The sequence below is a fragment of the Rhipicephalus microplus genome, chromosome 10, assembly GCF_043290135.1.
Source record: "Rhipicephalus microplus isolate Deutch F79 chromosome 10, USDA_Rmic, whole genome shotgun sequence".
Taxonomy (NCBI): domain Eukaryota; kingdom Metazoa; phylum Arthropoda; class Arachnida; order Ixodida; family Ixodidae; genus Rhipicephalus; species Rhipicephalus microplus.
Genome location: NC_134709.1, coordinates 53,086,571 through 53,158,659, shown reverse-complemented (window position 1 = coordinate 53,158,659; position 72,089 = coordinate 53,086,571). Strand labels below are relative to the sequence as shown.

At 46.1% G+C, this 72,089-nt stretch overlaps 2 protein-coding genes across 5 annotated transcripts in view; one reads left to right on the top strand and one right to left on the bottom strand.

Moving 5' to 3' along the window:
• LOC142774725 (uncharacterized) overlaps window positions 1-5,711 on the bottom strand; it is a 6,787-nt gene extending 1,076 nt beyond the window's left edge. Inside the window, exons 1-3 of the mRNA XM_075875662.1 lie at window positions 5,476-5,711; window positions 5,244-5,406; window positions 1-1,685 (exon numbers count right to left, since the gene is read on the bottom strand). The exon at window positions 1-1,685 is cut by the window's left edge and continues 1,076 nt beyond it. Of these exons, the coding sequence (XP_075731777.1) occupies window positions 1,139-1,685; window positions 5,244-5,406; window positions 5,476-5,635 (870 nt within the window). The 5' untranslated portion in view covers window positions 5,636-5,711 and the 3' untranslated portion in view covers window positions 1-1,138. The remainder of the gene's footprint in view (window positions 1,686-5,243; window positions 5,407-5,475) is intronic.
• A 14,675-nt stretch (window positions 5,712-20,386) lies between these two features.
• LOC119180743 (MYG1 exonuclease) lies at window positions 20,387-53,071 on the top strand. Of its 4 annotated transcripts, XM_075875659.1 has the most exons (10): window positions 20,387-20,496; window positions 20,622-20,654; window positions 22,294-22,449; window positions 24,619-24,714; window positions 27,993-28,223; window positions 38,506-38,584; window positions 44,197-44,319; window positions 44,463-44,647; window positions 48,092-48,264; window positions 52,672-53,071. In XM_075875659.1, exons 3-9 carry the CDS (start codon window positions 22,307-22,309, stop codon window positions 48,255-48,257), a joined length of 1,023 nt encoding a protein of 340 aa, XP_075731774.1. In that variant the 5' UTR covers window positions 20,387-20,496; window positions 20,622-20,654; window positions 22,294-22,306; the 3' UTR covers window positions 48,258-48,264; window positions 52,672-53,071. The 4 variants fall into 4 exon arrangements, with proteins under 4 accessions (XP_075731774.1, XP_037287774.2, XP_075731775.1 ...); XM_037431877.2 differs by having other exon boundaries at window positions 20,438-20,654; XM_075875660.1 differs by lacking the exon at window positions 20,622-20,654 and having other exon boundaries at window positions 20,440-20,592.
• Window positions 53,072-72,089: the final 19,018 nt, after the last annotated feature.

The window sequence follows — 72,089 nt, the reverse complement described above, 5'->3', positions numbered from 1 at the left end:
CTCTCACTAAAGTCGCATTAGTTGCCTGGCAGCTATAAATATTGTGGCACGATATTGCTTATTAAGGTTATTATCAATGTGCCAAGTTTTAACAAAAAATTTTTATCAGCAAAAACGTTATGACTGTTTACGTACGAAAAAATACCAGAAATGTAGGTTTCAAGAAAGTGAACAAAAACATTTGAAACAGGTGCAGCACCTACACAAAGGGATCAGGAGCGCTAAATCTTGCATATCTGTAACTAGTTACACTCAAGCTACTATTTGCCTTTTTTCTTTCTGTAGACGTTATTTAAATGAGAGAGCAAATGTAATTGTTAACGGGCTGACATATGTGTCCTTGAGTGCAAACGATGCATGTACAATACTGTGCATTAACCTGGTGAGAAGTGTATGGTTTTTATGACTAAAAATGTCAGTTGACAATGCTAATAAAGCATTATTACATATTTGCACTTTTAATATGAAGGCTAAAAGAGTCATAAAACGCTCACTCTAAAACGACAATGCGAAACCAGCAACATCCACACGCACTAACTAGGCGACGTCAGCATAAGTAGTGCTTTGCCTATCGAGGAATGCGAAACTCTACGGTACTTGCGAGTGCATGCGATTCGGACACCTATCACATCTTTGCCATAAGCAACAGGCACCAACTTGAACTCTGTAGCTGACGTCGTATTAAGCAGCATTCTTGTGGGATGCGGACTGCAAATGGCAGACGCCCATGAGCGCCTCTTGCACGCGCTCACAGATGCCGTAGAGTTGTGCGTTTCTCGATAGAGCGTCTATGCAGGCTCACTCAGGCTGATGATATAGAGCGTGTGGCTACTGATGGTGCCGCATTGTCGTTGTTAAGTGACCTTTTCGCAACCTCTTTAAAGAGTAAACAAAATACCACATATCAAGCTAATATTATGATGCACACAAAACAGGCACTTTCAGTTTTTTCTTAGCAGCTGTTGGGTAGTGTAACATTTTTCCTTGCATCTTTGCAAAGAAACTGTTTAAAGAGAAAGTTCATGCAGCAAAATAATGAGTGATTCAGTTAACATGACAGAAAATGTGAAAATGACATTTGCACTTGGCCCCGTACCTTAATAAAAAAAATCACTTCAGCCATTGAAATAAAAAGAAACTAGTCCACATACTCCATTACTAATTGCATGATCTTCACTTTCAGCTCTAACTGTCGCTTTTCTGGTATCTTCTCTAAGTATTTAGCAAGGCACAGCCCAAAATATTCATGTTCGTTTCTTGAATCAGTTTTCTTCAATGTCTCGCACAAGTCTTGCACATTTTGAGTAATGCTATCTAACTCTTCTTCATTCTTTCTTTTGCGACTCCTTCGCTGGGTTGGTGTTGACCCGGCGCTTCCATCAGCGACGGCAGGCTCTGGAGCAGTCGCCCCTTGGGGGCACATGCAAACAACCACTGGAGGCCCAGAAGCATCATCATCTGAATGTGCAGAAGCTTCTGACAGGTCTAAACACTGGTCTTCAAACTGGACCATGTCCTGCAGAAGCTCCTGCACATTCATACCTATGCTGGTAGTAGGGCTATCGGGCCTCGGTGGTTGCCTGGCAGCCTGCACCTGGCTTGCAGGCCTTACTGGTGCACCCGGACTACAGAAAAGGCTGGAAGCGCTCTGCAAGCTTGCAGGGCTAACATAATTTCCAGATGTCCTGCAGTCAGATACATGTGTGAACGTTATGACCTTACATTGATGAAAAGCCAGTTAGAGAAGTAGCTGAGTGTAAATATTTAGGAATTTAACAGAATCATTTCATTGGAACAGGCATGTAGAACAAATGATATTAAAGGCTAGTAAAACATATTTTATTTGCAGAAACTTTCACTGTGCAACAAAAAAAGTAAAAAAAACTCTCTACTTCCTGCATGTAAGGTCTACACTTGAATATGCTTGTGTTACCTGGGACCCAGCTCAAAAGTATCTTGCAGAAACAATAGAAAAATTCTAAACCAGGCAGCCCGTTTCGTCCGCAAAAATTACGACCCATTTGCTAGCATATCAGATATAAAGGCCACATTAGGCTGGGAAACTCTGCAATCTGGAAGACGGAAACTTCGACTAAAACTTCTGCATAGTATATACTATAACCTAACAGGAACTGAGAGGTCAGAATACCTACTAGCACCAACATATCATTCTACAAGATGACAACACACACATAAAATACGAGAATACGCATTCAAAACCACAACTTTTGCTATCTACTTCTTTTTAAAAACAATAGAGAGTGAAACAAACTTTCCGAAGATATTGTACACTTGAGTGACAACAATGCTTTTTTTTTCTTCCATGGTTGTGACATCGTGGCATGCTTATTCACTTTTAGTACCTGTTTGCCACATGTCACATTGTACTAAAATATTTTTCGATGGCATGCTGTAATTATTATATGTTGTTTTATTTTCCAGAATGTTTAAAGCGTCACTATTCACATAAATGTTAGTAACCACATTGAATTTTACGTGTAAACTCCCCTGCAGTAATGCCACTATGGCGTTGCAGGAACTCTGTAAATAAATAAAAATGAAATATAATTTCACCTCTTTCTGCACTGGAATAGAATCAAGAATTAAACTGTTATTTTTCCTAAGCACATCACCTGGTATTTCACACTCTGTCACACTAAAATACTTTGCTATATCTGGTTTTGCATGTTTTCCAGACCACATACAAAGGGCCCATGCACTTATTTACTTGCACTTCAATTAAACTTTGGCAATGAGGCAATCTAAGGTCAAACAACATAAACATAACTAAAATCACATTAACGTACTTACATTTCATTTATGTAATCTAGAATTTGATGGCACGAATCACATACAAAAAGAAAACCAAGAAGCTAACTGTGCTGGCAATACAGCTTGAAATTGCACAGCTAATGATAGATGAAGTGATCACAATTCATTTTACATCAAGCAAAATCCCTGGCATAGTACATTATCTTGGCAAACAGACGGACAGGATTATTAGTGGCAAAACGAAGAAAACAAAAACAATATGAATAACATTTTCATAAATTAAATATATAGCAAGCCATATTAGCCATACCAGAAGCCAGGCTAATTGACCAAACAGTAATAGGTGTTTTGCAGCAGTGGCCATGTCCTTATATGCATAAAGCCAACGGTGGGCAGGCAACATTGATGTAGTAAACTATACAAACTCTGCTACTACAGCACATGTGATTCACCAACAACTGCAACAGATGCTAGCAGAAAAGCGTACATACCTTATAGCAAGGATGTCAACAGTACATATAAGATGGCTTCCTAGAGTCGTTTTAGTGCTTTCACTGGAATATTCGGTCAATTTTAAGGTAAAGAAAAAATGTAAGTACTGTTTATTCTTCGACAAACTACATTGTTTAGTTGATGCAATATGACCATCCATGTGGTGTAGGGATAGTGTGAATGTTTGCGGCAACGTTAAACATAAAGGCACAACTATGCAGTTTACTTACAGCCAATACATTTGCTCATGATCTCGAACACAAGTGTATATATATAAATATTTATACATACTGTACAATGTCAATTTTTATTTAAGGGGGCAAGTGAGCCTGTGGCCTGCTAACTCTGGTGGCTGCTTGCAGCATGTTCAAATGGGAGCGAGAGTTACCACTGCCTCTTTTTGCATCATCTAGCGGCGAGCAAAACAACTAGTCATAGGTGATATAAAACTGGTGGCAAACTTGAACCCCTCCCCCTTTTTAAGGCATAAGAGGTCAGGCCTAGCCTCTTGTGGGTTCAATTTCTGCTGGAACCCCGATATTTTTGCATTCGCCTCAATGCTGCCAATGTTAGTTTTCATTACCACTCTCACATTCCAACAATCAATGTCTTCTTGCCATTCCTGGGTAAATATAAACCATCAATCACCTGTGGAACATATTGTGGCTCATGCTATCCAATTATATGCCATACAAGTCTGGAGAAAAGGCTTTGACAACGAATGCAACAGAATTTTCACCTTAGCCATGGCATGACCAGGTCAAAAAAGAAATTACAGCTCACTCAGACTCACTTAAGTAATACATTTTGCTATGAGGACTCACTCCGACTCAGACTCGCCACAATGAGAGTGCTCAGTCTAACTGTACTTTTTCAGAACCGAACTGAACTACCGAGCCAAACTCACCAAATAGCTACTCAGACTCACAATTTCGCCCGAATCTGGGTTTATTCACGAGTTCATTAGTGCAAAATTACCTTTTTCAATCTTAGTGTTGAGCTCCTTAATGCAAGTAACTTGCACAATCGATTCTCTATAATATGCCTTTAATCTTGTAGCTTCAAGAACGAGTTCTCAGTGGTTTCAATTCGATTAGGTGATTTTTATGAAATATGCGACTCACGCGGGCTATCTTGAGGAAACACCTACCCTGAAAAAATTGGTGGAAAGGGTCGTGGCACCCTTGCACCCCTAATTTGCTCTTTGAATCAACAAATATTGGGCAGCGCATTGTTGAGGTATCTGTGAAAAGACTTAGTACAAAGTTAAGCCGATGCAACACTCAACCAATGAAAAAAAAAATGTTAGTGTTCCCTGAAGTAGCAAAAAATAATTTTTGGGGTTCAACATCTTTAAATCACCATGTCATTATGAGAGACGCCGTAGCGAAGGGTTCTGGAAATTTCAGCCACCTGGGGTTCTTTATAATTTGCACCTATATCTAAGTACAAAGGTCTCAAGCATTTTCACCTCCATTTAAAATGCCGCTGCTGTGAATGAGATTTTATTCTACAACCTGTGGGTCAGCAGTTGAGCACCATGACCACAAGACCGCCGTAGTGGGTGAAATAGCGAAAAAAGAGAACATGTATGATTCGAAGAGGGCTCTCTGAATATGCACAAAAAACAACATTTGTTTTTCCATTTGACAACACTGCTCAACAATGGAAAAATGCACACCATTGTGTCAGCGAAAGGTTTTTTCAAGGTCTTTAATGTGGTTGACATTAATGTTAATATTGTCAGTACCACACTGCTTAGATTACTATAGCTGTTGAAACGGATAATTTTTCAAATCACTGCACACTGCTGCATTGGCCACATGTAACAGTAATCAACACTTGAACTTCCTCCATGCTTTACAATGCATTCAATATACGCACACTTGAAATTCACAGAATTTTTAGTGTCACATTATTTCTATTTAAAAAGATGACATTTAGCAATGCTCCAGACAACGATTAATAAAATGACTTACGCCCTTGTTTTCATGGTATCCTTGAGAAAGTACAGAAGCTGGAAATATGGCCACGTAATACACTCCACATCGTCCAGGCCGGCACCGCTCTTCTTTGCTACGAAGAGCCGCCAGAACTTGTCGCGTAGCGATTTCCAGCGCTTCTGTACAAGCTCGGCGGCGTCTGCGCAATGGGAAATACAAAGATTGAAGCGCTGATGCATGTCGCACGAACGACCAAGTGCTAACTTACCATCAATATTTACATTCGGTAACACGGCTGCAGCTACCTCCCGCCACATCGCGGCCTTCACAATCTTGTCCTTGTGCTGCCGGTGGCTTGCCATCCATAATGCTAGTCTATGCTGCACTGCAGCGATGAGAATCTCGTTGTCAATGAAGGCACCGTCCATTGCTTGCTCCTCACACGACAACTGCAGCACTGCACGGCTGAACACAAAGCACCGCGCTTGTGCAGCACATGTTCCGGAAGTGAGAACACGAGCGCCGTGATCATCCGGTGCGGCCGTAGTTGTTCGTAGATTTTCAAGACCGAAAATTGTCATGCCTGCCTACTGCATCGGCTGCTAGTGGATGTAGTTTTGCACGAACACATACAATCGGCTAGCAATTTTCACAGTAGGAAATTGCAAGGGAAAAGATCTACGATAGTTCTCGAGGTAGTTCTCTGTTCTTCGAGGCTAGAACGAGAGTATTGTGGACCAAGACGCGGTATGTAGTGCGTGTGGAGAGGAGGAGGAGACGGCTGAACATTCGATAATACCGCCCGATCTAAAGGGCACAGCCGAATCCATACATTCATCCATCCATCGTGACGTCAGGGTACAGTAGGAACCAAGACTAGGTTCTAAAAGCATGCTGTAAATAATTTTTCACTGCGCACCAACGCTTACCGATACAATTCCTATGCTCTCGGGGGCTTGGCCTATCATTTGACGAAAAAAAAAAAAAAAAACGCCAGGCCTGCGCGGCACGCGCAGCACAGTCACAGCGAAAGCTAGAAGAGCGGTTTTTCACAGCCTTTTCAAAACACTCATTGGGTAACTACTGCAAGCACACTTTCTTTGCGGGGGAGTGATTCTTAAATGAAAAGAAGAGAAAAGTGAGCCCCGTAACTGTCTCTCAGGGGGAGAACACCTCAACAGTAGCTCACGAGGGATGAGGGTAAGGAGGGATTAAAAGGATATGATTAAAATGTATAGAGATAGAGGGAGCGGATGGAGAGAGCGAAGCGCAGGGACAGCCACATACGGAAGTAAGGAGAAGATAGGAAAGATGGACACGGTCGCAGGAGTCCGAGGACGGGGCACCACTCGGCGAGAGCTCTTGTCGGCGGCAGGAAATGACGTATATGGCGAGCCAGTCGGCCGGAGCTGCGCTGTCGTCGGAGATCGCGCAGGCGCAACCGGTCGGCACGAAACCCAGTGAGAGAGGCGCACACTTTGTTGGTAGCCCCTAGAGAATTGAGAATAAACTTTAGAATAGTAGGCCGGCATTCACTATGCTATTTTTCGTCATTCTTTTGAGAAGCGTGGCATCCGCTAAACACTTGCAAAGAATTTTGTGCCAATTGCCCATGCTGTGGCTGATGACGATGAGGAATTATGGCTGAAGTGGGTATGCGCCACAGTTAATGGGGCAACAAGGACAAGCTTTTGTAATGAGTCGGAGCATTGGACGGCTCATTCGTTACGCTATTCGCATTGTGCGACGACTGGCTGTTTTTTCGCTGTTTTAAAACGCTTTGTAGGTCGCATTAACACGGTGTATTTCCCACCATCAAGCGTGCCTCAGGCCTACCAAAGTCACATGCACCGGTGTAGCTCAGTGGTAGAATACTGGGGCTGGCACCCAGCGGACCCGCGTTAGAGCCCCACTGTGCCATTGGTGCTAGGTCGTGCCTGCCTAAGGCGAATTTGACAAGTTAAAACCACCGGCGTAACTCAGTGGTCGAATATTGGCCTGGCACGCAGTGGACCGGGTTCAAGCTCCACTTGTGTCATTGGTGCAAGGTTTGTTTTCTAATTTCGCGCGATATAGTTACGGACACCGGCGGCGGACAACAACTGCGCGTGACCCGAAAAGTCATCTCATACAGCTTTCGCTGTAAAAAAAAAAAACTGTATTGTTAAAAGTATCGTGCCAGTACTCCTATAACGACATTTCAACGTGCTGCACTTGAGCCGCAGAGAAGGATTGCCTTAAATAAAAATTGTTTTCATGTACAGTAGTCCCCGCACTTTTAGGGGCGAAGCTCCTTAGGGCGTGGGCTGTGCGTCCCCTGTAGCCTGTATGTAGCCACCTCTAGTTTAGTTCTTGCAGTGTTCACTAGATGGCGGTACCGTCCCCTGTATGTAGCCACCTCTAGTTTAGCTCTTGCAATGTTCACTAGATGGCGGTACCGTCTCCTGTATGTAGCCACCTCTCGTTTAGTTCTTGTAGTGTTTACTAGATGGTGGTACTTGTAGCTGATGATGAAAAGATGCAAGATGTTATAAACTAGAAAGCGGTACTTGTAGTTGATGAAAGACGCGAGATCTTATAAAATAGGAATGATGTCACATATGGCGCGTGTCATTGGTTGAAGGCAATCGTTCGATTTAGTGCGGCGACGTACGCTAGGGGGAGCGTTGTAATAAAATCTGTTCGCTGTTGGCGCGCGCTCGGAGTCGCCGGATAAATAAGGCTGCACAGCGGAGAGAGCGCAAGGCGGCAGCAGCGCGCGCTCGCAGACAGAATCCCGATGTGCGAGCGCGCGAGGCGAGAGACATCGCAAGCCATCCATCGTCTAAGAACAAATAAAAGTTGATTTGTGTATATACACACACAGCGTTTCTCACGTCTTTACATGATGATCGACTGGGCGAATTACACGGAAGATTCACAGTTTACCGATGAATCCCTCCGAAGCTTCGCCCATTCATCATCATTCACCCCGTGAATATGCCGTAATTTTTTTAGTTTGGAACAATCTAATAACACGATTCAAACACATGCCCCGATGGCGCCCTTCAACGTCGCGCATGCATTTAGGCAAACAAACACGCAGGCTCTTCCTATCAGGAAAATGGGAGCTTGTGAAGGCTGGTGTGTGCTTGTCGGATCCATTTGTACCTTTTACAACGAAAGCTTTTACGAGATCTCAACTCGGGTCACGCGCGGCGCCATAGTTGTCCGCCGCCGCCAGTGTCCGTAACCACTTCGCACGAAATAAGAAAAAAAAACTTAGTACCAAGGACACAGTGGGATTTGAACCCGGGCCCTCTGCGTGCCAGCTAGCCCAGTATTCTATCACTGAGCTACGCCGGTGCTTGGCATTTCTTCACAAACTTGTCTTAGGCAGGCTTGATGTCGGGAAAGGAATCGCGTTAATATGAGCGATAAAGCGTTTTAGAACAGCAAAAGAACAACCAGGCGTCAAACAATGCGAATAGCTTAACGAGTGGGTCGCCAACGCTCCAACCCATTACGAAATCACCTGTCAGCTGTGGCGCATACCCACTTCAGGCACAATTCATCACTGTCGTCAGGCTCTGCATGAACAACTGGAACAAAATTCCTTGCAAGTGTTTAGCGGATAACACGCTTCTCACAAGAATGTCGAAGGATAGCTTAGCGAATGCCGGCCTACTACTATGAAATGTTTATTATTAAGGCCGTAGTGGGTACCCACCATGTGTGCTTGCAGCAGTTACCGAATCAGTGTTTAGAAAAAAAGCTATGAAAGACTGCTCTTCTAGTTTTCGCGGTGACTGTGGTGTGCCTTCCGCGCACGCCTCTCGTTTTTTTTTTTTTTTAATCTCTAAGGTTTCAACAACCACCCTTACTAATTTGTGAGCTGATCTGTACAATACGCCAGTCTTTTCAAATCGAGACGCACAACCGCAGTCTCTACAATGGATACGTGCCTTAGATACCAGCTTTGCTATGTTGTATTTGAGCTCTTTTAATCTATCGTTTAGGCCTCGTTCGACGTATGTACATGTGAAGTTCCTTTGTTTTCCGCTGTGGCATACATGCCGCTTGCATGTGATGTTGCCGCATGCCTGAATGGCGTTCGCCGCTTAAAGGGGCCCTGCAACACTTTTTGAGCATGGTCAGAAAACGCTGCCAATCGGTAGTAGACTCCCGACAACACGTGATCCAAATATTATGCCACAGCATGCGGCCTGGAATTCAGAATAAATGACCAAAGTCAGCTAAAAATTGCTTTCTTTTCTCTCGACAAATCGCGCTTCATGCCCAAAAAATCACGTCAACGACCGTTGGCTTATTTGAACATGGCGCGCTCACTCGTTACAGAGATCGCCGCGGGAAGCCGCTACTTGTTCACGCGTGTGCATGTGATCACAGTGAAAAAAGGCGCGCATTCGAAGAAAAAAAAGTGCTCAAGGTCGCGAAGCGCGCGTGACGTTTTTCTGTGGCCCTGCCATCCCTCCCTGCTTAGAGTAGCATATACAGTAATTCTATCCCTGCTAAGCTTCCAGCGCTTTCGTCGGGACGAGAGAAGAAAGAATGCAATTGCAGCATGCGACAAACCTTCCTAGCTCCACTCCCACTGGACGGATTCTTAAAATTTTAGCGGCGTTGAATTCGTGAGGCAATACGCTCTTCCAGTGAATTCATTCCATGGTTACTTGAAAAAGTGTTTCAGGGCCCCGCTAAGTTCCGGCAAAGAAGGTGGCATTACCTTGCAATGGGTGTCGGAAAAGTAACACAACTGAGTGTCGTGCCACGGTCGCTGGATATTAATCGGCCTTGGTGGTGTCGCTGCCCCAGCGTCGCGAGCTGTGTCAATATGTTGTCAGCTTTTCGGATCACATTCATAGCGGCAAGCATCGATGGCCGTAGTTGCTGGTGTGGCTCCCGCTACTTTTTGCACAGGCGGAAAGCGTAGGGCAGGTGCAACGACTGCATCAAAAGGTCCATTCAGGCGGGTTATTTCAAGTGCGCAAACACAGTGCGGACCTCTGGAACGTGATTTTACAACAAAACAAGCATTCGCTTGGCACGAAAGTAGCACTACGAGGTTTCTGGACCACTACTTGAACAGTCAACGCCGACTCGATATCGTTATGGGGAGAAAAGGTGTTTAAGAATATGTTTACACAATGAATATATAGCCTTCAAAGGCAGGCATACAAATAGGAGCCCAGCCTGCATGGAGGAGCTTTCACGTCATCTCCCTTACGGCGTTCGTCTCTGGCACCCCGTAGCAATATCAGCCTTTAGTGTCCCAGTATGAGTCTTTATTAGTGTCCCTTTAAAACGCGTATACTCGCTACAATTCACATGTCTTGGCGCCTGGCGCGATGCTACGCTTCTGCCGCGCTATAGCATGCGTAAAGGGGATTTCTTTCATTACATGGCATTGATATATATTTTCTACTGAAAGGAGTTGCCAGCAATAGCGTGGCGATCCCCACAGTGGGTAGGAGCCAGTGCCACAAGAGGTGAGCATCAACAACAACATCAAAATAACAGCGCGGCTCTTTGGTAGGACACCTGCTTACTACGCGAACAGCCTGGGTTTGGTTCTCCTTTGAGCGAAACTTTCTAATTTTTTGATTTCTGTCTACTCCAATGTAGTGTTTTTGTCTGAAAAAGCATAAAGCAACATCGCGACTTCCTTGTGGAACACCTGCTTGATACGGAGATTACCTGGGTGCGATTCCCACAAGAGCCAAACATTTTAACTTAGTTCAGCTGCATTTTCGTCAATTTTCCTCTCACATACAAGGTGATTTTCCGCTGGAGTATTGTCACGCGATATATCGCGTGACAATACCCGCAGTTAGCCTTTCGCGCCATCCAACTTGTTCAAAACGCGAATACAAGCAAACGGCCTCTTCCCGAATTGTGCACCACAATATATACGGGAGTGCTGCGTTACACGTACTGCAGGAATTATTCCGTATCCGAATTTGCACAAGCACACCTGCCTTTCGTATAGGCACACGGCGGCTTGACTATTAGAGCAAAGTCGAGCAATGAAACAGCAGTTGGACATGCTCCGCTCTTCAACCATGCAGTCAGTCAAGCTCGACTCAACGCCAAGCTACGAGCATTCCTGAAGCATGGATATCACAGAACTGCAAGATTGTTTTATTTACAAGAAACTGAAGCTCACTAGCCACTTGGTACTGTTATGCGAGGTACCTCGCTGAGAAAAAAACAAAACAAAGAATAAACACAAACAGGTGTCGAAGTCTGTTGAGACAAGAAAACATCTTTAGAAAAAGAGAAGGAAAACTGATGCAACCGCAGTTTTGCACGCCTTACAGCCGGAGAAGGGATGGCCAGCTGGTCAACGATGGGCTATACATCGGCGATACCGGTTCACATGCACCGGTAGTGTTCTGTCGTGAGGGTCGTGACCAGGTTCAGCTCCAATGGCGTTAGAGACGAGGCTTACTCGCTGCGGTAGGGTTCCCGTGTGTGGGCCTCGAACAGGTGGGTACCGACCAGGATGCAAGATCCGACGAGCACGCTCACGAGAGCAACCCAGAGAAGTACGGCGAGCCACGAAGACTTGGGCGGCTCGAGAACGGCCGGGCCATCAGGGCCGCGGCTCGAATCCGGGGGTCGAACTCGCGTGCGGCGTTGCCTCATGTCTCTGGAGCTGGGCGAGTTCATCGCAAGGCGGTAGAGTTCGCTTGCCCAGGCTTCGACGATTCCTGGTCTCCGGGCTTTGCTCGCTCAGGGTCTTTGCTTGCTCGTTTTACCAGGCGGTGTCTAGCGTAGACCTGTTCTGCTGCGTGTCGCGAGCTGAACCGCACGTTCGACGCGCACGATTCGCGAGCTAGCCTTCGTCTGCTTCTTTCTTTCTCGTCTCTTTATGTTTTAATTGCTCCTGGTCAAGAGCTCGTACCCATTACAGTGAATTGGCGGAGAGTCAAGCCATTTTGCAGTACTTCAGGCAAAATCCTCAAGTGCCTGATTATGCGATGGACACAAAAAGGAGGCCCGTGGTAAACATGCATGCACATTACGTCATAGTTAACACCAATCGCCTGCCCTGGTGGAGCAGTGGTCAATCCCGGCCGCACCGTTCACATTTCGATGGATACAGAAAATGCTTGAAGCCCATGAATGCTGTGCGACAGCTCTGCACTTTAAAAAAGCCCAGAAGTGTATCCAGACACTCTTTCTAGCGGGGGGGGGGGGGGGGGGGGGGTCCTGAGCGTAAATACTGTTATTGTGTATTCACAATGGTCCCTTCGTTTGTCCTTATCGGTGAATGAGGTGTACCAAAGCATTCAAGGGTCAAGATAAAGCTGTTTTTACCAGGGTGTGCCATTTTATAACAATATCGTGGTATTTGCACGTGAATTCCAGGTATTAATATTATATATATACCATTATTATTATATAACTATATTTCCCGCTCAAGGTCTTATATTTGAAAAGACAAATATCAGTGATTGAGTGGGAGCCAATCTAGGTTCGATCGATAGTCGAGTAGTATACCACAAAAGCACCCGATGTATGAAACTGCATCGTAAAGGGACCCGATACTGTCGATGTCAGGTCGGGCGAGGATTCGCGTTAAGCGCTGCCAATTACCTGTTCGAAATTGTTTTTGTTAGAAGGCTTTATGATCGATTGAATACTTCACATAAGAAACTCTTAACTTACCGAACAACCTAGCTGTAAAGACTTTTACCGGGTTCACTTGCACGTATTTCATGTTTGTTTATACCTTTAGTTTCGATCGTTCTTTTCTTCGCTCCCTTGTGGAATCTCTTGATCTCATTTCTGATCCCCACAGAGAGTAGCACGCCAGTGCAACATATAGACGTTGCGAAAATCTGAAGCTTGTCCATTGGCGTGCGCCGTAGCCGTGATGATAATGATGGCTGGCTTGTCCAGTATATGAGGTCTCGAATGCTCTATGATGCATTTAGTAGGACTGGAAAGAACTTACACCCACCAGGGGGAACGTGCTCACACCTTGTCTTGGCAAACTTTAGCCTAGATACGATACCTCAAGGCAGTATAATAATGAAGACAAGACGATCCGAAATTCACAATTCAACACAACATACCAGTTACACGTACGGCCGCTGGATAAAAAAAAAAACGTTTTTTATCAGCCGTGCCAGTTACACCACAGGGCTGTATTACATGTGTGAGTGGTCAATAACACGGGTGATTTACGGTAACACTGAGCGATCCCACTGCTCTTCCCGCTCACCATCATTCACTTCGTCCATATGCCGTGATTTTTTTTTTTCTAAGTCTATCTCCCTCACATTATAATATTGCGTTGACAAAGCGTAGAATCGCAACCGGGCATCGCACTATGAGAATTGCCATGAGAACTGTCAGTTAATTACGAAGTGTTGTCACTGAAGTATTCGTAGACCCTGGCATAAAACACTCTCGTGTTAGTAAATCTTCAAGAACATCCGTCACTCCTCCCATAAGCGTGTGCAGCACTACCCCTCGTTCCCTGTAACGCCAATGTATCGGGCTGGCGATTGCTTGTCAACTGCGCGTCACAAGATGTAATTTTCGCAACGAGTGGGTTCTTGAATGCTTCTGCCCTGTTATGAAAAAAAAAAAATCGCAGCATATTCACAGAGTGAATGATGTTGAGTAAGGTGAAGCGTCTGTCCATTTGTCCGGATGGACAGAAGCTCGAACGGACGGATGTTTCGCCCCACTCATCATCATTCACTCCATGGTTATGCTGTGAAAACAACTAACGCCATCTAGTTATATTATTTCCAAGGATGAATGGATGGATGTGGCTGTACCCTTTAGATCGGGCGGCGGCTAACGCCACCTAGCCGTAATACTTAGTGAACTAACCATTAGATGTATCTTTTTTTCCCCCTTTTAAATAGTGAGGTTGAGGATTCGTACTTTGCAGTGAAGGGATTAATTTTCACTCGTGCCTTGACTTTAGCCAGCAATCAGATAACCTCCTTCTAGTTAAGTCTACCCGCTTAAAGTCTATTTTGCACTCCCTGTTTCTAAACCCCAGTGCTTTGAAAAACTTTGCGCCATCATCCTGAACTATAGGATGAAGCCCTTTACAGAACATTATCAAGTGTTTGGCGGTTTCTTCTTCCTCTCCACACGCAATGCATACTATATCTACCCCTTCGTATTTGGCCCGATATGTCTTGGTTCGGAATACTCCCGCCCTGGCCTCAAACAGTAGAGATCTACCCCGAGTATTATCATAGATCCTTTACTTGGCGATTTCCTGCTTAAAAGTTCGATAGATCTCTAGTGCGGACTTCTTAATCATGCCCATTCTCCACATGTCAGTCTCTGTTTCCTTCACTTTCATCTTAACCGATAGTTCTTTTTGGTTTCGCCACCTGCTGTTTTCTAAGTACTTACCAGTCAATTCCCTGGTTCGCTTCCTCCATTTTGTATCGACATTCTTCATGTACAAGTAGCTGAAAACTTTCCTAGCCCACCGCTCCTCTCCCATATCTCTCAATCGCTTCTCAAATTTTATCTTGCTGCTAGCTTCCCTGCCCTCAAATGATGTCCATTCCATATCACCTTGTACTCCCTGATTTGGTGTATTCCCGTGAGCTCCTAAAGCAAGCCTACCTATCCCTCTTTGCTTAATTTCTAATCTTGCTTGAACTTCTGATCTCATCCACAAGACCGCATTGCCGAACGTCAGCCCAGGAACCATGACCCCTTTCCATATTCCTCTCACAACATCATACCTATTGTAATGCCACAGTGCCCTATTTTTCATCACAGCTGCATTTCTGTTACCTTTAGTCATCACGTATATTTCGTGTTCCCTTAGGTACTCGGTCCCATTGCTTATCCATACGCCCAGATATTTGTATTTATCTGTTATCTCTAGTGTGACCTGCTGTATTCTAAGCTCACTACTTTCGTTATCATTAAAAATCATGACTGCTGATTTTTCCTTACTGAATCTAAAATCTAACCTATCTCCCTCATTACCGCAGATGTCCATCAATCTCTGCAAATGTTCTTTGTCGGTCATTAGCACTATATGATCTGCGTACATTATTGCTGGTAGTGCCTGATCAATTAGTTTTTCTTGTTCGACTAAAGAGAGGTTGAAGCCAAGTCCACTTCCCTCTAATCATTGTAGGTACATCATGAATCAATCAATCTCTGCAAATCTTCCTTGTCGGCCATTAGCACTATATCATCTGCGTACATTATTGCTGGTAGTGCCTGATCAATGAGTTTTCCTTGTTTGACTAAAGAGAGGTTGAAGCCAAGTCCACTTCCCTCTAATTTGGCCTCTAATAACCTTGTAGGTACATCATGAATAACAAGGGTGACAGTGGACACCCCTGCCTAAGTCCCCGTTTCACCTCTGTGGGCTTGGATACCTGTTTTTCCAACTTTATAACTACCTTGTTACTTGTATAGATTTCCTTTAAAAGATTAGTGACTCCATCTTCCACACCCAGTGTGTCTAGCATTCCCCACAAGTTCTCTTGAACCATGCTATCGTATGCTCCCTTGATATCCAAAAATGCTAGCCACAGGGGCCTGAGTACTTTTTCTGCTATTTCGATGCACTGCGTCAGTGAGAACAGATTGTCTTCCAACCTCCTGTGTTTCCGAAACCCATTCTGCATTTCCCCCAGCACCCCCTCATCCTCTATCCATGCCTGCAGTCTTTCCTTTATAATCTGCATCACCAGCCTGTAGACCACTGATGTCACTGTTATAGGACGGTAGTTGTTTATGTCAGCTTTGTCCCCCTTTCAAAACTTTCGCCATGTAACACCCCCCGTGAAAGAAACTACAGGGTATACACCTTTCCGCCTCCTTCACGGCCGTGAAGTTACCACGATGCTTCAGGCTGGCGATGTTAGACGACATGAGGCCTTTACGACCACCACCGAAAATGCTGGCCAGTATGCGCAGCGCGCCGAAGAAGCTCGACAACTAGCTCACTTGCGCATTCACTCTCAGCAACAACACGATGCTCATAGGTACAACCTTTGCCGCAGAGAAGTCACCTACCACCCCGTAGAAAAAAGTATGACTCTGTAGTCCTGTACGCCAACAGGGCCGCTCTGAGAAACTCTTGCGTCATTATTTCGGCCCTTACCCGGTTCTTCAGCGCCTCAACGATGTAAACTACTAAGTTATCGCAGAGCCCAGCGTGCGGTGTTCCCGCCGTGGTGCCCAGCCAGACATAATCCACGTGGCTGGGATGAAGCCGTATTACTCACGCTCAAGACTTGCTCTTGACTTCTTACATCTGAAAGCATAGAGTCGATGCTTTTCGAGGGGGGAAGTAATGACACGAGCAAGTAGTGGGTTTCTGGTTGTTGCGTGGCTAATGTCATCATTACTTGTGCGTGTTGAAGAATCTGGTCTGCAGAAAGACGACAAACTCGCGCTGCTCGATCGAAGCTGTTAGCTACAGTGTTACTTGCACTGATTTTATTTACAGTGACATTATCACAATTTTCATTTTATGACTAGTTACTTTGGCTCGACGTACAGACATGCTATGCCATACCAATTTTGGCACAGATATTATCGAAACTGCCAGGAGAGCTAAATTTCGCTAAAGTAGATACGCTCAATGTCGCAGAAGTTTGCCAAGAAATGCTTCGCATTTAAAACTCGGCCATATTTCTCAACCGCCATAAGCCACAGCACCAAGTGCCTTAGATTTGTGTAGTGGATACCTCGCTCATCCGCAGAATAACTAATAGTGGCATATTGGGTGCCTCTCCACTTCCCAAGAGATGTCAGTTTATCCCAAAATGGTCTACAATGGGTTTTGGAAAGGACGCTGTTCTAGCTTTCGCTGACTATGCTGCATGTTCTGAGCAGGCCTGGGGATTTTTGCAATTTTCTGCAGCAACACAGAATAGTTCTAATATAAAGTAGTTACACAGCACAATAAACCGCAATTTAAAGAGTGTGGTTGATTGTACCATATGATTAACTTTCATTCTGGCCAACACCTCTCGACACATTTCTGATGGTCGCCAGTTCTTCGAAAACAGAATTCTGAACTACCTTATAAAGTCTTGTTCTGAGTGCATGCATGTAGCCACTGCAAGATCAATATAGTTTGACCTAAGCCTTGACAAGGGTGATAACTTTAAGCCATACGAAGAGGAGTCTAAAGACTTGTGTGCTCGTCTTGACCAAGTGACTTAACGTGAGCAAACCCATCTTTCAATAATCTTATGCAGTGCTTTCCCGAAATCCAGAAAATAAATGAGACGACTGATACATGCAAGAAAAGTTTGGTGTGTTCCTGCGTCTGGGCACATTGCTCAAACTGAAGCACTCGCATTTTCACGCAGTTCAGTGTGATTCAAGATTAGCGCATATACAGTACTTCAAGATCTTGCACCAAAGTCTGCAAACACTTGGCTTCCAAGATAAACTTTTATTATATTTACTAAATTCTAAAATATGAAATACAATGAGGAAAACATATCTTATGATTTGCAGTGCTTGACAAGATAAAATTACCAACTGAGATGCTTGTGTCCTTGGGCTTCTAAAAATGGGATAAGAAAAGAATGTTGTAATTTCTTGTAAGGATAAACCAATCTTGTGAACCGTGTCTTGTAGCCACTATACCAAAGTAGGAACTGCTAAAACTTGGAGGAGTGCCTAAGGCATCTGGGCAAGTGCCATCCCTAAAGCTTTGCCAGCAGGCAGAACATCTTTGGCAGGAGCAAACATCTTGTTGATGATTGTGACTAGCTCGCTGAGTGCACCAAAGCGAAGGCCTCGCATCCTCGCAAAGTGCACTAGCATGCCGATTGCCTCACCAGTGGTCGTCGTGGAATGCGGCAAGGTGTCCCGGCCGAACTTTGCCTCGCATCTCGAAAGGATTTCTTCTCTGGGCGAGAGGGACGGATCAACGTCTTCACTGCTACCTCCAGCACCGGTCAGTCTGTTGAACATGCCAGAGGGAAGAATTACGCTGTCGATCGAGGCTGCCGAAATGTCTCCTGCATCGCTGCTATCCAACTCGCCCGCGAGCTGCGACTTCACCCACAGGCCGACGTGGTCAAATGGCCCGCTGCGCCGCGTTTTCCGTTCCCAACCAGGAGGCGTAACGTCGCTGCCATTTGAAACATCCGACAGGTCATCAGCACTCTTCCGCTTCCCTCGTTTCGGTTTTGGCTGCTGACGACCCTTCGGTGCCATCTTGTTCTTACCAGCACCACTAGAAGAAGCCGCCATTTGGCTGCTGGCAGGTAGCTTCTTGTTCTGCTTACCAGGACTCTTAGGTGCTGCGGTTCGGGTTGTGGTAGGCAACTTTTTGGCACCTCGCCTCGACTTTTCATCAGCTGCACCTGCCGTGTTGGGTTGCTTTGCAGGACGACCTGCTCGTTTGGCTCCTTGAGCAGCAGTGCCAGTCTTTTTTCCATCAGCCGATGCACTGGCCATGGCACGCTTGGCAGATGGGCTTTGTTCTTCAGTCTCTTGAGACTCTGATGTGGCAGTGTCGATGGCAGTGGATGTACGCCCTCGATTGATGGCCTTGGTTGGCTTCGGTGAGTTCTTGGCAGTCACGTCAGGGACATCCATGTTCCTGCCAGCACTGCCAGTCACACCGAGCTGCTTGGTGTCAACTAAGGATTTCCTTTTTGGCTGTGGAGAGTTCTGGCTTCCAGAGTCTTTCTCTCCAACCTTTGATGGACCAGCCGGAGAATTGTGATGGACTTGCTGCTGCATCGCGGCTTTGTCTTTAGATGGCCGACCACGCTTGGCTGGGATCGACGGCGAACGGACTGCGCTTCCGGCATTGCTGCCCGCAGTCTTCGGCGGCTGTGGAGAGTTCTGGCTTCCAGAGTCTTTCTCTCCAACCTTCGATGGACCAGCCGGAGAATTGTGATGGACCTGCTGCTGCATCGCGACTTTGTCTTTAGATGGCCGACCACGCTTGGCTGGGATCGACGGCGAACGGACTGCGCTTCCGGCATTGCTGCCCGCCGTCTTCGGCGGCTGTGGAGAGTTCTGGCTTCCAGAGTCTTTCTCTCCAACCTTTGATGGACCAGCCGGAGAAATGTGATGGACTTGCTGCTGCATCACGGCTTTGTCTTTAGATGGTCGACCACGCTTGGCTGGGATCGACGGCGAACGGCCTGCTCTTCCGGCATTGCTGCCCGCCGTCTTCGGCGAAACTTCAATGTGTTGGTTATGTGATGCAGGTTGATGCTCATCGATCTGACGAGTAGGTGGACGCCCTCGCTTCCGCGTCTTGGCAGGTTGCTTCTCGGTCACTACAGCGGGTTTGTCGACGCCAGCTGTCTGGGAACGGCTTGGGCTCTCGGGAGTTCCGTGCTCGGGCCCCGGGGCGCTTGCTGTCGCCACGCTCGTAGCCGTCGGAGCCCGCGCTGGACGACCTCGCTTCGCCTTGACAGGCGGCTCGGCCGTGGCTACGTCTTCGACGCCTGGTTTCAAACGGCTTGGACTTCCAGAGGTCTGCTCGGCGAGAGCATCGTCTGCCGCGCGTACTCGTTTGGCAGCAGTGCTGCCAGGCGCTGGTTTCTTCGCCTGTGAATGAACGGGGCTTCCAGCTCCACGTACAGCGTCGTCTCCTTCATTCAACGCCGCTGCCCTTCGGGGCGATACGGTGGGCTGCAGCGGCAGCACCACGGGTTGAGAGCGCTTTCGGCTGCCAGGCGACAGGGTGCTCACTTTACCTGGAGATGAAGGCCGAGTGGTCTGCGGCTGCACGCTGTCAGCCGGCTCGGCCGCGCCGCCTTGCTTCTCGGTCGCATTCGCCTTTCTCTTCGCCATGACTGTACGGGAGGACAGCAACGGTGCGAAACGTACGAGGCCCTTCGAAACAATGAGCTATTGATTCTTAGGCTACCTGCGACTGCGGCAAACAATGTTCGCGCTGCACTGACGAAAACGTGCTCGACAAATGCGCGCGGCAGCAAACAAAGTAACGAACGCAAGAAGCAACAAAGCGCGCCAAAAGAGCAAGCCGTTTGTAGATCAGTGTTGCCACGCTCGTTCGTAAATGTGGTATTTTTTTCCGACTTTGTTGCGGCACTTGAGTTCATACCTTTGTCTTTCAAAAATAGTTATGTACTTCTTTCTCGATTAGTGTTACGAGGCAGAGTTCATTTTGTATGCCTCAGCAAATATTTGTGGTTCTCAATTTGTTTCAGTTATCTCACTTGCAACTTGCTAGATAGTCATCACAAGATGTAGCTGCCCCGGAAGTTCGAGCCAATTCGAGCCGCCGGTTTGTCGAAAAACGTGCGCGTTTGATTCTGAAAGGCGGGTACGTTGGCCGAGTTTTCTCGAAAGCTCTTCTGAGCAGCTACCGAAACATTCCGCAGTCATATATATGTTCCGTCGCATTGTCGTCGTGCGTGTAGTAAGTAAATCTTTTCGATCTGTTTGCAGTCTGCGAGTTGAAACATCTTGCACGCTCGTTCGGTGAGTACGTTGGTTCCGGCTTGGTTGAATATTTGGGTCCGTGGTCCCGTCTGCATGGGCGTTCAGGATCGAATTTGTTTTAAGAGCCCTCCCAGTGTCAAACGAGCATTGCTAAGTAAGTTGTCACTATGCGTGTTTTGCTGTAACCCGAAACTTAGGTGATTCAGTACACCTTGTTTTCTTGCCTTGTAAACTACCTTGGCATCAAACTGCCTTGTAAACTACCTTGTAAACTACCTGGCAGGCGCGAACAATCTTTTATTATTTTCATGCCTTTTGCAGAGACAGTGTAAGGAAGATATGGCAAAAGTTGCCACCCTCTTGTTAGGTGCTGACGCAATCTTAATTTTACGTTTGCCGCGTCGATAAAAACTGGCGATACGTGACTACTGTTTTGTTCACCTGAAGTCATCCGAAGTATCTAAACCCGTTCTTCAGATCAGGTAAGCTGTTATGTCACAACAAGTATGCGACACTTCGAAACATGAATGTGACAAAGTCTCACACTGACACAATTATCAGGTGCATTGCGCTGCTTGTTATTATTTAGCCTCGAATATGTTAGTAAACTGTGCGTGTTGGCAGTTTATGAGATTAAGAATTACGCCAAACTGCAGAATATGAAACAGAGGCGCAAACACACGTCTAACTTTACAATCTGGCCTTGCAGGTGTACGCGGCGACTATCGGAATCACTGTTAGCTAGTTGAACAGGTTATCCGGACAACTAAACATGCTACCGAGCCCTCTGAACTAGAAATAACAGTGAAGTACAGTAAATTACAGTAATTATGGAAACAAAATCTGAGGTTTTGCCTGCTAAAACCACAATCTCATTGTGACATAGTAGATGCCTTCTATTAATTTTGCACTAATACATGCATGCAGTGTTTTCCTCGTACCATCGTTATATGCAGGGGCCATGCATTTACATAAGAACTCACTTATAACATCCTTTGGCGAGAGCTGCTTGTTAGCATGCGAATAGCTAATCAGTTTCAGTAATTTTATACATGCCATGCATTAAAAAAAATGGCACAAGAGCTAACATTTGCCGAGCTTGTTCGGGCACATGATGCAAAAATGAGCAGCAAAAGAATATACGAGGGGGGTGAACCAAAAGTAAATTACTGGGGGTGACACTGTGCTAAAGTGTTTATTGAAAGTTAGCAATCATATTAGGTAGAAATTAGAACAGTGAAGGCATAAGATGTACAAAATTGTGTGATTAGCAGAGCAATCTCTTTTGGCTGGTGCCACCTTCCACTGCATTTATAATCTATATGATAGCTGCATGTCAAAATAGCTTGTTTTTTTATTTTTTTCGTAGTGACTGCATTTGATGAATGGCTAATTTATCTGTCCTGTGTTTTTTAATGCAGTAGGCTTTGATGGTCATGTGAATTACGGTCTTTCGCTCTTGTGATGATGTTAATGTCACTCGGCATCAATGTGTTCTTACTATTCAATGAAAATTCTACTTTAGAGTCAGTGTTAGTGTTTGTCTTCCCATTTATGATCCGTGTTAAGTTTCACAGTTCTGGTAGCTCTGTTAGGGTTCACAGAAATGATGTAGCAGGCACTCACAGATTTTCCTTTCTGCCCTCTCTAACATCCCTCGGTACTTGACATCGTGCAGGCCAGTGTCATTGATGTCAGGGGAGCCTCCCACAAAGAAACCAGCAGCCATGAGCAAGACCATTGGAACGCACAGTGGTAATTTTCACTGCGACGATGCACTTGCATGTTTCCTGTTGAAGCAGCTTCCTGAGTACAAGGATGCCACTGTGGTTAGGTAAGCTGGTCACTGAATTATGCTGGCATGTACAAATATACCTGAGGCTGCTAATAATGCGGTACCCAAAACCACAATTGTATCAATAAAATGTTTTATTTTGATTTTAAAGGGTCAGTCAATAGGCTCAGATTTTTTTTTACACCCACCAAGAAAACCTCGGCAATTCATAGAGTAGATCACAGCGATCACGTTTCCCGAATATTACAGCATTGCACTTCAAGCAGAGCCTCCATTTCGAAATAAGCTACGCCTTCCCGCTCTGTGAGGGAGAAGGGTGACGAGGCCGCACAAATATTTGAAACCAGCTGAAACTGATGTTCTAACCCCTCTAACCTCCTTGAAGGGGTACTGACAAAAATCTTTGGCTTCGTGTTTTTCTGCTGAAATGTGCTGCTGGGAGCCTTTCAATCATGACACATCGATTGCTGCAGCATGCAACAGATAATTAATTACAAGCCACTCATTATCAACCAGTTTCGGTTTGAGAGAACTCCAAAAACGAGAAGCCGCCGAGTGCAACTATCACCACCTTGCGTGTGCAGCTCTCGGCCACACCAGCACACAGAACGGTGACACCTTTCCGCACGGTCCGCATGAAGGATTACTTTCGAATAAGAAACGGGACTGCAGTGTCGCCAAACACAAAACTTTCAAAGGGTGTGCCACGGATACTAACTTGCGACCAGCCTTCAAGGAGTAATAAACTGTGGGAACAAATGTAGCAAAAGAAAAATGGTGGCTATGACGTCATCATAACTTATTTTAATGACTGTAGTGGGGTGACGTGAGGGAAGTAGGGGGTCCGCGAAGGGTCCTCTTCGAGGGTGTCAATGGCACGATAGAATCTAGCGCTCACGCAAACTTCAAAATGAATTAAAAATACCTTTCAAGCTATATTCGCTGTTGATGTTTTGCAGATGATATACGAATGTTCACGTAAATTGGCCCAGCAAGCCATCGCGTCCGCAAAATTTTGTGTCAGTACCTCTTTAATGTATACTCAGACCTCGATATAATGAAACATCAGTTATAATGAAGTAAATGAAAAATAGGCGTGCAATAGATATAGTGTTAGGAACATACTTTTATATCAAATTTCAAGGTATAGCTAATGTACTTCAGTTTAATATGCAACTTTTTGTTAAGGAGGGTTGAGTGTAGTGTGTACTTGCAAAACTTTTGTAGGAGCATGTTGACTAAACAAAAGTGTACATATGTCTTTTTATAGCAATATTCGGACCTTGGCGTTGTTTACTGGCCCTTTGAAATAAATTTTTCTATGGGGCACCTACGACATTGATGCTAGCTCGACGGTACCAACTCTGTTTTCTACGCATGGTTCTCTGGGTAGTTGTTGTGTCAGGTTCCGACACTTCCAAAATGGCCACTTGTGCGTCACCAACGGAGGCACAGCGGGAAGTGGCTGTGAAAATATCACAATATCTTGCGTGATTATGCAACTAGAACCTCTCATCGTGTTGTGATGTCGAGATACAGCAGGGACTGAACGAATGCATACTGTAATTATTCTTCTAGGCCGCACTCAAGCCCAGCAGTACATTTTCTAGGCTCTTGAGGGCTGGGCTCTTTAATCAATGATCCGAAACAACTGAAAGTTTTTGCGTCGGTACTCCTCTTATACTTCGTGTTTAGTTGCACTGCCGAAGTGTGTCTCAGAGTCTGTGTAAAAATAAGTGTGTGGTTAAAACCTGCTCCACCAAATGCCGTAACTGTCGGAGCTGCTCACAAGAAAAGTCTGTTTTTTCGCTGAATTCATTCAGTTAACTTTCATTAGTTGGCCTGACAATTAATTGGCCTCTCTCTCTCTTTAGTGAACTTAGCATGCTCCGATGTCATGTGTTCAACCATAACAGTTGATTGTCTACCAGTTTTAACATTTTACAAGACTTTTTCTTAATATCTTGAGAAGCCAAAGTAAGTGCTCTGCTGGAAGTGCCTGAAAGAGAAACTAGTGTCACTCTGTGCTCAAGTTACTAATAAAAAGTGATTATGTTACTAATAATAAACAGGCTGTAGAAAGGGCACGGTAAGCATTGTGTAAAAATTGAATGTAACATGATTGGGCTTTACGTTTTCACTACATTTATGATATGCTACACAATCCTGCTAATTAGTTTTCGTATTGTCTGCCTTTTCAATGTACAGATCTAGAGACCCGGCTGTCTTGGACACATGCGACGTGGTCGTGGACGTGGGTGCTGTGTATGATCCGGCCAAGAGGCGCTATGACCACCACCAAAAGTTAGTCGTCATAAAAGGCTTCTGCATTTGTGCGTCATGGATGCATTGAGATCGGAAGTGCCTGTTTCGGTGAAGGGAAAAAGGGGCGTTTGTGCTAATTCACCTTCAAGGGGACAATGGGTTGTCACTTGAATTAGCTCTGTGTGTATAATATCGCTATGCGCTTGTGGCGGTAGAGACTGAGAAAGAAGGTATTGGTGGCTGCTGTGACTGGAAGTAAATTGTCGTTCGCACCGTGTCATCCCCTTTGTCGTTTCCTCTCACGAAAAACTGGTGGGAGGTGCTGGGTACTCCAACGTCCTATGCCTGCTGGTCCTAGAACGGAAACAATTGAGGCCAGTACACCAGGTTCTGCTGAAATCTATGGAATCAGCTGTTGCTTTCAAGGTCTACCACCCCAATACGGTCCCCTGGCAAGTTCGTCAAAGAAAATGTTTTCAACGACCGCAACCCTAACTGAGCATCACCAGGACTCATTCGCTGCTGTACCGTGCATCGTCAAGATGCCTCACCCACCTTACCCCTGCCACGCTGATCCCGGTGGGAGTGTAGAAGACTGTTCGGACAATTTCGACTGGGTGGCTGCCATCAATGACTGGGACAATCGCCGTAGGTTGAAAAACATCTACATCTCCCTTGTTGATGTGACGAGAGTGTAGTACGAGAGCCATGAGGCTTCGTTCACCAGTTGGCCGGAGTTCCATTGGCCACTTCGTGAGGCCTTTAGCAACCCCGAGTAGAAAGAACTGAGGTGACCCTGTCTGCAAGATTTCAAATGCCGAGCAAGTGTTGACATGCTTGTGGAAGACATGTCACGCTTGTTCGGTGATAAATGTGCTGCTCCAATTGCTCCAAACTGCTTCAAAAGAGAATAGCTGCTCCAAACAGTAATTCTTGTTAGTAATTGCTCCAAACCCTGCTCCAAAATGAGAATGACGAACGTTTATTGCTTGACTGAGTCATAAGCTCTAAAGAAACTGAAAAGAATTTGTGTGCCATCATTGCAGTGTTCTTCCAGTGTGCAGCATTGTCAGTTCTGACCTCATTTGTGACACAAGAGCTGGGATATTAAGCATTAGGCTGTTTTTTTTTTCTGAGCTAAACATGAAGGCTAATGTGGGAAAATGTGAAAATGAGCAGGATTTCTTTTATCCCGTACCGATTATCTAGTGCTTATTTGGGCTAGAGAGCTATGTGGGATTGTGGTTACTTCTAAAATGTGGTGCTCAGCTTTCCCGGTTTGATTTGATTTCTGCCACAGATACGAGTATTTTAAATTGTAGCTTGATTTGTAGCACCTTTTTGACATCATGTCATCATTCGCTTCATGAAATTTACATAGATTGCTGTCTGGTAAATATAGTTCATAGGAAATATTAATATTTATGAGGTGACTCAACAATGCTCTGAACTCCAATTAATGTATGGCAAATTTATTACCTGCTTCTAAAGCACTAATAGCTCCTATAAACTAGCCTTTTTTTTAGTGCTCCGAAAACCCTTATGGCTGCTCCATAGCAATACCTTTACTGCTCCAAAGTATGCTCCAAGAAGTAAAAAGGCACTTCCAGGACTGGTTGTCCCGACAAGATGATCTGTAAACGCCAGAGGCCAAGAAAATACGACTGTTTATGCAAGGCGTAAAGGAACAGATTTTCGCGATTCTCGTGCGCAACCCGCCAACAACGGTGGCAAAGTTCATCTGTGAGGTGACAGTTATGGAGCGCACGCTTCGGCAGTTATCTCAGTATGAGCGACAGACTGGCCTGGGCACTGCTTTTGGTTGTGCCTGAGCGTGATGGCAGGAAGACCCTTACAGAGCTTACACGGCACTTCATCCGAGAGGAGCTCCAGAAGTGTCGTGCAGCGGCACCTCCGAGCATCACAGTTCTTATCGACGTCATTTGGGATAAAATCAGGCAAATCATCCCTTCCTCGCGACCATCACGAGCCGAATCTCCCACGCCATCCTACACAGACGCCCTGCAAGTCCCTACGCTGTCGATGGAACGTTTCTCGCATCCACCTTCTGAGCCTTCTCAACGTTTCCCAAGCCTGATCCACTGCCCGGCTTTGCAGACCCAATTTCGTCCCGGCCCGCGAAAATTGTTGTGCCGGTATTTCAGACTTCACCGCGTACTGCGTCACTTAAACGAAGTCAAATATGAAATAGCGCCAGCAGACCCATCCCGTCACTTTCGTACACTACATTCTTCTCATGTGGTTCACATCGCCTGGACGAAGTCATATTATTCGCGTTGACTGTGAGCTGTAAACGTTGTGGTGCCGCGTCTTCCGTCGAGCCCGTTGTGTCTCTTTTTCGTTTCTTTTACTTTGTCCTTTGCGTGAAAGTCGTCGCCAACTTTCACGGCTCAGCTTTTTTTTGTTTCAAGCTATGGCATTGAGACAAAGCTTTTTTTGTTGTTGGGGGTGGGGTGGGCGAGAGGGTAATGCCACGCGCTGCGCTAGAGATTGAGAAGGAAGAAGTTGGTGGCTACTGTGGCTGGAAGCAAAATGCCATTCGCTCCGTGTCGTATTCTTTGTCGTTTTCTCTTGTGACAATATTGCAAGCCGTACGAGAGGCAACACGCGAGCCCATGAAAAATAGCTTCAAACCTGACGCAGGGTAATTTTCACGTGCTGCCGTGTGAAACGAACTGGAAGGGGCACTGCGGTCTCACTAAAGGTCAGCTGCCGGTCTCGCCATTGTCGGTAAAAGAGGAAAGCCGATTGTCTAGATATAGCGGGCAGGTATGCCAAGAAGAACATAGCAGTGATGTCTATAGTTTCGAGAAAAATGTTACTTTTCAAATTGGCTTTTACGTGGGCATGCAACACACAAAACCAAGATCCAGCCAAATGTTGTTTGAATCAAAGGTACCGCTCTTTGCTGCTCGTAAGCACTACAACAGTCGTTAAAATATGAAACTCTTGTTTGTGTCGTGTATTTCATCTATAGTAAACATGTGGTGGTAGTGGCAACAGTTTGTGGAAAAGCGTCACACTCTTATTTTTGACAGCACCATTCGAGCATTGGCTCAATTCTCACTTAAAGTTATTCACCGTGTGCTTGCGTGTTCCCCATCATAATGCTCATGATAGTACTATAAGCAGGAAGCCATCTGTTTATTTTAACAGTTGTCGTTAATGACTTTTGAATGATCTGTTTTCTTACTGCACTTTGCACATGTCATCACGCTTTTTGTGACGTCGCGCAAATTTCACTTCGACGTCTTCAGAGGCATAAGTGCGCATTGCTTTTGTTCTTCCCTGACCAGGACCTTCAACGAGACGATGAATTCGCTGAACCCAGCCAAAAAGTGGGCCACCAAGCTGAGCAGTGCCGGGCTTGTCTACGTTCACCACGGGCGAGAGGTGATAGCAGAGACGCTCGGCTGGAAGCTCTCCGAGCCGAACCTCGAAAAGATCTACGACAAGGTCTATGAGAACTTCATGGAAGAGATTGATGCCATCGACAACGGCATCAATGCCTACGACGGGGAGCCACGGTATGTGAATGTGTCTCTTACAGAGATGCAGGAAGTGTAAATCTAAGGGATCGTTTTCTTTGTTAGACACTATATTAATGAGAACTAACAACAGTTATGCCAAGAGAAGTATAGAGGATGTTATTAGAAGTACAGCAGACTCTCAACAAATGGAAAGTGAAGGGACCCAGAAAATATGTTTAATTTACTGAGAGACTAACAAGGGCGCAGAATACAAGAATAAAACCAATCTTTCCGGAAGTGCCTGTACCGTTTCAACAGCAGTTCCATTTAACAGATTTCCTTTTACTGGGAAACTACTGTAATTGTAATGTAAATGTCCAGAAAGAAAAGTTGACAAATAGATGACTTGCCTCCACCAGGGACCGAAGCAGTGGCCTTTGAAAAACACGTTTGATGCTCTACTGCTGAGCTACAGTGGCGATCATCCCTCCGCTCGCGTTATAGGGTACAAATGTGCATTTAGATCTGGGAGCATCAGTCATTGCAGCTGATAGCCCTGATGGCGACTATGGAACATTTTTTTTTTTTTTTTGCCTGTTGGCGTCATGGACCCCGTGACCTTACTACGAGCTGGCAGCGGACCAATAATCTCTCGCCTACGACCGGGAAGCATCAAGTTTCTCACCGTAAAGACACTAAGAATGTATCTGGGCTGAGCAAAACAAAGCTCGTACTAACTTTTACTGGCATCTGTGTTGCAGCAAACATTCGCTTACTAACAAGAATAATAATCACTTCAAGTATCCCCTGAGACATTTAGATAACGCGACGTCCAGGACTACCCACATGGAAGGACGTGGTATGTGTGCAAACATCGCAGTATGCAGGATGCACAGCTGTGTGCTCAGCTGTGTATGGCTGGTCTAACTTGAGGATTATTTTCTACCATATTCTCACCTCATTCATATGCACACACAAACACACACATGCACACCTTCTGCTTCTAGTGTCGCAGCATCAAGTCGCTGTTCTTGACTGCCCACTCGCCCTCACCTTCCTCCATGCACACAACGTACTGCATGTGGGTCGTAATTGGACCTCGGCAGACTTCATATGAAAGTAGGATTGTACAAAAGGATGATGTAGCTTTTTGTTAAAGTTTTGTTATTGTAGGATTAAAGGGTAAGCGAAAGTGATCTGAAGTAGTCAGCTTGCCGCTGATGCCATATGAACCCACATTCTCGGCATGTTGAGGAAGGAGTCGTCCCCATGAGCTTTCTATAATCGCGATCTCTAGGATTGTGTGAATAGAGAATACTAGGTTCGAAGCAAATTCAAAACATATGGTGATTTTGACCAAATGATTTCGAGTTAAATTGAAATATATATATACAGTTAAACCTCGTTATAACGAGACGGGCTATAACGAAATAATGGATATAACGAGCAAATCCTAACTCCCCTTGAAAGTCTCCATACAAACCAATGTATTCAAAACCTCGTTTTAACGAGGCAAAATTTCCCTGTTATGGGATATAACGAACAAATTTTGTTAGGAAGTAAAATTTTGAGTCGATGTCACGACAGTGCACAACGCGAATTTGAGACGGCGCGCAACGCGAGAACTGTATTTAGCAGTTCAAAACTCCCGCCACGCGCCCTCCAGCAACGCGCGCAAGGCAGACTGCACGCGCTGTTTCCGGAGGAGAGGTCGCTGCACATGCGCCGCTTGGCTACCACCGACAGCGGAGCGCTCCGCGAACGTCTTGCCCTTTTCTTTTCTTTTGTGTCTTCTTTATATTCTCCCTCTCCCCTTTCTCATGGCGCTGAGGTGCGCTTCCTAATCTTACATACCCCCTTCCCCTTGAGTAACCGGTTCCTAGAGGGCAGCGCAAAAGAGCGCCCCTTCCTCTTCACAGTCACTTTCTCTGCAAGTGTTGTCGCTCGCCAACGTGAGCCACGTTGCTTTTGCGTGCGTTTCTTCTCTTTTTCGACCGCTTCCGCCTTATCTTTTATCGTGCTGCGCTCGTGACTCCAGCAACATGAATGCACCAGGCGGGAAGCGATAGCGCATAACGCTAGATCAGAAGGCGGCTATGATAAGAGCCGTCGAATCGGGAACCAAGAAAGGCAACGTGGCAAGAGACTTTCGCGTATCGACGAGGACACTGTCAACCATCTTGAGCAAGCAGGAGTCCATCATCGATGCTGTTGCACGTGGCGTGAAAGGAAGCGCTAAGAGGATGAGGGCACCTGCCTTTGAAGCGGTCGAAAGGGCCATTTTTAAATGGTTCTTGGACACGCGGGCTGTGAATCTGCCGGTGAGCGGCGCCTTGCTTCAAAGAAAAGCGAGAGACTTTGCCTGCATCATGGGCTATGACAACTTCGTAGCACAGCCCCGCCGCGGTGGTCTAGTGGCTAAGGTACTCGGCTGCTGACCCGCAGGGCGCGGGTTCGAATCCCGGCTGCGGCGGCTGCATTTCCGATGGAGGCGGAAATGTTGTAGGCCCGTGTGCTCAGATTTGGGTGCACGTTAAAGAACCCCAGGTGGTCTAAATTTCCGGAGCCCTCCACTACGGCGTCTCTCATAATCATAGAGTGGTTTTGGGACGTTAAACCCCACATATCAATCAATCAACTTCGTAGCACGGGTTGGCTCCAACGCTTCAAGGAGCGCCACAACATTGTCAGGAGAGCGGTCTGCGGCGAATCGCAATCTGTTGACAAAGCAGAGGCTACCAAGTGGGCCAAAGAAAACATCGTGCAGCTGCTAGAAAAATACAGCGAGGAGGTTATTTTTAACGCGGACGAAACTGCTCTTTTTCAAGATGTTGCCGCACAAGACGTTAGCCCTCAAAGGCGAGCCGTGCCATGGCGGCAAACAAAGTAAGCTGCGGATCACTGCGCTACTTTGTGCAAACATGACCGGCTCTGAGAAGCTGCCAATTTTCTTAATTGGCAAAAGTGCATCCCCTCGCTGCTTTAAGGGGAAAAGGCAGCTCCCGGTCAAATACGTAGCCAATCGCAAAGCCTGGATGACCAGGGAGATTTTTTCAAAATGGCTTTGCGAATGGGACGAGAAGCTGGCAAAGGCGAACCGCAAGGTGTGCCTTGTTTTAGATAACTGCACCGCCCACCATACCGCTGCTGTGCTTCAAAACATCGAGCTGCTGTTCCTTCTTGCAAACTGCACAGCGAAAATACAGCCGCTTGACCAAGGCGTGATTATGTCGCTGAAGGCAGGTTACCGCAAGCATGTGATAGACAAGCTCCTGTTCAACATGAGGATGAAGCGAGACACCATGTTGACTTGTACGCTGCTCTCGAAATGCTTCAGGCGGCGTGGATGAGTGTGACGGTGACCATGATCACAAACTGCTTTCGACACGCCTCATTTGCCGCCGCACCAGACGCCAGCGATGAGCCATCAGACGAGCCCACCGTGCCGGACGGTTTTGCCACATCAAACGAAGTCGCTGCATCATGGACGGCACTTCGTGACGCCGGTGTCGTGCCTGACAGCGAGTCGTTTTGCGACTATGTGAGTGCGGACTCGGAAGTGGTGGCAACGGAGCAGCTCCTGGATGACGATATTGTGCGCGCTGTCAGTGATCGTAACGAAACCAGTGACGATGACTCTGTCGACGAACAGCAGACAAACGTGCCGACGGCGTCGGAGGCATTAGACGCGGTGGACGTACTGCGCCGCTACTTCGGCGCTCACGAGGGCGGCGAAGATGGCTTGAACATTGCGGCCGCAGCTGAGAGAGCCATCGTTCGCATCAGGAAGATGCATCAACGTCCAATTACGGACTTCTTTGCAGCTAAGTCTGCCTGAAATGCAAGCTGTGTATTTTGAAGTGCATTAAAACAGGTGCATGACTTTTTCCTTTCCATTTGGGAATGCGGTTATTTTGTTGCATACCACCGTGCGGCGGGATGCTATTTCGCCCGCTATTTTTTTTGGGTAAGTACAGTGCATAATATTGCCACATTAAATAAGCAGCGCCAAGAGAACAACGAAGAACACGCGCAGCGGGAGAAAAAGACGAGGTTCTCTTCCGATCAGCTTGCCAGTGTTCTGGTACAATTAAAGTGAGTTTCCTGGATTCGACTGCTGCTGTTTCTGCATTGTGACACTGGTGGAGGCGCTGGGTACATGTTCGGGACGCCTGACAACAGCCCCGCATCTGGTCAAGAAAGACTTCCGCGCATCGACACCCCCGTTCACCGCAGCAGCCGGCGCCTGTTAGGCCTCAGCCCGGAGTTTGGTCCATTGCCGGAAAGCGTGACTGTGCCAGAAAGCATGACGGCTCCTGGAAGCACTGGCCCCAACATGTCCAGCCCCAGCACGACACAGGAGACTGTTTTGAACCCTCGACTTCCGGTTGACTTCCACGGAAACGCATATCAAGATGCACATGACTGGCTCGAGGAATTCGAGCACACAGCGAATGTTAACGGTTGGAACACCACACAGAAATTGGGCTACGTTTATTTTCCGCTTCAAGACGGAGCCCGAACGTGGTTCACGAATCGCGTGTGGTCGTCTTGGGACGAGTTCCGGCAGAAGTTTCTCGACACGTTCGCGAGCACTGAAAGACGAGAAATTGCACAGCGTCTCCTCGAGTCACGGATTCAGAAACCAAATGAATCCGTTACGATGTTTGTTGAGGACATGGCGCGGCTATTTCGTCGAGCAGATCCTAATATGCCCGAAGCCAAAAAGGTTAGCCACCTCATGCGGGGCATTAAGGAGCAGCTGTTCGCTGGCCTCGTACGAAACCCGCCTACAAGTGTGGATGAATTTTCCAAGGAGGCGACATCTATCGAACGCGCACTGCATCTACGTTATCTCCAGTATGACTGCCCAACCCACAGTGCACCGATCAGCGTGGCAGCCACTACCACAGCAACAACACCCGACGAAGGTTCTTTGCGCCAACTAATACGAGAAATCGTACAAGAAGAGGTCAAGAAACTCGTCGCCAAACCGAACGACTGCGCGATCGCCTCAGTAACGGAAGTTGTACGCCAGGAGATCAGGCAAGCGCTCTCGCTTCCTGAGCCGAACACGAGCACTCCCAGGGCAAGCTATGCAGACGTAGTCCGCCAACAGCCAGCGAACGTGCCGACACCACATCAGTACCACCATCAACATCCGCCGACAGCGCCTTGGTACTACAGAGAAACTTCGATGCCGAGGCGGCCACCACTTCGCAAAACTGACATCTGGCGTACCCCTGATCATAAGCCCCTGTGCTTTCACTGTGGGGAAGCAGGCCACATCGTTCGGTATTGCCCGTATCGCGCCGCAGGGTACCAAGGGTTTCTTTCTACGGTTCCTCGGCGCCATTTCAACGGAACACCTGACGTCGTCACGAATGTCATGACCCCGCGGGATGTTCCTCCTGGGTTTCGGTCACGCTCACCCTCTCCTGGGCGTTATTCTCCATCTTCTAGACGGAGCACCACTGACATGCCAAGAGGGAGATCTCCTAGTCCACGCCGGGGAAACTAAAAGCAGCGACCTCGGGGGGGAAGGTTGCGAATCGTCGAAGTGCTGAAAATCCCCCATTACTGCCGAGCGAAGAGAGACACATTTTCAATGAATCGACGAAGGATGGGGTTGTTACTGCCGAAGTTGCAATTACGATTGACGGACATGACGTCATGGCATTGGTCGACACTGGCGCGGACTTCTCAATAATGAGTGAGAGTCTGGCAGACACGTTCAGGAAGGTTAGAATGGAATGGACAGGACCGCAGATTAGAGGAGCTGGAGGGCAGCTACTCACACCTACCGGAAAGTGCACCGCAAGAATGAAGATAGGGGATGCATTCTTCGTCGCAACTTTTGTTATCCTTTCTGAGTGTTGCAAACAGGCAATCTTGGGGATGGATTTCTTGCGGGAATATGGTGCCATCATAAATATTCCGGACGGTGTACTGACCTTTTCAGCGGATCAAAGCGCAGCGCTACACCGAAAATCTCTACGAGTCATTGACGATGTGACCGTACCTCCGTTATCGTGCCGCCTTGTTTCAGTCACGTGCAGCGAGCAGAATACTGGAGAAGGAATCGCTGAACAAGTATTGACGCTCCTACTCTCTCGTGGTGTTGCAATTGCCAGAAGTATCGTCAATGTTGTGTGCGGTGAAGCAGAGGTTCTGTTGACGAATTTTACCAACGAGCGACGACACATTACACAAGGCACTACAGTTGCCTACTTCGACGAGATCACCGAAATCCGCGAGTGCTGTGTAGTACAACAGGACGAGCCGCAAGCCACGCCAGCCCCACCACCTATTGACGTAAGCTCGGATTTGTCACCAGCGCAGAGACAGCGTCTATTAGATCTTCTGCACCAGTTCAAAGACTGTTTTTTATCGACCTCGAGGGTCAGTCAAGCGCCACTGAGGAAACATCGGATAATAACGGAGGAGACGGCAAGGCCAATACGACAGAATCCATACCGCGTAGCACCGAAAGAGCGTGAAGCAATCGAAGAACAAGTGAAGAAAATGCTCGATGATGACGTCATCCAGCCGTCAAGAAGTCCTTGGGCGTCGCCGGTAGTGCTGGTTAAAAAGAAAGACGGAAGCTTGCGATTTTGTGTCGACTACCGCAAGCTGAACCGTGTGACAAAGAAAGACGTGTACCCATTACCGCGCATCGATGATTCACTCGACAGGCTGAGGTATGCACGCTACTTTTCGTCAATGGACCTCAAAAGTGGGTATTGGCAAATTGAGGTCGACGAGCGAGATAGAGAAAAAACGGCTTTTGTAACGCCTGAAGGGCTTTATGAATTTAAAGTCTTGCCATTTGGATTGTGCTCAGCCCCCGCAACATTTCAGAGACTGATGGATACCGTTCTGTCAGGCCTTAAGTGGCAGACATGTCTGGTCTATCTGGACGACGTCATTGTTTTTTCAAAAACATTTGAGGAACACCTGAGCAGGCTGCTATCGGTATTCAGGGCAATAAGATCTGCCGGCCTGACACTGAAACCCGAGAAGTGTCACTTCGGTTTCAAGGAGCTTCAATTTTTAGGTCATGTGGTGAGCCATGAAGGTGTTCGACCTGATCCCGATAAGATTGCGGCCGTCAGAAAATTTCCGGTACCAAAAGACAAGAAAGCAGTCAGGCGTTTCCTTGGCCTATGCGCATACTACCGAAGGTTTGTTGCCAATTTCTCCCACATAGCCTCGCCGTTAACAGGACTCACAAGAGAAGACGTTTCGTTCACATGGGGCGACGATCAACAGGTGGCATTTGACGATCTCCGACAACGCCTGCAGACTCCCCCTGTGCTTGCTCACTTTGGTGAGGATGCTCCTACCATGGTCCATACAGATGCCAGCAACGTGGGTTTAGGCGCTGTACTCGTCCAGTGGCAAGACTCAGCCGAGCGTGTGATCGCATATGCTAGTAGGACGCTTTCCCGCGCAGAGTCCAACTACTCTACAACGGAAAAAGAGTGTCTTGCTGTCGTATGGGCGGTTATGAAGTTTCGTCCGTACCTCTATGGTCGTTCCTTCCACGTAGTCAGCGACCATCATTCCCTCTGCTGGCTGACCAACTTGAAAGACCCGTCTGGTCGGCTCGCACGGTGGAGCTTACGCCTTCAAGAGTTTGATATGACGGTCGTGTATAAGTCCGGACGGCAGCACGCCGACGCCGATTGCTTATCAAGGTCACCGATAAAGCACGATGATGACACAGACGATGAGAGCATGGCGTTTGTAGGAGTCGTTGACACCACTACGATTTCGTGCAAGCAGAAAGAAGACAGTGAGTTGCTTCCTCTTATTGAATTTTTGAATGGCCGGACAACAACCGTCCCTAGAAGATTTGCAAGGAGCCTGCCGTCATTCTGCTTACGTAGTGGTGTTCTCTATAAGAAGAACTTTTCCCCCAGAGGAAGCACCCACCTACTTGTCGTTCCGACGTCACTTCGTGAGGAGATACTTTGTGCTTGCCACGATGAGCCAACGTCTGGTCATCTCGGATACACACGCACATTGGCAAGAATCCAACAGAAATACTACTGGCCAAGACTTCCAGCTATTGTGAAGCATTACGTGCGCACGTGCCTCGATTGCCAACGACGAAAATCGCCACCGTTAAAACCAGCTGGACTATTACAACCAATTCAAGTGCCCACGGTACCTTTTGCCCAAATTGGAATGGATCTCCTTGGACCATATCCGACTTCCCATGCTGGCAACAAGTGGGTAATAGTCGCCACTGATTATCTTACGCGCTATGCGGAAACAAAGGCTTTGTCAAGTGGCACCGCCGTTGAAACCGCACGATTCTTCGTAGAAAATATCGTCCTGAGGCACGGTGCACCAACAATCATAATAACGGATCGAGGTGCCGCTTTCACGGCCGCGCTCCTCAAGACAGTGCTTGAGCTCAGTGGAACAGCCCGTCGGAAAACCACTTCCTATCATCCACAAACCAACGGCTTAACAGAACGCCTCAACAAGACTCTTGCGGACATGTTGAGTATGTACGTGGACGTGGATCACAAGAACTGGGACGACATTCTACCGTACATCACGTTCGCCTATAATACAGCGCAGCAAGAAACTACACGAAGAACGCCGTTCAGTCTCCTTCATGGCCGTGAAGTGACGACGATGCTTGACGCCATGTGACTGCACGACTGCAATGACATCGATTTGGACGCTGCATCTTTTACCCAACGAGCAGAAGAAGTGAGGCAGCTTGCGCGCGTCCGAATCACCCAGCAGCAAAATTATGACGCCCAACGTTATAATCTGCGACACCGACATGTCGTCTATCGGGCCGGCGACAAAGTCTGGGTATGGAGTCCTATCCGCCGCCGGGAACTGTCCGAAAAATTGCTGAAGAAGTATTTTGGCCCCTACAGAGTTTTACAACGCCTGAGTGACGTTAATTACGTGGTCGTTCCGGACAACCCCTCGACAGCTCGCCAGCAAAAACCGGAAATCGTGCACGTTGTGCGAATGAAGCCCTACTTTTCGGACTGATTTACACCATGCATCTACTCCACCGTTTTTATTAGAAGAGCATCGGGACGCTGCTCTCTGGAGGGGGGGCAAATGCCACATTAAATAAGCAGCGCCAAGAGAACAACGAAGAACACGCGCAGCGGGAGAAAAAGACGAGGTTCTCTTCCGATCAGCTTGCCAGTGTTCTGGTACAATTAAAGTGAGTTTCCTGGATTCGACTGCTGCTGTTTCTGCATTGTGACAATATTTGCGGTAAATGCCCGCTACGGCTATAACGAAATATTGGTTATAACGAGCAAATAGCGGCGGCCCTCCAATTTCGTTATAACGAGGTTTAACTGTATATATAAATCATTATATGAAGGAAAACAAGTGTATACTTAAGGGCTCGTTTTTTCGTGTTTAGACACAATAGTAATGAGATCTAACAGACAATAGTGCCAAGGAATGTATAGGGGAAGTTATTAAGCCAATTGTAATGTAAATGTGAAGAAAGAAAAGTGGGTGAAAAGATAGCTTGCCGTGGGCAGGATATATATATATATATATAATAAGAAAAATCATGATCATATACTTCAAGACCCAACCAATCTGCACAGTATATCTTAAAATGGCAACAAGTCCTGTGCAAGTTCTATTCTTTTTTGGTTCAAAGGAAGTAGGAACAACTTTGAATAGTAACAGGGTTTGACTTTCAGTAGAATGCAAGTAATAACCTGTAAAATATGTTGTTTTAAAATTTACTGTAGTTTGAGCATATAAACCAGAATAGCAAGGTTTTAAACTTAACAAATGATGAGACGTGAGGATAACATGTTCATTTCACCTTTAACTGGGGCTTTGCGGCAGTGCAGATATCCCATTAATGGACGTTTTTGCGGCTTAGCACTTGTTTACAGCAGTGAAACCACTTTTACAGTGGGTTACATCCGGATACATTAAAGATAGGTGTTTCAAGGGCTAGCACCCCCTTCACTGCAGCGAAACCATGTTTAGAGGGGTTACATGTGGAGTAACGCACACATATTCGTTCATTTCGAATATTCGAAACTTTTCGACAATATAAATTCGAATGAAAGCGCTTTAGAATGCGGCAACATTCGTTCGAATGTTTGAAGCATTCGAATTATCGCACAGGTTTAGCGGCCGCAACGACGTTACTGGAGTGAAATTCTGGCACCTTGGTCATTCGGCCGCCACGGATTCGGAACGGTGGTGTGCCGAAGCTTTTGCTGCTGCTGTACTTCCATGCTCCTGTGTTCTGGTCATGCCCGAAACAGTGAGGCACGCGTCGTGTGACTTCTCCTGTTTGTGCTGGTACTCTTTGCAGTTACCGAATAAACACGAACGTGAGCTCCCGAGTGGCCCACCTGAACCCGGCATGGAACGAGCCAAACCACAATCTTTACGTGAGTCTTCTGTTGCTCACCGGTTGTACTTAAGGTTCTATGGCAGTACTTCATTACTTTAAAAAATCTCTTGACCCTCTCAGGCATGACGGACCGTCTGCAAACGAGTCAAATTTATGAGACTGTATTTCGAAGCTCTACATGTTCTGCGTTCTGTTGCATCAAAAGTAATGTCGTGTATTCATTTGCATGTTTAAAGTAAATAATCTTGATGAAATTTTTGTAAACTATGTGCTGAAGCACTTATGTTCTGTTTTTGGATATATGGAATAGAATCTCACACTAGTAATAGAGGACAGTGTCACTATCGTTTATGTTCATTTTGAAAAGAATTTATTTTTCTTCACACATGGCTTGCGGAGAGCAGCAGGGCAAACATGATAGTGCCTTTCACAAAGTAATCATAAGCAACAATACCCTGAAGAATAAAAATTTAAATGAGGAATTATGAAGCTGTTTGAGTTCATCCAAACATCAATGTATATTGCTCTTTCTTAGCCACTAGTCGACATGACTGGCAATAACAAGTTGTGTGCGCAAATGTGTACAAAGCTACTCGAGGGGTTAATTTGAAAAGCGGTTACATTGAACAATAGAGTTTTCTGAAATTAAATAGAGGGGACTGTTGCGCTGCGATCGTTCAACCACCTTTGTGAAATTCCTTGGCCAAATTTCATTGTGTCCAATGGGTTGCAATTCGAATGTCCCAAACACTAGTCTGCAGTACAATGGGTTGTAGAAACGTTAGTATGGAAACCGTCGAGAAATGACTCACAGGAGCGTGCTTCGAAAGCTTTGGAGTTGTGCACCTATCGAGAGCTCACAAACGGTTAGAACTCTGGTTATCGTTTGTAGCTGCCACTGCACATGAAACCGCAGTTGCTATCGAGACAATCATGTATGGCGACAACGAAATTTCTTTAAGTACAAACGCATTTAATGCTGACCAAATCGAAGCATAACTGTCTGCCGCAACCAATGAAGACAAAACCATGGTAGACACGATCATAGGTGCCACGACATAGTTCTGAGGGCACATGCACGGTCAGCACACACGTGTTTTGAAAATAGAACTGCTGTTTGCTGCAATTACTGTGCACGAAATCGCGGTTGTTGTCAGCGTGGTCATCGTAATCTCAATTACACAGCTCCGAAGGTAGGCAGCTAGCAAATGCGTTAGATTAGAGGCACAACAGTCATTAAAAAAAAGCCTGGAATGGTTTTGGTATTCCTGTTATTCGCTTATAATTATGGTTGTGTGAACTTTGGCCTTTAGTTTTCAGTTGGCCTCAAGCGTGGCTTCAATGCCCATATTCACTGCAGCCAGCTGTGCCATCCCTTAGTGGCCCAGTCGCGTGCGTTCCAGAGAGAGATACGAGAGTTCTTTCCATGGAAATTAGTGTTCTTGTGCGTACATCATGGTTTGGAAATGGATATTGTTAGTTTTTTTTTTTACACGACATTTTGGATGGTACAAGAATTTTCACTCCCCCCAAAGTTCCGTATAACAACAATGCTCATGTATGTTATATGGCAAGCTTAACATAGGCATTGTTTATATATAGACTAGAAAAATGGTGCTGTCTAACACCGTACCACCCACAGCCAGCTCTTGGGAAGGAAATCTGTCTAGATTACTGTCTCGCTATAATTGATCGCCAGTAACTGTTGAAACAAACTTTTGCATCGCCAACACTCACTTCTTATGTTTGTCATGGGTACATAGCATGTGAAATTTCTGAGTGTGTTCCCATTCCAGATTGTGTTGGCATATGAAAGTGCGCCTGCATAGAATTAGGAGGGTAGTTGCTAATAGGGTGGTTCGGCTTCAATATGCGTGGCACATGGCATCGAGTGTTTATTTTTTTTTACGTCTTGAATGCTTATATTCTCGCGTGTTCTACTGAAAGTTGTAAATGAATGCGTACCATGACATTCCCCAAAGGTGTTGGCGCTTAACGTATGTAAGGTGACAAATGTTGTTCTATAATAAAGCACTGAGAAAACCAGTACTGTTATGTGAGACTAGGTAGGAGCGTAGGCCTAGCCAGTGAAAGCAGCGACAACGTCCGGGCCGAGCGCCTCGTCCTTAGCGCTGACGATGTGTTTGCTGAGCTTTGCATGACCCACTACTTCATTACATATTTCCCCCTCGCTGAAGACGGAGCCAAGTAATTGTTCTAAGGTGTCATGAGGACAAGTGGTTCGTGATAAGGTTTGAGACGATCCACGTGTACGATTTCACTGCCTCGGCGACCCAGGTCCGCAGTGGGCGTGAGGGGTTCAGTGAAGTAGTTGACCGCGCAAGTTTGCTCTATGGCGCGATAAGGTCCATGGTACCTGCTGACGAACTTTGTAGAGGTACCAGGAGCAGGAGTGGGAAGCACCCGCAGCCAAACAAGAAAGTTGGGTGAAAACTGGTAGTGGGACCACCCATCGTTGTGATGAAATTTCTGTAGCCCTTGTTCTTGTGTTGTAAGGGTGCGATCTGATTGGCGACATTTTTCCCCATACCGAGCGACTTCGGAAACTGGTGTGCCTTCGATTGAGTTGGGTTGGCAGGGGAGAATGGTGTCGATTGGAGAGGATGGCTCTGGACCATAGAGTAAGAAGAAGGGAGAAAAGTCTGTCGTCGCTTGAGGCACTGCGTTGTAAGCGTACGTTACGTAGGGATGAATAAGATCCTAGTTGGTGTGGTCGGAGGCGACATACATAGAAAGCATGTCGCCAAGAGTGCAGTTGAAATGTTCGGTCACGCGGTCTGTTTGTGGGTGATATGCGGTAGTACAGCGGTGAATCACATGGCATTCAGCTAGAAGTTCTTGAATAACATCCACAAGAAAGACGCGGCCTCGGTCGCTCAAAAGTTCACGAGGAGCGCCGTGACGCAGAACAAAACGTTGCAGCAGGAAAAACGCAGTGTCACGTGCCTTCGCGACTGGTAGAGCGGCCGTTTCTGCTTATCTTGTGAGATGGTCGATCGCTACAATAATCCACTTTTTGGCCTATCATCCGGATTTATGGGCACTTGGCAATAACCAAAGCGTAGATCAAGGGAGGAAAAGAACTCTGCCTTAAAAAGAATCGAGGGCGTTATCGATACGAGGCAAAGGATAAACATCCTTTCGTGTTATTTTGTTTAGGTGACGATAACCTACGCAAACGCGTATCATGCCATTCTTCTTTTTAACCTTAAATAACCGGCGACGCCCAAGGACTGTTTGATAGATGAACGAGGTCGCGCTTTAGCATGTCACCTACTTGTTCATCGATGACACGGCGTTCAGTCGGCGAAACACGGTACGGTCGCTGCCGTAGTGATGGGTGATTACCTGTGTCAATCTGGTGGTATACAGTAGACGTTCGACCTAAAGTAGCGTTGTGGCTGTCAAAAGATGGCCAAAACTTGTCAAGGAGGCTCAAAAGCTGACACCTCTGTTGTTGGTTTAGGCCTTCATTGATGACACGGTTGAAAATGTGGGCAGTGGAAGGGCCATTCACAGAACTACAGGAGACGGCGCTGACTTCCGATGATCCTTCAGAAACGTCAATTGTAGCGATGGTTTCAAATGTTTATATTGAGCCGATACATTGGCCCCGAAGCAGCGTGATCATGAATGGGAATGGATTTCCCAGAGGCACAAAAGGCGTGAAGAATGCGGTAGCATTGAAGGCAGCGAAACACAACATAGGTGCGATGACAGAAGCGCGCGCAGGGATCTGGGTGTCGTTACTAATGACCAACTTCGCATAGGAAGGGCGATCGTTCGCAGGTAGAGCATCACCAAGGGGACAAAAGAATACTTCGGCACAGGCACGATCAATGACGGCTTGGTGATGGAAGAGAAAATTCCAACCTAAAATGATGTCGTGAGAACAGTGCGGGAGTACTACGAACTGCACTGTGTAGGGCACTCCTTGAATTAGAAGTGTGGCGGTACACGCGTCCACAGGCTGCACAGGCTGTGCAGTGGCAGTATAACGAAACGAACCAAAGTGCGGTGCCGTCACTTTTCGAATTGAACGGTAAACTTTTTCGGCGGTGACAGAAATGGCAGCACCAGTACCAATAAGGGCAAGTACAGGTACACCTTCAAGAACGGCATTAATTACATTCGGCGGTGAATGAAGATGCTTGTGCTTTGCGACGAGGACGCAGTTCTTGCCTCTGGAAATGCTCCATTCAGTTTTCCGTGTTGATTGCAGAGGGGCGTCAGCGCATCGGGGATGGCGAGCGACGAGGACGGGAAGGAGATCAGCGATCAGATGCTGGTCGATAGCTTGGTCGAGGAGGTTGCAATTCGAGGTCTGAAGTGTAGGGAAACGTGTGGTCGTACTGATATGGATGTGGGTTCTCTTGAGTGGAGTGGTCGGTGGCGGCACAAACGTGCGACGTGTCCGCGTAGACCTCTCTAAAAGCAGATCGGTCGGTTGTCGGCAGTGCACCATGGATTACGAACGCTGTGGAATGGAGGTCGTGGCAGCTGGGCAGCATAAACAGGAGCAGGCAGTGGAGGCGGCGCTCAGAACTTCTGTGGTCGTGGTCGTGCTGCTGCTTTGGCGTATGTCAGTGGTGCATTGACTGAGGCGGAGGAAGGACCTCAGACACTTGGTCTTGTATAATAGTCCGTAGTGTAGGACTAAGCAGCGCACTGCGCTCTGGTAGGCCGGAGATGAGCGACAGTTGGCGGGCAGCTTCTTCGCGCACAATATCTTTGATCTGCGAGAAGAGGACCGGATCTTGCGAGGGAGTTAGGCCGGACATCGATTCCTGATGTAGGACAGCACGGCGGGTGACGAGACGTTGCCGGCGGAGCTCATCATAGCTTTGGCAGAGCTCGATAACTTGGGCGACAATAGCCGGGCTTTTTGAAATGAGCATTTGGAATGCATCCTCGTCGATACCCTTAAAAATATGCTGGATGCAGTCCGCTTCTGCTATGCTCACATCGAGGCATTTGTACAAGCCAATCACGTCCTCTATTTAACTGGTGAAATTCTCACCAGGCAGTTTAGATCTTGACTGAAGGTGCTGCTCCGCACGAAGTTTGTGGACAGCTGGACAACCGAAGACATTGCTGAACTTTGTCTTGAATGCTTTTCAAGTTGGATCGTCGGTTTTATGCTTTTGAATCCACAAGTGGGCAATGCCACTGAGGTAAATGCTGAGGGTTGCCAGTCTTGTGGCTTCGTCCCATTTGTTCAAGACACTCATGAGTTCGTAGGTTGCCAGCCAGTCATCAACGTCATGATCGTCAGTGCCACTGAATATGGGAGGGTCCCGCTGACAGACAGCACCGGAGCACACAATGGCCTGGAGAGACATAGATGGAGGGCATGCGGCTGATGCAGTGGTCATGGCGACAGGTCAAGTTCGGCTTCGCAACTCCAGGATTGCGAGGAGACCCAGCACCTCCACCAAATAAAGAACTGAGACAGCCAGAACTGTTATTTGAGACCAGATAGGAGCGTAGGCCTAGCCAGCGAAAGCAGCGACAATGTCCGAGCCGAGTGCCTTATGCTTAGTGCCGACGATGTGTTTGCTGAGCTTTGCATGACCCCCTACTTCTTCGTTACAATTCTAACATTCTTCTTGTCTCTGGGTGTTACAGGAGCAATTCTTGAAGGCCATGAAGCTGACAGGCGAGGAGTTCCTAGAACGTGTGCGCTTTTATGCCACAGCATGGTTGCCTGCCCGGGAACTTGTCCTAAATGCACTCCAGCAGCGACAAAAGGTATTTGCAGAAGATTTTAGCAATATTTTGGCAGTTGTGAGAGTGATACTGGGAGAGAAATGGTGTAATAACTCGGACACATTCTCACTTTCTGTTGTGGTGATCGTATCATGTGCGAAACTGACGATTAAAAACAAAAACAGGTCGGGGATGCGGGCTCCATTATGATTATGGAGCGTGGTGGCTGTCCTTGGAAGGATCACCTGCTGACCCTTGAGGAGGAGCTGTCCATCCCGGGAGAGGTCAAGATGGTCCTGTACCAAGACCAAGACGGCAGCAGCTGGCGGGTGCAGGGCGTGCCGGTGACGCTTGGCTCCTTCGAGTGCCGGTGAGAGCCTGTTGTGGTTCACAAGGGTGTGATGTCAAGTGGCACGTGTTTAGGGGCAAGTTGGTGCATTTTTTTCAAGAACTGAGGATCACGCAACAAACACAGCACGCGAAAGATGGAGAAGACAGCACCTGTGCGCTTTGGCAAAACCAAGCACAGCTGTTGTCGTGTCTCTGTGTTTCGTGTGCTGTTTCTTCTTTCTTCGCTTTTGAAAGAGGATATGACATAAAAAAAAATGATGGGCCTTAAAATTGACTGCAACACTTCGCTTCACTTAAGCTAACCTTATTGTGTCTACCATCCTGTCCTTGCCCTTGGCAATGCCGCGAGGCTGACAGTCGTGTCATTTTCTTGTCGACAGCCTTCAAACTGCCTCTAAGCAGATGACACAGTGGTTGTCGCTGCATTGTAAATTCAGGCCACGAAGTAAGATGAGGCAGAAGTTAAGACTCTGTATCTACGCTACGAATTTGCTCGGAAAAACCATGTAAATGGGGACGTGAGTGCCTGGATCACTGTTTTGCTCTTTTCCTTTCGCTCTTTACACTTTCGCTTTACACTTTCGCTGCTCTCAGCTGACTACTTGCAGCCGTGCGTTGCGTCATCTTTCAAGGCACGTAGAAGTAATTAAGCAATCTGCTTGCACGAGTGCATGTACTGACGGCGGCGCAGAACAAAGTGCCAGTAGCAGACGGCAAAACTGGTAAACTAGCAAATGCAAGAACGCAGTAAAGCATGACCGTGCACTGTTGCTATAGCAACGACACAGGCACTTTCCGCCTGCGGCTCTGCTGGCGAACCCGAGTTTCTCCTCCACGATAGTCTCTTATAAATACACTAGAGGGAACTCTGGCGCTAGTGTCTAAGGAAGCTGCACTTCAGCCAGAATGGGACTAATGAGTAGTTCATGGATTTGTCTAGTCTTCGTTACTTAAGCTTCATGAGGCCTGAAACTGCTTTGCTAAGACGTAATTCAGCAAAGGTGTAGCTGTGACGCTTCACCACATTGACCTTCTTAGATCCACCAATTCAAATCGGCTTACGAAATTCACAACAAAGCCACAAGTGCATTCTAAGTCCACAAGCATGAACACTAGGCAAACCCATGTATTACCCATCATTCAGATGGTGGCTGAATGATCCCAGTGCCAGTGTTCACTCTGGTTAATTTTATGAAACTCTATCTTCCACAGCTTCCTTTCATTTGTGGTGCCATCTGCTAAATGCATTGCGAAGCAAGTTTCGGCACTACAGAATGTGTGCCTTCCAGAAAGGCGGAGTCGGCACTCCCATCTGATCTCACTCCGTGGTCCAGGCACACCATCATTGAGACGTTTTAGTGCCTCCTTGCTGAGAGCATTGACTGTTGACTAGGTCATTCGATGTGTTTACCTTCCAGCAAGTATAGACTGCTTGCACTGATGTCACTGGAATAGCCATGTTAGAGCCCGAATGTGTTGGTGCACGAAGTTTGTGCTGTCATGTTGACGTTATCAGTGCGTCACATGTAGCTTCTTTTGCTGTGCGTGCACAGAGGCATTAAACATTCCAGCAGCGTCGATATCACAATCGAAGTAGGTTAACTTATCCACAAATATGACTTCATCAAAGCTGCCTTGAAGGGCCACTCACGAGGTCCCATACCAAATTTTAGTTAGACCGTGGAAGCTTTCGGGTGTTCGATGAGGAAAATTTTGCCAGAAAAATTTTTTCAATCGGTTCATTACGAGCTGAGAAAACTTTTTTTCAAGCGGTGCAAAACGAGGATGAGAGAAGGCAAGCTCAAAACCCTTGCCGCTCCTCCGCGTAGCCTTTGCAAGCCAAATCTTTTCCTTACTCTCTCTGGCATCCGACCAAAAGGTCACGTGGGCATGACGTGCCCGATCAAGCCCAACCCTCATGCACTCGAGCGGCGTTTTTTTTTTTGTTTTGTTTTGTTGTTGTTGATCAGCCTTGTTTGAAGTGTACTGCCTGTTTCTTCGGGATGGTTTGGAAACGTTGACTTAGACGCAGTAGAATGGATGAGCACAATGAGTGCGCAAACGCGTAGGAGCGTTCCATAGCTGTCGTCAGCTCGATGCACTGAACGCGGAAACACGAACGCTTGCGAAACGCCGGCACATCAGCCCCGCATCTCGTTTCAACTCACGGGAGAAAAATCGAAAAAAAAAAAGAACACTCACATTCCCTTATTGCATCTCATTATTTATCTAAATATTTATATTTATTAATTTCCTCAAGCAACGAATACATTAACTACGCACTTTTGGCAACGTCAGAGCACAGTCGTATACGTAGAGGACCAACGTCACTGCATTGCCGTGTTCGTAGGGCCATTCATACACGCTCGTCATGCCTTCATTTTCTGGGCGCCCGCCCGAAAAAGGAAGGGGTATAAGCGTTCATCTTGGAAGTTGAGTAATATTTGGCCCATTTCCGCGGCGCGTAGCGTTGCAAATTTTGGCAGACGTGATCGTGAACGCCTCATCTGAGCATTGAACTTGTCAGCTCAAAATTGTCAAACCTGGTGAGTGGCCCTTTAAAGTACCATTATGTTGAAGGTACAATAAAGAGGCCCATTGACTGGGTTTAGATTGACGAACTGCACTCCGAAAAATCCTGTGCCTTATGTTTCACGATCACAAGTTTGTGATTAGTGGAGAAAATACAGGCTGAAGATTAATTTTTAAATTTCACGCCAAAATCTCCACGTGTGACTTGGGGAATTTCAAAATGTATTTTCAGTATTTTCGTGGGATTTTCTCGATTGAATATTTTGAAACTTCCTATGCTAAGTTCATGGCACTCAATGATTACAGTGTAATTCACTTTTATAGATTGGGCGCTATGTAGGACTCAATAGATGCCTTCAAAATTTCTTGTGTCACGTTCGGGAACCTCAAGGTGGCGTCTCCACCTGCATTTTCTTATCATGCGTTTTCTCACTCGCCAAGCGTCGTGTCACAGTAAAAGTGGTGTTTCTGGGAACAATTAAGGGCAACGTATAGCCACAAGGTTTGTAAATCGCTCTGATACCCTGGAACCCCGATTACATTAGAACCTCGTTGATCTCTTGCCACATAATACGAGTTCCCAACTTCTACGCTTGCAATGGCAAAAATAAATTAACCTGGTTTGGATAATACGTATATTTTTTGTGTTTCTTTTGTACACGACACCGAGGGGACCACACAGGTGTTTGGTGTATGAATCTCAAGGTGGCGTCTCCACCCGCATTTCCTTTTCGTGCAGTTTCTCGCTTACCAAGCAGTATGTCACCGTAAAGGTGGTGTTTCTGGGATTGTGAAATTTCGCTTTACTAACACTCCAAAAATCTTTTTTTGCTATTTAGTGTTCCTTTAAGAACCCGAGTCCATGACGTCACGTGAAGGCTATCAATTAGAGGCCCTGTCTGGTAACCCTTTGGCGGTTACACCCTTGCAGGGTGCACCTTCCTGAGAAGTGGCGAGGTCTGCGCGACGAGGAGCTCTCGCGGTTGAGTGGAATTGACGGCTGCATCTTCGTCCACTCCAGTGGCTTCATAGGTGGTAACAAGACAAAAGAAGGCGCCATTGAGATGGCGACACGGACCATCAAGGGCAACGTATAGCCACAAGGTTCGTGAATCGTCCTGATGCCATGGAACGCCGATTATAGTAGAACCTTGTTGATTTGTTCCCGTTTTATTCGAGTTCTCAACTCCTATGCTTACAGTAGCCAAAATTAGATTAACCCGGTTCGGATCGTATCTTTGTTTATTTTTTGCGTTTATTTTGTACACGACACTGAGGCCACCACACAGAAGCATCATACAGTTAAACCCCTTTATAAGAGGCATGCTCCAGACAGCAATTCTTGTGTGCTATATGAGATGTCTATTATAAGCAGGGTATCTTGTACTTTATTTAGCAACCGGTATTTTAACGTAGGCACACTGGTGTCTCTTATACTTATTTGTCCCTTACGTCAAGGTCTCTTCTAAAGGGGTTGGACTGTATAATAATATTAATAATTTAAAAATCCATGAATATGGGCAGTGACGCTCAGCCTCTCCCTGAAAGCGGCTGTAAACTGCTTGAACGCCCATGGCACAATCGTGCACTTCACCAATAAATGTACATGAAATTATTATTGACAATGGTTGTTTAGCACTTAAATATAGAAGTAGTGAGCGAACTTTCCTTCTATACATTAAAAAAATGCAATCCGTCAAGCATCTAATTTCTGATAAATTGAGTTAAAAAATTGCCTGCTCGCAAGAGCGAAGCTGGAACATTGGCTAGAGCCTCCTGTTCAAAGTGCCAGATACAGTGTTGTCTCCGTCGCGTAAGGGCAACGGAGCATACATTGTGTTGCGAGTCCAAGTGGGATGCTTTTGTGCACGACTGAGCTGTGTGCGTCCATTTGTTCACTTGTGAAGCGCAAATGGCGATGTGCCGCTATTATAGGAACGCCCACGTCAAGGGAAAGTTATTTTGCACCGATGCTGTGTCGCATCGTTTGTGCGTGCTTGTGGCCTGTAGCTGAGTACTGGAAACTGAGGGGTGAGAAGCTGAGCTGTATGTCAATCAGAAAAGGAGGGAATGTTGCGTCACGCGAATGAAGCACACTCTGTTGGCCCCGCAAGTCATCAAAATGTCGGAGGAAATGGTAGGTTTCGCTCCTGCCAGCAGTTTTGTATTTTTAAACCTTTTCTGTCAACTGGGTGATCTGTGCTGAATTCGTGCGCTTCTGTTAAAAGCTGCCAAGGGTCATACCCCGAGGTCTCGGCAAATGTTGTTTCTTGCTTAATCTTGACTCGAAAGGTCACGTGTAGGGTCGACGGTGCTGGCTTCAAAATAACTCTGCTTGTGGACGCTTGTTGCAGGACATTATGTTCCTTTTTTTTTTCTTTCCTGATCATGGACTGTGGGGTAGTATGTGCACCCATGCTTTCTTTCCCTTTGACGGCAGCGCGCTCAGTCTAGCTGCGAAGAAAACCAGTCATTCGAAAGAGACACTGACGCCTCTTTCCGAGGGCTGTTCACCCCGCATCTGGTGCACGCCATCCCCCTACATCTTCCCCGCTTGCTGGAAAGGCTACTTTTCCTCAGGGGGGGAATCAACCATCTCTGGGGAGAGTGGAAAGGGGGAGGTGAGCTGAGGCGCTCTCTGGGGGTGTTGAACTTCTATCGCCAGTTCGTTCCAGACTGCGAAGCGGTGCAGGCGTCTTTGATGAAGCTCTTGAGGGATCGCAAGCATTGGGCTTGGAGCTAAGAGCAGGAGGCCGTACTGTGTCGCCTTACGGAGCTGCTGGCTAACACGGCTGAACTGCACTACCCAATTTGAACAGGTAGTTTGTGATTCAAACAGACCCAAGTGACCTAGGCTTAAGAGTGATTCTGCTTCAGGAGCATAGAGGTGCTTTCCAACCAATTGCGTTTGCAAGCTGTTCGTTAATGCTGGCAGAGAGGAACTACTTGATAACAGAAAAGGAGTGTCTCGCGATAGTTCTCGCTCTCTGTAAGTTTGACTACATCGGCAAAGTTGAGTTTATCATTGAGACTGACCACAAGGCCCTCACGTGGTTGAGGCGCTTGAACAAACCAAGTGGCCGCCTCGCTCGTTAGGCATTGCTGCTGCAGTGTTAAGACCTCACTGTACATCACCAGAAGGCTTAAAACAATCCCACGGCTGACGCACTATCGGGTGCTTCAGTTCGGCACGAGGCAAGTCACGCAACTAACCCGAAACAAACTGAGAGCTAGACACTAGCGCTAACAGAAACGGCGGAGCAAACGTTAGTTTAAGGCAAAAGCGTGAACCACTTAGAGGCTGTTGTTAGCACAGGGATTGTTTTCAGCAGAAGGGAGCTGTTAGAAGCTCAGGAGGAAGATCCGTTTTGGTGAAAGGCGTTCTACGGGCTCCGGTGACGGTGAGGCCTCTGCACACACGGGGGCAGCTGGTATTCCTGTCAGTGCGGAGCGCTTGGCAACTGCTGGTAGTGCTGTCAGCGCGCTATATTCTTATCTGCTGGATTCTGATGGCGTCCTGCTGAGGCCCATCGCATCTGGCAATGACACAAGTGAGTCATTCGAGGTCGTAATACCGCGCATGTTGAGAGGAGCATTTCTTCGCTACTTTCATGACTCGTGCATTGCTGGGCATGCAAATGGCCCTAAGATTCATGCCAACTTGTGTTGCCTCACCACCTGGAAAGACATGAAGCGGGATGTGATTTGTTATGTCCGATCATGTCACGTGTGCCAAAGCGTCAATCCCTGAGGTGGACAACCGCCCAGCCGCATGCAGCAGCTGATTAACAGGCAGACCCCCTGGCAAATCGTAGCATGTGACATAATGCAACTGTACCCCATAACTCCTAGCTGAAACGAGCTCTTGCTGGGGAGAGGGAAACTGGGAGGCTGTACAAAAATAGTGGGTCTTTAGTTATTTTCATTAAGCGAACAATCCTTCTACGTGACACTTATGCATTATTGCTAACTTAGCAACAAAGTGTTGTTTTGTTGACCTAACCAGTTGCCTCATTCGCTCGAACTCGTCGTAGCTACAATGGCTCCAGTGAGCGGAAGTGGATGTTAATCATCCACATACAACTGTATGCGACTGGAATCGTTGCAAGCATTCGGCACCAGACGAGTATAGAATGGACCCCTTTAGGACAGAGCAGTGTCTCGGTTCATTCTGTGCATAGCATACAATGAAGTGATTGGCAGCATTGCCTTTTCCGTTGCTGTTCCCGCGTCTGATTGTCAAACTAGCCTCGACCAATCTAGTGTGGTGCAATAGAACATTCTATTATAAACATGTGGAAGATTTCACCTCTGGCCAAACATTTTTCCAAACTCCCACAACCAGTTCGGCACTTCTACCTTTCCTTTATGCCATTTTCTCTACTATGTATAGGGAGCATACACTGCAAGCAACCTTTCTGGCTCATGGCCGCACATTTTTCTATCTCATATACTACTTGCAGGGTGTGGGGCATGATTGGTTCTTTCACACACTTGAACCTCATTATAAAAAAGTTGAATCCCACATAAAAATAAGTTCGTTATAACCGAAAATTGGTTCTAAAAGTATATTCCTAACACTCTGTTGCCAGACTATTCTTTGTTCACTTCGTTACATCCGATATTTCTTATATTTGGTTTCGTTATATCTATATTTTAGTGTACCATGAAGTGGATTGTTTGAGTGTATCAGAGTGGATTGTAGACGGGATGCACCTATGTTAGGTTTGGGGCGCAGGGAAGGCTGGGAAAGTGGCCGTGGTCTGTGTAGTCTGTGAACGCACATCAATGCAGTACTTGCATCATTGTGGTTACCTGCACTCTTTCTTTTTTTGTGGCATTTCATGTCTTTTGTTCCCTTGCCACACAGATACATAGGGGCTAGATTTATTATAGTTAAAATAATGCAGCATGGCAATATTGTAGTCGGAACATGAATTCTCAACTCGTTTGACTTTTTGTCACTGATCTGTGAGGGCATATCCCAAATCATCAACAAGTTGTCACCATATTTGTCTACTTAAGCCTATGCGCTCACTATACAACCCTAGTTGGTTGTAAATAATCCTGGGTCACCAAATTATGGCATGTCCATTAATTGTGTCTTCGTTCTGATACGCAAAACTCTACAACTTACTAATTTCAGTTTTGTTCCTTGCAGCTGGAGCTCCATAGCTTTGGTACCTTCAGTGCCTTTAAATGAAAAAACTCAGAAGACTTCATGTTCCCGTAACTTGTATGTCTTAAAGAAATGACAATGTACTTCAATTTTTATCAATAAGAAGCTGCGTGGGACCCAGCATACACTTTCAAAATTTATGACATCGCAGGGTTTGGTGCGGGAATCTTAAAGCGGCATCTCCACCCATATTTTCTTCTCGCCTACCAAGCGTTGTGTCGCGGTAAGAGTGGTGTTTTCGGGATTGTGAAACTGTACTTTCCTAAGATGCGTAAAATCGTCTCGCTCTTCTTTAATTTGCTTCACTTCAATCATACATTTTGTCTCTTCAGGGCTATGGGGTTCACGGTGATGTTGACCATGGCAACAAGGTGAAGCCAAAGTGACATGAAATGAAGTACTCGAGGCAGAAGTCTGGACAGAAGCTGCTTTGTTCAACGTCCCAATCTGCCGAACGTTCCTTGACGAGCTCATCTAAAGAGATGGGATGGTATAGGACGGTTACCCGAACGTTTACATGTTATGTTGACCCACATTTCACATTTAGGTCTCCGACTGACGGGACGCAAAAAGACAAAAAAAAAAAACAAAAGAAAACCTCGCCATATTCGTGGCGCTATTAGAACCCCTCACATTTAACACGCTGGAGTGTGCTTCAATATCAGCACTGATCATTCTTACACAATCACTTTTTAAAAGATCATTGAATAAAACATTAATTGGAAACCAGGAGTTTCTGATGTTTAGTTTTTTAAACACCATTGTCGGGCAACTGCTTATGCAGTTTTAATAAACAGGTCATATTTGTGAGAGAATCTTAATGAGTTGGTCAAGGTGGCTTCAGAGTTGGATCATAAGGTTTATTTATTTTTTTAAGAGCACAAATCTCAGGCGCCGGTTCTTGTACTGAGTGGCATGGCGGTTGCCGTCACTACCGGTGGCTTAACCAATAGACATGGAAAAATAAAACTGAAATCGAATTAGATTTGAACCCGGGCCCTCTGCACGGCATTTGAGTATTCCAAGCACAGCACGTCAAAGAGCCTTCCGCGTTTGCACAGCTCCTCTATGCTCTGTGCTTGGATGCAGCTTTGTGGCTGCTTTGCCAGTTGTCACGTGATCATGTAGAGCGGTGGTAAGCTTCAGGCTGGGCGAAACCTGTGATGTTCCGTACTACGCCGAAGGATTCTCATTCAGAGATATGAAAATTTCCTATTTTTGAGATTTTTCCCTGCAAACGTTGACAAAATTTTCAGCATACTTCCCTGCACAACAGTACTAATTTCCAGCCCCATCCACGCACAGGCATACCATAATTACATGTGTAGGATGTACTGGTGACTTTTGTCATGACTAGTCCCTCCACTGCCGCTCAAAAAAAAGCATGACTTTATTTTATTCATATACTGTTAGTACACTTCACATTGTGGGCTTCAAGTCTAACACCAATAGTGAACTAGAAATCGCTCCGCATACATATCAGAAACAAATCTCAAGGGCTATTCTTACGTGGTGCATGTGCCAGAACCGATAACAGATGAAGGTGCACTGTGACCGCTACTTATTAGTCGTCATAGGAGAATTTAGCCATTCCTCAAATTTCCTGCAATATCACAATTTCCTTTTCCCCTTTGGCTGAAAATGACAAGCAATAATTTCCTGAAAAAGGGAAAATTCCCTGCGCAGAACATCACTACGGAGCCTTAGTTGCGACGTCGCGACAAGTGTCGCAGTATGTACACGGCGCCTTTTGCCGTTTACAAACAGGGAATAGGTCGGTAAGCAAACGTTGTTTCATCTGTGAAATACTACTTGGTTTGTGGTTGGGACTTTGGCCCCAAGATCAAGCTACACATTTTCATGCGCAGATGGTGCAACAGCTATTTAAGACACCGGCAAACTTGAGATTCCGGTGCCGTGTGGTGCAATATCACGTCGATTTTGTCAGAACAGTGCCATAAATCCAATTTGGTGCTGGTGAAACCACTGCATTAAATAAAGTGTAGTTTTACTACACTTTATTGAATGCAGTTAATAGCAAAAGTCACAGTTTTGCCATAAGGGCGAAGCAATGAATGCTATAGCAACATATTGGAATGATTTGACCAAGAACCACCCATTGTTTCGAACGCAAGAAGCCATGTATACGAGAAGTGATAACGTTTTGTTGCGCAAGAGTTCATAAAAGTTGAAATAGTCGCGGAAACTGTTTTTCATCTCGTGCTTGGAATGCATGGGCCACTGGGCCTGCTTGAGGGTATGAGAATAATGGTAGCTTTCAGCCGGTGTGTCTTGGTCGCCGTCGCGCCGTAAAATTAATATGTTATACGTATACGTTGCCGTAGTTGTCGATAGTTCACAACAGACAAGACACGTACACATGCTTGGAACAAAACATTGATTGCATTGGATGCGCGCTTTCATATCTTCAGGCGTAGGTAAGGGCCACGTGGTTCGAGGTGATGTTAGCTGTGGCAACGAGCGCAAAGCCAACAATCATGAAGGTGACCTTGAAGATGCGATCCTGCTGGCGGTTCAGCTCGGGCGGCAGGACTTCCAATAAGGTGACGTAAAAGAAAGTGCCTGCGGTCAATGCTTCAACAATGGCCTTGGTCAGATTCTCGATCGGCCGGCCAACCAATAACCCAGCCATCTGCAGGGGGAAAAAAAAAAGACGTGGGTTTCCAATAATCCTTTTTTAACAATAACGTGTCCTTTAACCTCCTAAACCCACCATGCGACAATGTGGGACGCCGTACTTGAGGGCTCCTGCAATTTCGACGATGTGGTGCTATTTAACAAGCTTTAACTTCGCTCAGTGTGCACGGGTCTCCAGCATCATGCCTTCATCGAAATGGGACCGCCACAGCCGGGATTAAACCCGCGACCTTCGGGTGAGCAGCCGACCATCCTAGCCACTGATCCGCAGAGGCGGACTTCTTTTTTTTTTTAAGTGCAGATCATTCTAGAGGTCGGGGCTGTCGATAAATTCGTTTTGTCTCTCACTCCAAAAAAGAACTTGACTGTTCGCGCCCGGTGCGTGATCTTAACAGAATGATCGCAACAATCTCGAAGCTTCCCAAGCTTCGCGGCTTCGTCTGCGCCGAGCATTGCTAACAGTTTTTCTAACTCAAATCCAACTGAACCCCTCAAAATAAAGTTTACAAACCCGCATGGCAGTGTAGTGTAGCAAAGGAATGGCAAAGTGAAGTGTAGGTGAGGGGGGAGGGAGAGTGAAGCATTGCAGTCGTACAGTAGGGTCATCATCATCATTAGCACCAGCAGCCCAACTACACCATGTGCAGGGCAAAAGCCTTTCCCACTTTCTGCCAATCGACCGGTCCTGTGCTTTGGATGGTACTATACCATACTACATGCACGACTAATCTATACTTTACCCTCTACTCCCCTGCTTACCCCTTCATCCTGCATTTCCTTTTCCTCCATTATACAATGCTGGTATCTTTTATCCATCTTTCTGTTTGTTTCTGTCTCTTTCCTTGTGTATCCTTCTATCTTTATTTCTCTTTTCTCTCCGTCTCTCTTTCTTTTGCCAATAAAAATGCAGCAATGTGATTCTCGTTTTATGTTGAAACATCACCGCTGTTAATACACAGTCTGACAATTCGTGGCACTGAGTATCCGTGTTCTGTCTTGCGCAATCAAGCTTGGTTATAACAATTCGTTGCCGAAGGTCGCGTAGCAAGCTAAGCTACATGCTTATATGTGCAAACTGGTGGTCGCTCTATAGGCAAAGCTCGGCGTGTATACCTGTCCAGCAGGCACGGAGCTGGCAATCACAAGGCCGGCGCTGGCAGACACGAGGGAGCCGTGGTTCATGGCAGCCGCGTCGAGGGCCACGGCAGCTGTCGTCAGCGTCTTGTGCACGTACAGGCCGACCACCAGCCACTCCAGCGTGACGCCGTTTACCTGCACCAATCAGTTCAGCAATAGTGGACTGTATCACAGCCGTGCCCGTTATATGAGCAGCCGTTAACTGGAACCAGTTGAATTGTGCCTGGTGCCAGCTGTTAACTGGAACCAGTTGGATTGTAACTCGTACCAGAGCTGGAACCAGTTGAATTGTAACTGGTACCAGCTGCTAAAGGGAACCAGTTGATTCCAGTTGCAACTGTTTCTGCTAGCAGTTGGTACCAGTTGAAACGGGAATCAACTGGGATGACTTAATTCCCAACTAGGAAGCGGTGATTTCAGGAGTACCAGTTGAAACCAGTTGGATTGCCGGTTATGAATTTTCACGTGGTAGCAAACAACGTGCATTTTATAATACAGTAATCTGTTTTCTCAGCTGTCTAAAGTGTGTACTTTGCTATTTATCACATCAAAACCTTTACTACAAGCTAGCACTTTGGGTTTCTCAAACTTTAAAGTACTCAACTTGGCATACCATAAATTGTTGTGCATTGTAGGGCTCAATACAGTAATCTAGTTGATACTACCGTGGAAACCAGCGAGTCTAACGTATCATCTTAAAACAACAAAAAAGAAGTGTTTAGTTCGTGCGAGGCTGAAAACTCTAAAGGTAGTATAATGAGCAAAATGGTGCATTGAATATAATGTCATCGGCCATACCATGCTGAATGCGCCGCATTGAATATAATGCCTCAAAAATAATAAACTTGCCAATGCTTCATGAAAAGTTGTTGTAGCATACTTAATATGCTATAACAAAATTGTGCTGAGCTGCACATTCATTCAAAATAATTATAGCTGATTATGACTAATTATAGCTGATTATATTGTGCCTCAGATTAATTTTAATTTTGTTCTTGAAACCTGCAAGAAAATGATTGGCGTTCCCTCGCCATTTTTTGCAAAGCAGATCTACTTATCAGCATCACAGGTTTATATACGTGTTCGACATACCAGGTGCAAAGAAGCGCGTGTTTGATACTTAATCTGCCCCAAGGTGTCGCAACAAGCCCCATCTGGTGGATTACGTCTACTAATCATATATCTGAATTTTGAACTTACTATTGCATAGTGTAATGTGACCACTTAATCATCTTCAACCCTTAGCTTGATGCTATACTTTCCTTTTATATGTATTTTTATTTACATTTTTGTCTGGGTTTTCGAGTAACTCGCTCAGGCAATATACAAACAGGGTAATATGGAAGACTGCAAGTAGTCCTGGTGCGCGTTCCCCCTAAACAAAGAAACTGTAGGATTCAGAATCGTATCAGCGTGGTTACTCCGTAAATGCCTTGTAAAGATTATGAATTTTTAAATAGTTTCTTTTAGTACCTGCAGCCCGAGTGAAATGCCTTCGAGGACGGAATGAACGGCAACTGAGCCAACCATGAACCCTAAGCGGCTCGCTGCAGTGATCCTTTCGGCGACCTTGTCGTGAGTGGAGTGAGACGGATGCAGTGTGATTTCGCTGTGCTGCGAGAGCGTCTCGACGGCGTAGCAAACGTGCTGCCGGTTCCGCCGCGGACTCGTTTCTGTGGTGAAGTAGGGAGAATGTTGTGATATTATGATAATATATGGTAGCGCAGACAGAGGACATGGACAAGAGAAGGCACATTCAGGACAACACAGCGCTGTTGTTGTGAGAGCTAAAGCACACCAGAAGTCTTCTAGGATGCCACCATAATATCTTATGGGCCGTGGTGAATAAGCATTACCTCCTAAGGGAGAGCACTGCCGAAGCAATGACGTACGTCAGCTTTTTTGCTTCTGCGATACAGTCCAGAAAGAAGTTTCTTTGGTCTTGCGGAAAAGCGCCTTAGCCACAAGGGGCTCATCAACCGGGTTTGGGGGGGGGGGGGCCTTGCGTCCTTACTGGCAGCTACTGTGGCCCTTCCCCCTCCTTTTCTCGCCTTATCAAAAACAGATCTGTATTAACACCCTCTCTCTCTCTCTCTCTCTCTATATATATATATATATATATATATATATATATATATATATATATATATATATATATATATATATATATATATATATATATATATATATAATTGCAGGGAATAAATTCTTAGACGCCGATAAATAGTATGAATAAAGAGAAGACACACGTCGAAAAACGGAAAAGGTTTCTTTACGTTTCGGCCGTGGGACCGGCCTTCGTCTGAATAACAGATGTAACAGTGGTACAACAGCATATAAGCGCATACGTTTCGCTTGCAATAATCACGTGAGTGCAAACATCATAAAAACAAGTACAACAATCAGACATGAAATCTATATGAGGGCCCCGGTATCACATCCTACTTATAAGCAATCAAATAACAAGTCACGACACGTGCAGCACAAGGATTACAGCTGGTACAAGCAATAACATCTGCAGCGGTCACTGGTGCAAGACGCTGAGTTTCCCCGTACTCTAATTTAAACCGCCTGCGATTGTATTGAACTTAAAGATGAGAAACGATTCGCGCAGTTTCCTATCATGATGCGTTCGGAAGCCAGACTCCAGAATCGTGGCTCTAATGTGTTCAAATGAGTGGCCCATCGCGTTAGCATGCTTTGATATTGGAAGCCGAGGAAGTGAAGAGATATGAGCCTTCTGATTGTTAAACCGATATCGGAAGGGTGTTTCGGTTTCGCCTAAGTACTGTATTCCACAGATCAAGCATTCCAGGAGGTAAACTACATTACGCATGTCGCAGTTATAGTCACCATTTATTTTCACGCTGACGTTATATGCGGTGCTGTTTGCGATAAGTGAAGTGGTCATATGCTGGCAGACTTTGCAACGAGGTTTGTTGCAAGGACGGCAGCCAGTAGGTTTACTGCGTACGCTTTTTGACGACATGAGTAGGTCACGCAGATTTTGCGCTCTTCTGTACGTCACACGCGGTGGTTCTGGGAAAACTGATTTAAGTCGTTCGCTTTGTAGAAGTATGTTATGGTGCTTTCTTAGAATGGCATTTACGTGTTGCGCAGGCGCGGAAAATGTTAGAACAAGGTTAGTGCAGGAGAAGACCGGCTGTTTTTGGTGCTTAAAAGCGTTTTGCGGTCCTGGTTACTTGCCCTTTTTATGGCGTCATCTATAATCTTGGAAGGGTATTACTGTTTTGATAAAGCATTCCAAAGCTGCGCACAATTGGAATTAAAATCAGTTTCTTGGGAGCATATTCTTTTAAAACGAAGGGCCTGGCTATAGGGTATGCTGGTTTTAGAGTGCTTGACATGGTTGCTATTAAAATGAAGGTACGGTTGAGTATCAGTTGACTTTCTGTAAACTTTAGTGGCAAGCTTGCCGTCACACAATGTCACTGTTACGTCAAGAAAGTTGATAGTTTGTCCTGAGTGGGTATGAGAGAACGAAATGGACGGATGAGCGTTGTTGAAATCGTGAATGAACGATAAGAGAAGAGGTTCACCGTGCTGCCAAATCATGAATATATCGTCAATGTACCTTTTGTAGTACAATGGTTTAAGTGAACGGCTTGTCAGAAATTCGTTTTCGAGTATGCCCATGAAAATATTGGCATAATTAGGGCCTATGGGTGTGCCCATCGAGGTGCCATTAACTTGAAGGTAATGAGTGCCGTCAAATTCAAAGTTGTTAGCTTCCAAGACGAATTTTAAAAGGGTCATCAAAGTCGAGCTGTCAATTATTTTGTCACAGACAGACTCTTATGAGTGAAGTACTGCTCGTATTCCATTTGCATGAGGAATGTTCGTATATAGGGACGCTACGTCAAGGGTAACCAGGAGTGAATCAGGGGGGACAGAGAGGTCAACGATGTCGGACAAGAAGTGGTTTGTGTCTTTGATGTACGATGGAAAAGAAGACGGAATTAGGTTAATTACTGTATCTACAAATTGGGAGACCAGTTCCGTAACTGTACCAATGCCGGAAACGATTGGTCGACCAGGGTTTCCTGACTTATGTATTTTCGGCAGGAGGTAAAAGCGACCCGCGACTGGATTTAGTGGAACGAGGGTATGCAGAGCCGAATGGGGAATTTCTTGCTTTTCAATGAGGTTAGTTAGCGTGCGTATAAGGATAGATTTGAGCTGCTCAGTGGGGTCTTCGTCTAGCCGCCTGTAAAAATGCCCCTACCTCTAGGGGCTAATGCTAATAGAGGTAGGGGCTAATGCCCCTACCTCTATTTTGCTATCTTACAAACATTGGACCCCACCTACCCAACGAGATAAGTGCCTAGACCTCTATATCTCAGCCGTTCAACGCGATGTGCTACATATTTACCGCAAACAGGTTCCGTTTAAGAGAAACCTTTCGATCAACGAAACCGCAGCAATGCAGCAACTGAAAGGTCGAGGTGATATCATAATTAAACGAGCTGATAAAGGGGGAGCTGTGGTACTACTAAACAAACACGATTATGCCAGCGAAGCTTCCAGACAGCTTTCCAACAGCACTTTTTCCAACAGCGATGCACGGGAGTGTTGACAAGTGTTTCTGGGCTGGATGAACGGCTCCCCAAGGGAGTGTGGAGCATCAGGCGGGGTCGCGGGCCAGCACCTCCACCAGTGTCGCAGTACAACGCGAACAAAGCACAAGTACGCCTTGAGGCAGCGAAAACAGCGTGTTCTCAACAGCTGAGCCACAAGATCTTCTTCGTTCTCGCGTCATTCCAGAGGCCCACTGCCTGGTGTCCGCTAAATCCCCCCATCATCGTTTTTGTCCACATGTAGACACGGGTCAATATATTCATGATTTGGCAGCACGGTGAACCTCTTCTCTTATCGTTCATTCACGATTTCAACAACGCTCATCCGTCCATTTCATTCTCTCATACCCACTCAGGTCAAACTATCAACTTTCTTGACGTAACAGTGACATTGTGTGACGGCAAGCTTGCCACTAAAGTTTACAGAAAGCCAACTGATACACAACAGTACCTTCATTTTAATAGCAACCATGTCAAGCACTCTAAAACCAGCATACCCTATAGCCAGGCCCTTCGTTTTAAAAGAATATGCTCCCAAGAAACTGATTTTAATTCCAATTGTGCGCAGCTTCGGAATGCTTTATCAAAACAGAAATACCCTTCCAAGATTATAGATGACGCCATAAAAAGGGCAAGTAACCAGGACCGCAAAACACTTTTAAGCACCAAGAATAAACAGCCGGTCTTCTCCTGCACTAACCTTGTTCTAACATTTTCCGCGCCTGCGCAACACGTAAATGCCATTTTAAGAAAGCACCATAACATACTTCTACAAAGCGAACGACGTAAATCAATTTTCCCAGAACCACCGCGTGTGACGTACAGAAGAGCGCAAAATCTGCATGACCTACTCATGTCGTCAAAAAGCGTACGCAGTAAACCTACTGGCTGCCGTCCTTGCAACAAACCTCGTTGCAAAGTCTGCCAGCATATGACCACTTCACTTATCGCAAACAGCACCGCATCTAACTTCAGCGTGAAAATAAATGGTGACTATAACTGCGACAAGCGTAATGTAGTTTACCTCCTGGAATGCTTGATCTGTGGAATGCAGTACTTAGGCGAAACCGAAACACCCTTCCGATATCGGTTTAACAATCACAAGGCTCATATCTCTTCACTTCCTCACCTTCCAATATCAAAGCATGCTAACGCAATGGGCCACTCATTTGAACACATTAGAGCCACGATTCTGGAGTCTGGCTTCCGAACGCATTATGACGGGGAAGTGCGCGAATCGTTTCTCATCTTTAAGATTAATACAATCGCAGGCGGTTTAAATGAGAGTACGGGGAAACTCAGCGTCTTGCACCAGTGACCGCTGTAGATGTTATTGCTTGTACCAACTGTAATCCTTGTGCTGCACGTGTCGTGACTTGTTATTTGATTGCTTGTAAGTAGGATGTGATACGGGGGCCCCCATATAGATTTCATGTCTGATTGTTGTACTTGTTTTTATGATGTTTGCACTCACGTGATTATTGCAAGCGAAACGTATGCGCTTATATGCTGTTGTACCACTGTTACATCTGTTATTCTGACGAAGGCCGGTCTCACGGCCGAAACGCAAAGAAACCTTTTCGGTTTTGGGACGTGTGTCTTCTCTTTATTCATATATATATATATATATATATATATATATATATATATATATATATACTTCCATAGTCCCTGTTAGCCCCGTCTTTTGTCAAAGACCTTTTTAAAGGAAAGGAAAAGGATCTCTTGCATGGTCTGTGGCATGAAAGTACAACGGCTGTCACACGCTGAGGATCCTGCCTCGGCAGTGTATATTATTATTTTGAAGGGTCATGCATATATATGTTAAGCACAGCGCAGAGGGCATTATGGCGGCACCCAAGGAACCTTCGTTAAAGAACCTTTTTCACAAAGGCTTCCTTGGTGCTGAAATAATAATAATCATCATCATTAGCCTGACTAAGTCTACTGCAGAACAAATGCCTCTCCCATGTTCCGCCAGTTAACTCGGTCCTGTGCTTGCTACTGCCAATTTATACCCGCAAACTTCTTAATCTCATCTGCCCACCTAACCTGTCTCTCCCTGACCCGCTTGTCTTCTCTAGGAATCCAGTTAGACACCCTTAAAGACTAGTGGTTATCCTGTCTACGTGCTACATGCCTGGCCGATGTCCATTTTTTCTTCTTGATTTCAACTATGATATCCTTAACCCCCGTTTGTTCCCTAATCCGATTAACTCTGCTCTCTTCTTGTCTCTTAAGGTCACACTTACCATTTTTCTTTCCATTGCTCGCTGCGTCGTCCTCAATTCAATCTGAACCCTCTTTGTAAGTCTCCAGGTTTCTGCTCCGTAGCTAAGTACCAGCAAGATACAGCTGTTATATACCTTCCTCTTGAGGGATAGTGGCAATCTATCTGTCATAATTTGAGAGTGCTTGCCAAATGTGCTCCACCCCATTCTTATTCTTTTAGTTACTTCAGTCTCGTGGTTCGGCTTTGCGGCTATTCCCTGCCCTAAGTAGACGTAGTCTTTTACAACCTCAAGTGCACTATCACCTATCTCGAAGCACTGTTTTCTTCCGAGGTTGTTGTACATTACTTTCGTTGTCTGCAGATTAATATTAAGACCCACCTTTCTGCTCTCCTTGTCTAACTCCGTAATCATGAGTTGCAATTCGTCCCCTGAGTTACTCAGCAATGCAATGTCATCGGCGAAGCGCAGGTTATTAAGGTACTCTCCATTAGCTCTTATGCCTAACTGTTCCTATTCTAGGCCTCTGAAAACCTCCTGTAAGCACGCGGTAAGTAACATTGGGGAGATTGTATCCCTTTGCCTTACACCCTTCTTCATTGGTATTCTGTTGCTTTCTTTATGAAGCACTATGGTAGCAGTTGATCCCCTGTATGTTTTTTCCAGGATGTTTATATATACTTCATCGACGCCCTGATTCCGCAGTGTTTGCATGATTGGTTGATTGAATTGTAATGTTATCTTAATTCTGTTAGCAATTACCTTTGTAAATAGCTTGTATACTACGGAGAGAAAGCTGATCGGCCTGTAATTCTTCAAGTCCTTGTCATCTCCTTTCTTATGTATTAGGGTGATGTTAGTATTCTTGCAAGGCTCTGGTACGCTTCCCGTCTGGAGACACCTCGTAAACAAGGTCGCTTGTTTTTTTAACACAATCTGTCCTTCATCTTTCAGCAGATCTGATGTTACCTGATCCTCACCAGCAGCTTTGCTTCTATGCATGCTCTCCAAGGCTCTTTTGAATTCTATCATTGCTGGTGGAGAGTCATCTGGGTTACTTCTAGTTCTTATATTAAGGTCGAAGTTGTGCTGGTTACTGTACCAAAACTCCTCCGCTAATTTTTACTTTGCCTTCCTTGTCCCTTAGTGCATACATCTAGTTTTTGCCGACATAATATTCTGTGGTAAACACATGCGACCCCCCCCCCACCCCCCCTCCCCCCAAAAAAAACGCACTGCCGATGCTGATAAAAATGTTTTGCTTCTCTCCTGTGAAAAGATCTTAGCTTCACGTGTTCCCCATACAGGCTGAATGCTGAAGCACCGTGCTAGGACGTCTTTTGACTGATCTGGTCATGTTGAAGAAGCTGTGCGTGCGTGAAGATTAGATTAAAGCATGGTTAAACGTGGCTGACCTTGCGCGTATCCCACTTTACCTCTCAGTAGTCTCGTCCTCGAGTTATCGCGCGAGTCGACGAGATCGGAGTCGCTGCTTGGCGATGCAGGCTCCACCCGCTGCGCTTCAGAGGACTCCTGAGGCACGGCGCTAGTAGACGTACTGGCTCCGCTCCGGGCTGTTGTGGTGATCAGGCCTTCGAAACACACCGTGGCGCAGAACCCAACGAATATGAGTGCTTCCGCGATCGGGAAGGCGCCGTGCACCGCGCCGTGCTTCTCCTGCACGGCCTGGACCGCGTAGCGCACCGCGGGCATCATTCCCAGGAACAGGTTGGCCAGGAAGACGCCCGCCGCGAAGCATCGTCCGTAGGACAGCACCCGGGCACGGGCTTTGCCGCGGCCATGTTCCTGGCTCCTGCGCAACCTGAACAGTTTTCTCGTATTCCTAAATTACCGTTTCACAATTCTGCTACAAGCATGCATTCTTGCTACTTGAGTACGCTTGGCAAGCTTTGAGAGCCCCTAACTGAGCAGAAACCTGGAGGCTTACAAAGAGGGTGCAGCTTAAATCGAGGATGATGCAATGAGTGATGGAAAGGAAAATGATAGGTTTAACCCTAAAGGACTAGAAGAAAGCAGAGTGTATCTAGAAACAAACATAGGTTAACTATATCATAATTGAAATGGGTGTTAAGGATATCAAGTTGATTTGTAGCTTGGATATATGGCAGAAGCAGGATTGCCAGCGAAAGAAGGGAAAGAAGAGTGCTGTAGGTGCTCGCACTCACACTGGTTGACAACTGGTCGGCTTACCTCTGCCACTTCTCTAGTAAACATGTCTCGGGTTCACTACTAAACGCGCACTATCAAGAAGAAGAAGAAATGGACATGGGCCAGGCATGTAGCGCCTAGACAAGATAACCGCTGGTCATTAAGGGTAACTGATTGGATTTCAAGAGAGGGCAAATGCTTGATAGGAAGACGGAAAATCAGGTGGGCAAGTGAGATTAGGAGGTTTTCAGGCATGGCAGCAGAATGGGCATGACCGGGTAGATTGGCGTATCATGGGAGAGGCCTTTGCCGTGCAGTGGGCATAATTAGGCTGATGATTATGAGGAGAAAACCACTCGGAGGTCGAAATTTGTTATGCTGTTGCAGTTGTGCGAAAGTTTTCAGCTAACGCGTAGCCGTGAGTACTTTTCGAAATGGTGCCGCGGTAGCGTAGTTACACATGTTTGATGTTTCGAAGGAGGCACTCGTTCGTTTCGCTTTTTCCGTCGCTCCCCTCCGCTCATCGCCTCTTCTTCTGGTCGGGTGCTACCTCCTGACAGTGCGAATTGCAAGAGACAGGGCGAGTGTGCGTACGTGCGAGCAGACAAACATGCTCTTTGAAAAGCGAGGCTTTTTAAGCTGCCGCCATATATATCTCATATCGCATTTAATTTGCTCACTACCTAATGCGCTCATAATGGACGGGTATCTGCCACAGAAATTGGGCCAGTCTTACGACTCACCACTTGTCCACTAAAGAGCTCCTCCTTGGTTATATTTACGACAACAAGGATTTATGCTTTTTGATGAGTAACTGTATACTTTGCTATGGAGCTGCCGAGCCAGCAGCTCATTTTACAAAGCTACAGACGCTTGACAATGCAGCACAAGCCGAGACTTCGAAAGAGGGGCAACGACAAGAATTTGACTGAAGATGAAGGCATATGGTCTTTCATGGCAGGGGTGAACCCGAGGAGTTCCCAAGAGAAGAAGTCCGAGGACATTGCCTAGTTGATGACTACTGCAACTAAGTTTGTTCAATAAAGATGAGTTTTCTTTGATAATTTATCTCTGTCATTCATACTTGGGATCACCCTCGGTCATACCAGTAGGCAGGCTACTGCACCTTTCCTTTGGTGACGTATACGGGATGTATTTGAACCTGTTATTTTACATATACCAGCGAGCTGTACGGGATGTTTTCTATGATTTGGTGTTTTGTTTTCTTATTCTGATATGTTGTGATTCTTGAGTGTTCCTTGTCAAAATTGTTTTAGCATGTACTATGTTTGTACATGAGAGTTATCTAACCCCAACTCCTGTCTTGGCTATGTGCTGACAGTATGACTAAAGTAAAGTAAAAAAATAATAATAAATAAGTGAATATAACGTCGTGTAGTAATTGGCTGTAACATCGTAGTACCTATCGTATGCGGGGCCAGCAATTTTAGGGAGTGAGGGTGGTTTAGCCATACTTTCTGAATGTTCGTGTGTTTGGATGTGTGCGTGTAATACACACAAGCAAAATTCAAAGTTCTTTTTTTTTTGGGGGGGGGGGGAGTGAACTTCCCCTTTGACTTCGCCCTTGCTGGCTATATTGTCATAGCACGTGGCACAACTTGGTTATACTGGCGTGTCACCGAGCTAAAACCTAATAGTGACCTAGAAGCTATACGCATAGAAACAAGCCTCATCAGCTAGCTATATACAAGGAACTAGATTACTTTTCAGAATAGTTTTGGTTCGGTGTTTCAAGGCTTGCGCAGCTTTGCGCTTAATGCAAGCTTCGCGAATCTTTTGTGGATGACGTCTGACTAGAAGCCACACTCAAAGAGTCACGTCATGACCAACGCTGGGGATACCGAAAGTCCATGGGTGGACGAGGGGTTGCCTCGGGAAATTTGTGTGTTGACCACGGTTCGCAACACTGTCACATTTGGCGTTGCTGATCGTGTCTGCATTCTGAACTCAATACGTACGTTCAATAGGAATGTTGAAAAATTATCAGAGGTGATTTAGAGGACATTTAACCGTGCTAGTTTTATTAGTATATTATTTTCGATTTTGCCTTTTTTTGTCACGGCTTATTCCAAGCGTAAGCTTTTGTGCAGCTGTGGCCATGTAATGGTCACCTGGGCATTTTTCACAGAACATTCAGCAAGTTAATTCTTAAATTTTATTTCATTGCAGTGGTTTGCACTTTTACAATGTGTATTTTCAATTTTTATTTCATGGTGGCCTTTTGTCTTGCCGCAATGTGCTTTTGCTGAACATTCCATACATCGGGCTCGCATTCCGCTAGTGCTCCAGTGGAAATGGGGTTTCACGGACTCTCATGAATATGTCCAAAACGTCTCGAAGGTGAAAGCGATCTTCTCGATCGATCGTCTTGTCCCTTACACCCTCCTCTTCTTTGAAGTTTTGTTCACTTCACTACTGGAACGGCCCCCATTTGACTAAAGTGACAATTTCATAGGCTGAAGTCATAAATTTGGGAGCGAGAGAGAGAGAATTTTTTTAAATTTTTGCACAACACGCGGCATTGTGAATGATCGGGCTCTCATTCAAGGCTCCGCGAGTCCATGCAATCGTCTCTGCCCGTTGGACCAGCCAAGGCTGATCCTCAAAGGTCAAGCTGGACAGCAGTGCCCACCATTGTTTCTCAATGTTGTTCATGTTGTGGTGTTCTTCATTTTGTAGTGTACACTCCCACATGATGTGAAACAGTGTTGGTGTGATCCTCACCACGGACATATATCACTGTAAGCTGTGGGGTTACATACATGTAGCCTGTGCAAGTTAGTATATGTGTCTGGAACCAGCGTAACGCCTCGAATTCCATTGCTGTGACGTTCCTACGCGTTGATTGATACAGTTTTTTTATTATTCATGCAGTATTTCCCTGCATTATGATACGGGGCGGCCTGGGATCACGAAATTTTTTTTTTAGCATTCGGGCTGATGGTCTCTTTCACGTTTGACGAGGCACCTAATTCTTATGCCATAAAAATATTCTTAATTAAGCGTACTGATGTGTTACGCAGTTGCAGACAATGTGCTCACATAGCGAAGTAACATATCCTCTCATTGGTTATTGTGTAACCCAAGTGGAAATGTGTAAGTTGGAATTTAACTGGTACCAACTATTTGCTGACTAGTACTATTGACTTTTGTTCTGGATCTATAGCTGGAGGATTTGGGGAAATCTTCACCAGCTGTGCTAGTAGCAAGTAGTTCCAGTGAAGATGCAACTGGTTCTTTGACCAGTTGTGTAGTGGCGACCAACTGATACCGCTTGGTGTGTCGTAAGGTGGTCATTGATGCTTGATTTCATGGTACCACGGCTGTTAGCAAAATATCTTGTTGATTCTGCTTGGTAAAGCTCTACCCCCCGATCAGCCCCCACTTACGCCTACGACGAGAAATACCATTATCAGATTCATGACTATGGTTATGTACTACTGGCTACGACTACTCAGTGATGTTCTGTACTACGCTGAAGGATTCCCATTCAGAAACATGAAAATTCTCCATTTCTGAAATGTTTTCCTGCAAACGTTGACGAAATTCCCAGCTAAATTTTCTGCACAATAACACTAATTTCCACCCCCATCTACGCGCACACATACTATAATTACACGTGTCTCACGTACTGGCAACAATTGAATCATGACTTGCCCCTCCGCTGCCGCACAACAAAAGCATGATTTTATTAATCTATGTGCTGTTTGTACACTCCAAATTGTGGCCTTCAAGTCTAGTGAACTAGAAATTGCTCCGCGTGAATACCAGAAACAAATTTCAAAGTCCATGCTTGTGTGGTGCATGCGTCAGAACCGATTACAGCAGATGAAGGTGCACTGTGACCGCTAATTATCGATTGTAGTATCAGAATTTAACCATCTTTGAAATATCCTGCAATATCACGAACGTTCCCATTTTACCTTTGGTTCAAAATGACAGGCGAAAATTCCTCGAAAAAGGGAAAGTTCCTTGTGCGGAACATCACTGCGACTACTGCCATCGTGATGCAGTCGTCTTTACCTCGTACTGCGGCGGACGAAGCCACCCAGCAGACCACCGTCGACGCATGCCGATGCGGCCGCCGTGTACACCACGGCGTACAAGGCGCAGTTCAGCGACAGACCAAGCAGGGCTGTCTGTATCTGTGTCAAGGTCACGTCTTGTGCGTTCGGTTGCATGCTTTGCCCAGTCATGCTCTCTGGCAAGGCTCGGTCGTGGGGTCGTTAACGTAGTGAGTTCCGACCTGAAAGAAAGTTTCTGGTTTGAGTTGGAGCTCTTTGGTTTCCCGTGGTGTTGCACCGCATATCGATCTTTGCAATGGTCGATACGTGACCCCCAAGAATTTATTGCCAAGGCAGCTCCGCCAGCTTGTGTCACTATGTACTTCATTTCACAGTCCAGAAAGGCGATCCCCCTCGACTTAGAAAAAAAGATCGAACTTACCCCGAAATGAAGCAATGAGACAGCTATAAAACTGGGAAGATCGCGGCGCTGGCTGTTAAGGTTTATACCACTAAATAAAGGCGGGTACCCACTACCGCGAAGCTGCGACTCTCCCTGAGCCGGATGGGATTGGAAAAGATACTCTTGATTATATTCATCTTCTTTGGAAGCACCTTTTACTTTTCCTTAATTCTTTCGAGATGAGGCCTGTCAGTTACTGTCACGCATGCACCGTCGCGAATGCAGATTCATATCGCACTTAGTCAGAAAAGGGTAACTTTTTAGGCCTTTTTGTGCCCACATTCCAATAAATGGCGCGTCGTAGTGGGTTAATGCAGGTTAATTCGGACTAGCTGCTGCTCTCTAACGTGTCCGTTGGTCTAAGTGCGGTTTGCTTTTTTTTTTCATTTCCCGTCCACTGAGATATGTCTGCCGTACCGAGAGTCGAACTCGGTTCCTCTAGATCTGCTGGGTGACACCCGAGCTGCCAGCTACCATGGCGATCGGGAAATCTGAGTAGTTCAAAGCATAGCCGTCTCGAGCACTGACGGATCCAAGGGAATCCCCATCTCCACCTACCACCCTCGCATACACACGTGCTCATGCAATCGATCCATGTCGGCTTACACTACTGAGATGCAGACGCTCAGCTAGGACTTACGCATTGACCGTTTCGTTATATAAAGTCATTTTATTAAGGTGAATATCTGTATGCACTGTCGTTTCCCTTAGTAATATATTAGCGACGGAGGCGTTGCAGCAACGTGCGATAAAATAAAAAGGAGGGGTGGGGGGAGACGCGAATGAACTAAGTGTGGCTTTGGTTCATTAATAACAGATTACAGGTCCAGCGTTCAAAATAGATGGATGGATCGATGTTATGAATGTCCTCTTTATAACGGGGAAGACACTGAACTATCAACGCTTCTAGTGGCCAATTCCGTTTCAAGTTCCGTTTTCAGTGAAACACGGTCATTTTTAGACAGCAAAAAATTGTACAGTTGCAACTTCCAGACGTCCGTTGAGAGGCACTTTCTAGGAACTGTAATTGGAGCGTTGATAACATCGGGGTATCACCTTCTGGTCTCACGACGAGTAAATTTTAAACATGGGAACCTATGGAAGCTACCGGAACGACTTCAATAACTGACCGTCTGAAAAAAGAATAGACGGAAACTTGCAAATCTCCCGGAGATGCGTATAATACGAACACATAGCTTTCATTCGAGCATGAAGATGATAATTAAAGCTTTACTTTGGTCCAGAGAAGACGTAGGGCAGGCCCCACGCCAGCAGGCTAATCCCACGTATCATCATCATCATCAGCCTGACTACATCCACTGTAGGACAAAGACCTCCCCCATGTTCCGCCAGTTAACCCGGTCCTGTGCTTGCTGCTGCCAATTTATACCCGCAAACCTCTTAATCTCATCTGCCCACCTGACCTTCTGTCTCCCCCTAACCCGCTTGCCTTCTCTAGGAATCCAGTTAGTTAACCTTACTGACCAGCGGTTATCCTGTCTACGTGCTACATGGCATGCCCATGTCCATTTTCTCTTCTTGATTTCAACTATGATATCCCTAACCCCTGTTTGTTCCCTAATCGACTCTGCTCTCTTCTTGTCTCTTAAGGTTACACCTACCAATTTTCTTTCCATTGCTCGCTGCGTCGTTCTCAATTTAAGCTGAACCCTCTTTGTAAATCTCTAGGTTCCTGCTCCGTAGCTAAGTACCGGCAAGATATAGCTGTTATATACCTTCCTCTTGAGGGATAATGGCAATCTACTTGTCATAATTTGAGAGTACTTGCCAAATGTGCTTCACCCCATTCTTATTCTTCTAGTTACTTCAGTCTCGTGGTTCGGCTCCGCGGCTATTCCTTGTCCTAAGTAGACGTAGTCTTTTACAACCTCAAGTGCACTATTACCTATCTCGAAGCGCTGCTCTCTTCCGAGGTTGTTGTTCATTACTTTCATTTTCTGCAGATTAATTTTAAGACCCACCTTTCTGCTCTCCTTGTCTAACTTCGCATTCATGAGTTGCATTCGTCCCCGAGTTACTCAGCAATGCAATGTCATCGGCGAAGCAGAGGTTACTAAGGTACTCTCCATTCACTCTTATCCCTAACTGTTCGAATTCTAGGCTTCTGAAAACCTCTTGTAAGCACGCGGTAAATAGCATTGGGGAGATTGTGTCCCCCTGCCTTACACTCATCTTGATTGGTATTCTGTTGCTTTCTTTATGAAGAACTATGGTAGCAGCTGATCCCCTGTAGCTTTTTTCCAAGATGTTTATATATGCTTCGTTGACACCCTGATTCTGAAGTGTCTGCGTGACCGCTGATATTTCTACTGAATCAAACACTTTCTCGTAATCTATGAAGGCTATGTATAGTGGTTGGTTATATTCTGAGCATTTCTCTATTACCTGATTGATAGTATGAATGTGGTAAATTGTTGAGTAGCGTGTTCGACATCCTGCTTGTTCGTT

What these genes read in the sequence shown, in the direction of transcription:
- LOC119180743 (XM_037431877.2), top strand. Translation starts at nt 20,563, where the DNA reads ATGTTCCGTCGCATTGTCGTCGTGCGTGTAGTAAGTAAATCTTTTCGA. An exon ending in GCCTACGACGGGGAGCCACG is followed by an intron (nt 28,224 to 38,505) that starts GTATGTGAATGT and finishes TACTCTTTGCAG; the next exon opens with TTACCGAATAAACACGAACG. An exon ending in CACTCCAGCAGCGACAAAAG is followed by an intron (nt 44,320 to 44,462) that starts GTATTTGCAGAA and finishes AAACAAAAACAG; the next exon opens with GTCGGGGATGCGGGCTCCAT.